Raw genomic sequence first — 60,948 nt, 5'->3', positions numbered from 1 at the left:
GGGAAAAAAAAAAAAAAAAAACAAAAAAAAACAAAACAGTTCACAAAGGCCAGCAGCATGTGCATGTAACAAGCCTAGTATTTAGCAGCTAAAAATCCCACAAATCCCCCATGGACTGCGTCGTGCTGCCCGGGCTGTCCAGGTGCTGCATTAAGCATCCAGCTGGAGCAAAACACTGCTTCATTAACCAGCTGAAGCAAAACCAAAATTCCTCACAGATCTCTTGTGAACATAGCAGGAATTTTTATCTAGAGGTATCCTATAGATGTGTGACCCACAGCTTGGAGTGGTTGCAGAGTCAGGGATCTGGGATACAGAGCACCAAACAGGGGAGAGTCACACTGTGTTTTGTGTCATCCCATATTATAGCTGAAATAAAAAGGGTTTATTTGGAGTTCAGCCTTACTGGCTGCATCCATGCTGCTTATTTTGAGGCAGATTTGTAGCCCATGCAAACTACTTACTTTGGGGATTGCTGCCATTTCTCAAGAGGTAAATCCTGGCTGCAGCCTCAGCTTTAAAGGGCTCTGCACTTCCCTAACAAGCTGTGTAACAGTTCAGCAGCTTCCATCTGTCTTGTCAGTCCTACTCTTGGCTTCCTGCAGAAAAAAATGTCCCTGGCTCATTTCTAGAAGGGACTAAGTGTTGCCCACTTGATGAACAGATACATATGTAGGCAGCCTGAGTACAAGCTGCTTAAAAGGAAAATTTGCACCCAGGACTAAGGTTTCCTAGCCTGAATGAATGCAGATGTATCTGTAAATGGAAATAGATCAATTATTGATTTTGAGCTGCATCAGGGCTTTTGTCCTGAGGAAGCAAAATCCTCTGTGTTTGCTGTAAATCTAGGGTTTGGTGCTTGCAAAACCTTTAATCTCTTTTCATCACTCCAAGTTAAATCTCCAGTTTTACAATCCCTAAAAGCAGCACCCATTTTCCAAAGAGCTCTTCAAAAGCCACAAGAGGAAAGAGTAGGTAGATCCCTGCAAAATCACAGAGGCTTCAGCTCTCCAGGGATGACCATGAGCACCAGAGGGAAAAGTGGAAGTGTCCAACCTCAGTACATAGGTGTTGGCCTCCAATCCCATTTCTTCTTCACCTGTTTTTGCCACCACTGCTCACATGGCCCACAATGCCCTTCAGAATGACAAAAAGGGATCAGTAAGTCTTCACCTAGAGGGAGAAGGCTGAGCAGTCTGCAGGCTGTCACCAGTTCCTACAGTTCCACAGTTTAGAAGCTGTGTTTTCTGAGAGACAATCATTTAGCCTAACGTGAGCAAATTTCAGAGTATCACAATTTCTAGGGCAGGGAAATGACTTCTGATTCACTCCCACAGCCAAGTTAGCCTCCAAGAGTGGAGAGAGCTCATTTCCAGTCAACCATTTCTGGCTCCTCAGCTGCTGGCAGCTCTGGGATAGGAGAAGCCCTGCAACACCCATCTCCTTCAGAAGCTGCTCTTTGCTCCTCACTGTGCCTGCAGAGCCATCTGCTCCTACCACCCTTGGCTCTTCTCCCCATTATGGAAACAGAAGCACATACTTGGGATTAAGGTAACAGAATTGTGACAAGAATTGTGTCATCCAGATCTGCCCATGGTGTTTTCTTCTCTGTCTTCCATCTTCTGAATCTTTCACAAGAATTTTGAAAGAAATGTATGAACTCTTGTTCCAGAGGCCAGAAATCACCACAGTTACTTAGCTGGAGCAAATTCCAGGACTGAGACTCCTATCAGGAGCACCTCAGGTTTCTGCTCACCTGAGCAGCCCTGGGCATGACTCCCTTTCCACAGTCTGCATGAAAGAATGCAAAAGGGGCGAGCAACTTTCCATGAGCATCTACCAGACCTGCAGAACAGTGTGTGGAAACACAACATGTACATCTCTTTTTCTGAAGCACTCACTCGGTGCTGAACTACTGAGTGAGGAGATAAATAAATGCATACCTGGCATCAGTCATCTTAGGAGAGACTTCAGCAGCTACAGAGGCTGACTCCTGCTGGAGAGATGCCTTAGGCACCAGCCTGGTAAGGGCAAAACTGGTACATGAAGGGTAGGTATCTAATGTAAGTGTATCCATTAATACCAGAAAGTCAGTTTCCCTAATGAAGGAAAGAAGCCTAGCCTTAATTTTTTTTTTCTGAGTTTGTATTCCACTCACAGTAAAACCTGCTTTCACAATTTCAAACAAATTATAATTTGTTTATAAAGCAAGTACAAGCTGCTGCCTTGGTAGAATGTGGTTTAAGAGCAGCTTAAATTAAAGAAAAAAAAGGCAGAAAGATAAGAGAAGTAGACCTTTTTTCCTTGCAATTTCAAACTGAAAACATCAGCAATACAGATTTTCATGAATGCGTTTTCCACATTTCATGAACAAACAAGAAGCCCACACACACTACAGACAGGCCACTGTCAATCTTTCTGCCAGCTCAGATTTTTATAAGTTGTTGGAGGATGTCTGACACGCAATGTAAAATCATAATCAGAAGACAGGAATGTTTGGCAATGAGGATGATGCTGTTAGAGCTGCAAGAATGAGGAGGCTGGATGAGAGCTTTAGCTGCAGGGGAAGTTTGGGCTGAGAAATGCCTGCAGCCCAGGAAAGATGGGTGATGATGGCTCATGAGCTGCAGGAGAAAGCAGGCCAGGTTGGATGGGGCTCTGAGCAACCTGGTGGAGTGAAAGGTGTGCCTGTCCGTGGCAGGGGCACTGGAACTAGATGATCTTTGAGGTTGCTTCCAATCCAAACCATTCCATGATTCTGAGAGCAAAGTTAAGCTCTCTGGGCAGGTGTAGCTACATGCACAATGTGATTACCCAACCCTGGCAAAGTCTTTGTGGGATCTGACAATCAGGAGTCTTGCAAGCAGAGGGATGTGCCCTAGAGAATTCACAGGAACTTTAAAAACCAAAGCAGCTGTCCAAAGTCACAGTAAAAACTGCCGTAAATTCCAGCAAAGGTAGCACTGGAAAAAGGAAGAAATGTAGTGTACTTCTCAGTGTTTAGGAATGCAAGTCCTGCAAAGCAAAGTGTTACATAAATTACTGTTAAGTCATTAAAAAAGCGCCCCAAAACCCCAAGAAAATAACAGAAAAGAAAAGAAAGAGATTTGAAAATACATGTTCTCTATCCAGTAGTAGTTCAATTATCTTGATAAGTGAAACTGATTCCATTGCTACATGGGTGGTAAGCTTGGAGTTTAGCAACACCCAATACACACAGAATATTTTTATGCAAGAATATTTTTATGCAATGCTCTGCAAACTGTCAACAACATGTGGCTTTCCAGCTGATCAACCTTTGCAGACCTTTGAAAATGAGGACATCCAGTGGCTGAATATTATAACTGGGATTTTCATCAAGGATTTATGTCTGGGGTAGAACCTCAGCAGTTATGCCAAATTTCTGCCCTTCACAGAGACCTGAAGTAGGTGTGTGTGGAGCAAAGACTTTTGCAGAAATCCTCTGTGCTGGAATAAATTCCATTTAATTACAGGGCTCATGGTTGTAACAAACTGAGGCAAGCTCCAATAACTCAGTAATACTGAGAACAGATTGTTTCACCTTTCTTTCTCTGCTTTCCTGTCATCATAGGCTTGTGCTGATACTTACATTGAAAAAAACTAACAAAAAAGTAAAAACAATTTAATAAAATGCAAGTTTCCAAATCCCATCATGTTTCTAGTTTGGTCTCTAGGTCTCTTATTTACCAGCAGAGAGTAAACATGGCTGGGAGTTTTAGAAACCCTCAGCACCTAGCCAGTCCCTTTGGAACCAATCTGTACAGCAAGTGTTGTACACCTTGCTTTTAGTAATTTAGCCTTAGAAGTACCAATTTGAATATTTACACCTAGTTCCTATATTACAATAATAGTTGCAGTAATTAATCTAAATTCTAAATACACAGAGTAGGAGAAGAACTAAAATAATAATAGATCAAATTCATGCTTTCCTGTGGGATTTCAGCACCTCAGGACTGAGGTGCAGAGTGACCGAGACCACCCTTGGAGGGCTCGGGAGTCCTGGAATGTTGCCAGAAGTGTCTGGTGGCTGGACTTTGATCCCACACGGGAGACGACACCTGTATGAGCATGGGAGGATTGCACTGGGGTAAATGGTGAAGGGATAAGTTAATTAGAGTGTAAAACACAGGGTTTACGATTTCTGTACAGGGGGGGTCTAGAGAAGTAAGATGGAGGAATTGGGGCGTGTCCTGTCCTTCTTCTTCTTCTTCTTGGCCTCCATCTTCTGTGGTGATGGTGGCACTTTGGGATTGGTTATTACTAAAAGTGCACCGGTCAATAAGGGTAAAAGGTATTGGAAAGAATAGGTAAATATTGTATACATAATTTTGAGTATAAAGATAAGTGACCGCCCCGGGGGCTCGCAGTGTGCCCATGGCTGGCTTGCTGGGCAGACCTCTGTCGGGCAGAGAGAAAATCTTTTAGATAAACAACCAATAAATACTGAAGTCCGAGAAAGACCTGTAGCCTCTTCTCGTCCTTTGAAGCGCGGGCTGCCCAAGGCCATCTCCGAGCCTTTCCAGGCCATAAAACAGCCAAGAACCGACACTTTCCTGCCATGAGAGTGCAGTAACACGTATATTTCCTGCCATGAAAGTGCACAACAATATCACATTCTAGGACAAGAACGTTGTGCCTTGTACAGAACATAGAAGAAGCAGAATGAAAATATGAAAAAAGTAAAGTAACATCTAAAGAAAATGGACCACTAGAGCTTTCGCACATTTGCAGGCCATTAATTCCCCTGGGAATGGCCTGCATAACGTGTATAATATCACTGTCTGCTATAAGAAACATCTCACCCAACATTAGGAACTGAATTTCATTTGGAACTGAATGTCACAGCTCAGAATTGCAAAACTGTGCTGAGTTTCCAGGATGAGCTGGGTAAGGCCAGCAAGAAGAAAAACCCTTACCTTCCTCAAAAGCTGATTTGAACAAATGTCACTCTGGACTGTATCTACATGCCCCAGAAGATTTTTCAGGTAGTGCTTCATACAATTCATACCTCTGAACCGGCAAAGCCAAGTGCTTAAAAACAGAGAGGAAAAGAGCACCCCAGACCTCCTCCCACCCTCCATCAATCCATTTCAACACGGAGTGCATGGTGCAGTTTCCACTTTCTGCTCCCACTTCTTTTTTCTGGTCTAGGCTGATTGTAGTTGCACTGATTAAGTCTCCCCACCTGGACAGATGTAACCTGCTGCTCAGCTCACTCCAGCATAAAATGTCATTGCAATTTAAGCCTATGATACTATAGCCTTGTCCTCTTCTCCCCTGCTCTCTCTGCTGTGCCAGCCAGCACTGATACTCATGCAGGCACATTATAGACAGTTCATGCAAGCTGATGCAACTGGAATCCAATCCAGCCATCATTAGTAGCTGAATCTGCTCTCTGAACTACTTCAGTTCCCAATTCCACGGGACAAGTACCAAGTACCAATTCAATATACTTTTTATCAGTTGCACATTTTTAGACTCTGGGGCCACACTTTCAGTCTAAGCTTAAACCACTTGCACAGTAAGTTGCTCTAGGCTTATACACTATGTCAGAAACTGAACCCAGAACTGTGATCAGCAAAAGAGAGGGTTTAGCCCTGAAACTCCCCAGCAAGACAACTCTCTCACACTTTGCCAGTGCTCTTGCAGCCAAGCACAGGCCGGACCATTTCTCAGAGGGCTTCAGGTCAATTTTGAGTATCCTGAACCACTCTTAAGCCTAAACCTCTCTAGTTAGGCTTCTACTAACAACACCAACAACAAAAGCTCTTCTCCTTTGCCTCCCCTTCCTCAAGCTCTCCTGTGAATTGGTCACAGCTGTGGGGTAAGAGCAAGCTTGCTGATCCTTGTGGGAAACCAAACCGGTATGAGAAATACAAAGAAACAGACCAGCTCTTTATTTCATTGGTTTTGAATGCTGAATCAACTCAGCATATAGTACACGAGCATTAGATCTGATTGAAGAAAGGAGGGGAAATGTTTGGTCAGCAGTTTGGGAATCTATTTTTACCAATTTGGCTCGCAGCTTAGTCAGAAAAACACTCAGCTTGGTGTAAAGAAGGTGCCAGGAACATATAGCAAGAGGAAAGAGAGACTGTATCAATGCCAGTTTTGATCAGTTCACATTGTTCTATCTTAGACTTGAAAATTTTACAGCGTTTTCATTTCATTTTCATATATTTAGAGCTCATAAAAATAAAATGGTGAGCAAAAAGTGTGCTGGGAAGTACCAGGAATTTACTTTCTTTGAAGGAGAGCTGTAGTGTTCACAGACTGACTCTTTAGACTTGTAACACATTTCTCTTCTCTAGCTTGGGGCTTATGAAGAGTAGAATGAGAATCCCACCATGGATTTCTGGACCCTGTATTAAAAAGTTCCTGTATGATAGGTGGTATGTGAGGAGGCCATGCCTGCTGGCTAACAGCATATAAGCTTCTGCATTGGAATGTGGAAGCAAAGAGCATGAGTGAGAAATTCAGGTTATTTTTCTCCCCATTACTCTTAGTGTTCTGTGTCTCTAGTATCTTATGTATTTTCTGGACCATTAGTGTCATACTCAGCTACTTGATTTTACATTGTGTTGAGAAAACCAGTGCACTAAGCAAAGTCAAGTCAAGGTTCCCAGTCAAACTGAATTGCTCTTTGTTCCTCCACAAAGGTTATTTTAATTACATAAACTTCACAGAGGAGCTCATAAGGCTCACCTAAATTACAGACAGCAGGCAGGGACAGGTAGGGGGGAAAAAGTGGCTTGGAACTCTGAGAGGTGTTGCAACCTGTGCTGAAACTGGCAGAACAACTGAATACCCATACTGGAAGGTCCTTTTCTTCCTTCAACAGCACTGACACATGTTTTTTACATAGAGCCCCTGCCAGCTGACAAGAACTTCATCCTGAAATGAGAAAGATCTTTTCAATTAGCATAGTTTTATGGCTAGATTATCCGGGCTTTACACAAGGTATCTGCATTTCATTGAATTCATTATGAATGCAACCACAAAGCATGCACTTATTTCTCCAGAGGCTGCTTTAGATTATATGTTGACAAATTACATATTGACAGATTACATGGTGACAAGCAACTCATCCTTGCATTCCTTTCACCAGCCCATCAGACAGAAACCCCACTGTACGCAGGCTGAAAAATGACAAAAAAACCACATTACTTCCTGCTCATGTGTCTAATTTGCTTTCATAGTGCCTGTTTTCATCTGAGAGGCAAAAAGGCAAAAATTTTGTCATCCTTTCTACTTCAGGGAGAAAAAGTGTAAGTACGGTAAGTAAAAAAACAACAGCAAATATGTATTTTGATTTTTCCAATAGTACAAAGTTTATAGAGCCATTATTGAAATAAGAATCAACCTTAGATGTCTGTGGAAGTGACTAAATACTCCCTCCCCCTTCCACTTCGTAATGTATGAAAGCTGTTCTTTTCAGCTAAAAACATTCAGAAAGTTATGTAGCACCTATGGCTCATCCTCTAGAGAGTGAAAATATAAATAAATAAATCCCTACTCTCCTTTAACACAAACCGGATGTTAAAACATCATTTTGTCTGTATCAGCCTGAGATAGTGATCTGGATCTAACCCAGTTGTCTGTAAAAGATCCCCAAAAAATATAAGACAGAATTCCTGGCTATTTCCTGGTGAGGTTTGAAAATAGTGAGGCAACATATGCTGTGTTTTGAAAAGATTCATCCATTCACCAGATTAGCTTACAATTTTGAAGTTTGAATGGATACAAGTTATGCTTAACATATTGAAAAATAACAGATGTATATCACAGACCTTTGGTTTTCCACTTTAATGATAGTGGATTTTTTTATTGGACTTAATGGACTGTGAATATTGCGATTCATCTGACTGTTTGAGTGCATATTGCCATTCCTGTGTTTCTCAAGTTCCAGCATAATTTTCTAGAATAAATCCCAAGTGCTGCATATTAGCACAGATTTAAATAGTTCAGCTTCACAGCTATCTCCTGCTGACCGGTTATGGAACAGCCTTTGCACAGCTACTCATCCACTGACACCCATTCCACTCCAACACAGGCACCACAGAGGCATTAATAGAGAGATAGGATCTTGCCCTGATGCTTAAAAAACAGATTCTGAAGGGATTATCCAAGCAATGGAAAATTAGTTTTTCCAAGTTCAATCTGCATGCCCTCCCCTGCCCATCCACTGCTGTGTTTGGAATCAACATCTCCACTCAGATTTTCTCTCCAATCAGAGTCTGGAGGACTTCAGTGGATGATTCCTATTAACATTCCCCTAAGGTAAGCATTACCACCTCTCTGTCCTGGCAGCACTGGGTTTCTCTAACTTTCTGAAACACCCATTTTGATGTAAGCTTTATTTCATGCAAACAAGAGATTTGTAGATGACCTAACAACCTGCTCTATTTAGAGCAGGTAAAAAGAGGATGAGTATAAAGGGTCAATGAAGCTCCCCATGAAGAGAAGCAGTGAGCCTCACAGTCTGTACACAGACACGTTATGGCATATCTTGAAACTAATGTCACTCTCCATCAGCCTTTTGTGCTTCCTTTTCTGCAGTGGAAAGTGGCAGGCCATTAGCAGCACACTCAGGTGAATTGCTGGCTCCTCCTGAATGAAAGCTGGAGGTTTGCTGCCTGCCACAGCCATGCTGCCTGTCACCAGGCTGGACCACAGGGACTGGTGTGACAAGAGGATTTATTTTACATAGCCCAGATGGAAAATTATGGTGCTCTTACAAGGCATTTGAGGAAGTCTTCTCTCCAGCAAGTCTTCCTCTTATTTAACAGGGACAAGTGACACCTGATTAAATTGCAAAAAATGCAAGCACAGACATTGCTCTCTGGTCTTTGCAGACTGTACGCTGAGGACAGAGCCATGTGTGGTCTTGTATGGAGACAAACATAGTTACTACTGCTTTGAAGTATCCTGTCTCAGATAAAATAGCACAATGTTCTTCCTCTATGAAAACAAGGAAAAAACCAGCCTTTTTTTAAACCTGCCAAAAGGCATGGGAGCCAGGGTTAGGTGAGCAGAAGACAGCATGTTTATCTACTCACTTCCAAAGAGGGACAGCCCACTCATCATCTGAGGTTGTAAGCAGAGCTGCAGACAAGCAATACCTCAGAGCAAGGCAGGTTTGGGCAAAGAGAAAACTCCCTTTTTTGTGAAGTCCCATTTTCAAGCACAGGAAATTACTTTCTAAACCTGAATTTGAAGCACCTGCTTTCAGGAACACTTAACAACAAATCAGCAAGTCAAAGTGCAAAGAAAACAAATTTAGCAGATTGAAAAGTATGAACAAACACTTGAAGACAGCAAACACATCCTCATTTTTGGGATTATTTTGAATACATTAGCAAGGAACAGCTGCATCTCTGAAACTAGGAAGCTTTAATTTCCTGTTGGAGTGTCATGAAAAACAAAAAATGCCACTGGAAATACATTTATGGAATTATCTATAATGAGGAACAGGGAATGGTTTTGATGTTGGAGTTAAACTATGGTGACACCCCTAAAAATAAGAAAAGCATGCATGTGCAACACAAGAGAAAGCAGAGCACACCCTAGGGCTTCTCACAGAGACATTTCTTTGTGCAGCATTGCTATATGGCATCAGGAGCTGGAGGAGGAAGGGTTATGATAAAAATAGGAGGCACAAAGACAGACTGCAGGATCTGGGTGAACAGAAGGTTGGGGTGGGAGGGCAGGTAAGGACACAGCAGGCTCTGGGTAATAAAAGAGGTAGAACCAAAACTCTCTTTACTCTGTGTTACTGGGAGAGCTGTCAAGGCACAGTGCTACACTCGCATTTTGGATGACAGACTGAAAAAACTTTATATTTTTCTTGACCTCTCAGAGGTTTCTCAGATCTTTCAGATTTTCCATGCTTGTGGCTTGGCATCCATCTGTCTTGAGGAAATAAACCCTCTAAGCTGCACACCAGCATTCTCGGAAAGGGGCTGTTAAGGCAGAAATGACCCAAACAATAATTTCCATAATTGCCCAGAGGAGTTACAGAGTCCAACTGTGCCCAGCTTCAGGAGGAATCAGGGACCTGGTTCTCAGAGCTTCTTTGCAGTACTTGAAACCCTCAGTAACAATCCTTCCTGGCCCATGGAGCAGCCACCATGAAGGATGGACAAGTCATGACAGGAGCCATGCTCCAAGAAGGGCACAGGAGATGGGATGCACATCACCCTCCCAAATCCTTACCACCCTCAGGACTGCACTCTTGTGGTGACACTGTTAGAGCCTTTTGCTGTCAAAATTCTTACCACATTCCGTTCCCTAATAACTACCTTTAAAAGACTGAATAACCTTTAAACTTAGGTTTAATAAGCATAATAAGGAAAAGGCAGCTCTTTGCTCTCTCCCCACAGGTAAGAGCCATAACTTCCCCAGTATCAGCATGCTGACAGAGAAAGCAAGGAATACTACATGGGCATCCAGGAAGACAGTCAGCACCCAAGCAAAAGCATCTTCTCTCCAAGGGAAACAGGAGTGCCATAGGAAATAGTCATTTTTTGAGGATTCACTCCTAGAAGAAAAGCATTCTCAAAATAATTCAGCAGATTGTTATAAACAAGGGATAAGAGGTGAAACCTCCTATTGCAGAGCAATGAGAAAAATACTGGTGAAAAAGAATGGCTGCCTTCTCACTGAGCAGCTCAAAGATATCAGTGGGTTTTAACTACCAGAACTAAGAATGTAAACAGCTGCTGCTAGTCACAGTAGCACTAAAAACATGGTCTGTTACATCCTTGGTTTTTCCCTTAAATCGTCAGAAAAATTCTTTCTGTGCTGTAAGTGCCATAATTTTGAGAAAATTATACCATGTTTTCAATGCTTAACACTGACTTATATGCAAAATATAGCTCAGTCTTATTTAAACAATCTAGAAAAACACTTTATAAATTATGCATGAGTTCTTCCACAAAGATCTTGATACAAATTATAGAGAAACAAGATACACTGAGTGTTGAAAGTTTTGATAACACTGAATGATTAAATAACTTCATAGTAAATCAAACGCTAAGGTTTTCCTGAAGAAACTCTTTCCTACACTTGTCTCACTAGGCAAGCCAAGGAGACTCAAGCTCTCAGTAATGAAAAACATGTTGCTGTACCAACATCAGAGCAAACACAGGTACAGCTTACAATGGCTCTCCAGTCAGGAATCTTCTGGAAAAGGCATTCAATACAGACCACAGACATTTCCCTTCTTAGGGACCCATACCTTCCTGAGAATGTTAAATTTTAACTTCCTCTTAAGACCGCTAAAACCTTTTATGATCCCAGTCAACCCTGAAAGTCCATGGGACCTGCTGTTCCACCTGGATTCCTCTAAGTCTATGGGACCTGACACAACTCATCCAAGGATATTTAAAGAGCTGGCTGCTGCCATCACAAGATCTTTCTCAATGACTTTTGAATGGTCTTGAGAATCTGGAGAGGCCCCAGCTGGCTGGAAGCAGGCAAATGTTGGCCCAATTTTCAAAAAATGCAAGAAGGATTAACTTGGAAACTACACGAAAAGCAGGCCTGTCAGTGTATCTTCTATAACGTGCAAAATGATGGAGAATATTATTCTGAAAGTTATTGAAAAACACCTGAAGGATGACACAGTCATCACTCACAGCCAGCATGGCTTCATAAAGGGAAAGTCCTACTGGTCAAACCTAATTTCCTTTTACAACAAAGTAGCCCACCAAGTTGATCAAGGGAAGCCAGTTGATGTAATGTTGGATTTCAGCAAAGCTTTTGATACTGTCTCTCACAGGATCCTTCTGCTGAATAAACACATCATGTGATAGGTGAGCAATTGGCTCATGGGTCAGGCACAAAGGGTGACAGTGACTGGGTTGACACCGACTGGTGACCTGTCACTGGTGGAGTTCCAGGGCTCCATCTTGGGCCCTGTGCTCTTCCACATCTTCATAAGTGACTTGGATGCAGGACAGGAAGGGATACTGAGCAAGTTTGCACATGACACTAAATTGAGGGGAGCTGCTGACTCCCTTGAGAACAGAGAAGCCCTGCAGAGAAACACAGACAAATCAGACAGCTGGGCAATCACCATCCATATGAAGTTTAACAAGGACAAGTGATGGAACTTGCACCTTACCAAAGAAAGGAATTTGAAATCATGCCAGCTAATTAATCAGCTGGTGATCAACATCCAGGTCACAACAAAACCTTGTGGCACAGATACCTCCTTGTTATAATGAGGTGCCCAGTATATCAATTTTGCCTTTTCAGAGCCACACAGAATACTTTTCTCCTTATCTATAGAGGGATTGTTACCTCTGGTCAGGGCCTGTGATCTTCCATCCCTCAGCTGCAGAAGTAAACTCAAGTCTCAGGCTTTCTGGAAACCTGGAGAAGCTGCTTTGTGCATAAGCCTTTGGGACTTCTTTAAAACATTTCATTCTCTCCATGCTTTTCTAAATACCTAAGCCCACAGCCCAGCTGTCAGCACACCTCAAACATGATACTAATGCTTAATACACTACTTTAGTGGTTATCTAAAATTTGAGACAGACTAATTATCTAACTTTTAGTCTGAAAGGTCTGAAAGTATTAAAAAGCACATCTACAAAGTTATGTGTGGGAAAATGCATTTTGCAGAGAGCTGGCTACAGCACATCCATGGGAGAGAAAAGCTGAGAACCCTGAGCATTGTGAAGAGCTGTAAGCAGCAAATGTGCCTTGTCTGGTGAAAGAAACTCATGTAATTCACTGAGCTAGATAGAATAAGGAAGAGGGCTTCAATGTTTGCCCCTCAGAGAGGTCAGCAACTTGAAAAGAGAGAATATTGCTTCCCAATCTGGTCTCAGCAGTTTTTTCCCAGTCTTGCAGGTTAGACTCAGTTCTTCCAGAGGCTAGCAGTACTTTGCTCCTCTTTATCTCTGCCTGAGCAGCTAAGTTTCCTGCTTCTGAAGCAGCATCTCTTTCTGCAGCCTCAGCAATTCCATAAACACAACGGGATAGGGCCTGGAGATGCCATAAAAAGCTTTGTCTACTGCTGGGATACCTATTTACAGTTCTGTAGGAGGACAGCTAGAGAAGATTTTCCAGAGTTGTTCATCCCTGTCCCTCAGCAAGTGCCATTTTTAGGTCTGTCACCAGGGATAAAAAGAGGGAACTTCTCTGTAAACAGAGTTCACATAACATATGCTGCTGAAAGCTTCCACCAGCTCTTCCCACAGCAAGCACACCATTTAGGGCTTAAGCTACAAAGATTACATTCATGACTTTGTAGTTTCACATTTAAAGCAGGAATTTTAAAGTTTTGCAATTTGAAGGGGGAAAAAATAAAACTGCAACCTCCCGCACTATTCTGACCTGAATTAGTTTTAGCATCAGAAATTAGGAGAAACACTTGGATTCTAAAACTAGATTTCTATGCCTTTAAAAAATTGGCAATTTTCTGAGGTTTTGATGCTTCATTTGTGAAAAACTATGACAGTCTCATCATGTATTTTCTTCTAGAAAACCTAGTACTTCCAAGCTCCATTTCTAGTATCATTTTTGTCTAGGGCACACTGGTGAGGACATTGGGTATGGTAGGTACAGGACTGTTAGACCTCATATTCCAGGATGTTTGATCTCCAGGCCATCACAAAGTTGGACTTGGTATGTCCATCTGTGGAAACAATCTCCTCAAGTCTTCTGGGATTAGTACATTCCTTTACACATCTGGGAATGCTTGTTCTTCATCTGCTTTTTTGTTGGTTTAGATCCAAACTGTCAACATATTATATTTATCTTCTGAAAAGTCTGCAATTCTGTCTCCATAATGTGTGTAGTCACAGAGCCCCTTTTTTGCTAACAATTAGGGTTGAAGTTTTAAAAACAACCCAAGACATAATCAAAGGGATTTTGTACAAAGAATTTTGTACCACGGAATGAAACATAATTCAGCTCTGTGAAAAAAGTTTAGAGTGGGAGAAGATGGGACAGCTGTGTAAGGATGCAACTCATGTGTGAAAAACATAAAACTGAATAAAGCACATTAAAAAATGTTTACCAGAATTTGTAAGAGAGGAGGCAGATACAGTGCACATCACTTCCATTAAGCAGGAAGAAGAACAACCTGTTCCCATTCTTGTGTCAAGCAGCACAACTGCAGAGTGACTCCAGCACTTTCCTGAAAGGTGTCACTGCTGAACAATGGTACCCAAAACAGAGACTGCTGAAAACCCAAGGCAAACGATCACACCAAGAAATGCTGAACCCAGCCCCTACCCTGAATCAAATATGATTGATCAGAAGAACCCAACACCATTCTTTTTCTCCTCCAACTGATTCAGCAGATCAAAAAGGAAATATTTTGGGGGCTGAAGGCAAGAATTGCTGATATGGAAATTAGTGAGAAAGAAAAAAAAGAAAAAAAAAACCCAATACATTTGCCCTGTAAATAAACAAACCCAAGATCATTTCTGCCACTGTGGTGACCCAGGAGAGACTTGTTCCTTCACTGGCAGTAACTAGTTACAACTGCAGAAAAACACAATCTTGATAAATTTTACCTCTGTTCAATGGTAGGGGTGGCTGAAAAGGGAGACTAGGCTGTCTAACCAAGACCTTCAATCACCCACTCAAAAACCTTTTCTGTCTTTACAGGAAGGGCAGGGAAAGGAAATAAAGAATGAGGCAACTCTCACTGGATGATTTGGGGTTTTGTCAAGTGGTGTTTTGATTGATTGGCTTTTTTCCCCAACAGCAATATATAAAGGATGGTCTTCTTATCCATCAGTGCATCAGCATTTTTCACCACACTAAACCTTGGCACAGACCTTTTGCCAAGCTTTCAGATGGCAAGTCTGAGATCTGCATTGTGCAAGGGGATTTCTCTTCCCTCTGCTGAGGTCATCTCCTATGACTACCAGAAATCCTCAGACATCCCCAGGTACCACACAGCCAATGGCATCAGGCTCAGAGCTGTAACAACCTCCCTGCTCACAGGGATCCCAGCTGTGCCTTGCTTTAGCAGCAGCTCAGATACTGATCCCTGAACAGCAAAAATTGACAACAGCATCATACTTGGGGCACTACAATGATGTCTACAAACTCTTCCAGAAGGATCATGCCAACCCATTTTGGCCTTGGCCCAGCACTTAAGCTAACATTTAAACGCCTACAAGGCCCCAAGAAGAGCTTAGCTCCTGGAATTCACATGCCTTCTGAGCAGGGTCTCTTAAGATCCAACACTTCACCTCAAAACTGTTTTCCTTCTGCCACAGGGACTGTTTAGATGGCAGCATCAGGCATCCTCCTTTTAAAGTGGTATAGCAGTCAGGCCAAGCTTTCTTCTTGGGCCCAACCACTAAGAGGATGGAAAATGTTCCTGAACACTATGAAACAAACTCTGTCAGGAAGTGGAAAGTGGTTTCTATGCTTGAAAGAAAAAAGCTCAAGAGGAAAAGAAACATTACACATCGGTGGTCCTTCCCACAACAGCAGGGCATTCCTTTTGTGCCCATATTTTTCTCCCATTACTTATTTAATTTTCCAGAAATTAATATGGAAGTTGCTTATTACCTGGAAAAGCATTATGCTGCTGGGATGAAAGGCTCCAGAGATACTGCAGGAGGACTCAGAGCTGCAATGTGTTTTTAGGGAAGAGCACTCCATTGTGCACTTGTAACATTCAATCTTTCTGTGAAAATAATCCCTTTTCCAAGAAGGATCAGAGGTCTCCTCTGATGAGATGTGGCAGCCAGCCTGGGGAATATGCAACAAAACCAACCAAACATCTTTCACCCATCCACCAGAAGGAAAATCATCTACCTCAGGCAATATACTCCAATACCATCTGTTCTGTTAGGTATGCCAGATGCCAGGAACACATATCCAGCAATAATTCCTGTATACTAAACTAACTGTATATAGGCAGGAGACTGCAGAAGCATCTACATTAGCATTCTGGTTCAGATTAAAAGGGTAAATCTTTGAAGTTAGCTTTGAATTTGCCTCCACAATTGATTTATATTGTGCCATCAAGCAGTGTTATACCATACAATAAACAATAAAACAAGATTCCTCACAAAAACACATTCCCAGAGCATCCTAGCATACTGCAGCCTCATCTAGGCATTAGTCCATAGGAACAGACCACAGCACAAGCAAAAGAAAAACCCTACCCTAAAGTATGTGTAGTGCCAAATAATTTATAGTAAAGAGATTTGCTTGTCTACTGTATTTTTGAAATTAGAAATTGTCAGGATGACAATCTGATCCCACAAGCACCCTCTGCACACCTCTTACCAGAGCTATATCTAGAGCCTTTGAAGTGAGAGAAAGTGAGAAAATTAAAGTCACCTAATCTTGAAGTAAAATTTGTCCTCCACATAACTCTGCTACCATTGTAAAGGACAGGAAAAGTTATTGCCAATCAACAATCTAATTCTAGTAGTTAAAACAACTATTTATCCTTCAGACTCCAAAGTGGACATTCCCATCATCTATATCTGCTCTGGATGGCTTCAGCTGTGTTCTCAAATGCCAGAGCCAAAACAATGACTTTGTCTTTTTTTACACAAAAGGATACCCCACTTGATAGAAACCTTCAGCTGAGTTTAGCTTCTGCCACCAACTGACTAGCAACAAAGAGTGGCATATGGGTCATTCAATCAGATTTAAGTATTGTAAAGAATGCTTCTGGGATGAACTGTTCAGGTATGTATGACAGATGCTGTATTACCTCTCCTACTAGTTAATGATTGTTTTGATTCCAGAAACAGCAAAAGCTTCCCCCAGCACTTCCAGTTCAACATGCATGTTTTCAACTTCCATTCTTTTTAGTGCCACTGTAACACAGAAAAAAACCCACAAGACAACAGCACACCTGTGTAAACAAACCCCTGTATAAACAGGGCATTTGCACAAGCTGTTATGTATGGGTGACTAAGTTAATGGCTGTAAAAGCCATTTTTAGTAGCAGTATTTTTGTAATCTACCTATAGTACCTAACATGTAGGATGAGGAAATTCACACATAAGGTGTTTTGAGTAAGAGACATCAGCTCAAAGGTTTCATGACAACCTTACCCTGTGCTTCATGAGGAGTTCTAAAATGCCAAATCCTATGGAAGTACAAAGGAAGAAATAAAACCTACTTGCAACAACTGAGTGCAATTGATAGAGCTCCTCCATTTCTAAGGCATGCCTTCAAGGCAAAGTCAGGCTTACAATTCAGGCAAATGAACTGGTTTAGAAAAAGAAACTACAAGGAAATCTCATTTCTAAAACAAAACCCATTCATAGACCAACCCCAAATTGCAGCAGTCCCTAACTCTTGAAAGGACAGCTATGCATGACCAAATAGCTTCCTTACTTTAAGACAACTGGCTGTGAGGTTATGAGCTAGGCCTCTTCATGACAGACTGAGAGTAGCAGATCAGAGTATAGTCCACGTTTTCTTTCATCTCCACACTTACATACAATCATAGAATCACAGAATTGTTTGGGCTCAATGTCTAACTATTAATCCAGCACTCTAATCCTCAAATGCCACATCAACACATCTTTTAAAAATCTCTAGGAATGACAACACAGCCACTTCCCTGGGCAGCCTGTTCCAATGATGACAGCCCTTTCAGTGAAATTTTTCCTAATATTCAATCTAAACCTTCACTTGTGCAATTTGAGGCCATTTTCTCTCGTCCTGTAACTTGGGAGGAGAGATCAACCTGTGTACAACCTCCTTTCAGGCACCAATAAAGAACAATAAGGTCTTCCCCTCAGCCTGCTTTTCTCCACACTAAACCACCCCCCTTCCCTCAGCCATTCTTACAAAAACTTGTGCCCCAGGCTCTTCACCAGCTTAAACTCATAAATACATCACCTATAAGGGTTCATATAAACTGATTTGTCATTAGTGTGTACTGACCTTATACCAAATCAAGTAAGAATGGAGCAGTATGAAAGGACTCTGAGGTTTCAGTATTTATTGCTTATTATTCACTCATGCAATTTTTCAGAACTATTTTAACTAAAGCAAATTGAACAGTGCTTACATGGACATTACTTTCATTCACTGTAGCATAATATACATACAGTCACATCAAATAAGCTTCAAATGCACAGCCTCATTTTATCATTGTCCAACTCTACTCCTCAGTGCTTTCAATGCTTTCTTCATGATTGGTGCTATTTCTTCAATAACAACAAAACAAAGAGACCAGTTAGGATTACAGCTATGAGCAACTTAAAATTAGGCAGAAGGTAAAAACAATTAAATTGATCATCTTAGGAAATGCCACTTACTTTTGGTAGGCTTCTTTCCATCTTGAATCATGACACCTGAGCTAGAACTTCTACTAGTGCCAGCACATATCAGATTTGATAATGTGTTATTTCTGTCTCTCATTTCTGGAATCCCTGTTCTTTTAAAACAAGCAAGTTAAGAAAAAAGTTAGTGTTTGATATTAAACTACTATTTGCTCTGGCTCATTTTGAAAAAAAAAAAATCAAAACCAACAGCCTGATTTGGTACATTTAAGAGACTTTATACATTTCAAAGTCATAGGATAATTCAGGTTAGAAGGGATTACAGACGACCATCTTTTCCATTTTAATTGTTGAACAAATATTACATTTATAAGATTTCATGTCTCCTATTAGTCTTTAAAGTCAAATAATCAGAGTCTGTGACAAATCAAAATGGCCAGCAATACCACTGTGATTCATAATGCCCTGTGCTCTAGTTTGCACAAAATAAACCTCATGTTTATTTTCTTCTTTGAACACAGCTGAACTGCTAACTGACTCGTTGACAGAAAATGAGGGCCAATGTTTAAAAACAAAACTTCTGTACCTGACTAGCAAAAGGCACAGTAACTAACTAAACATCATGTTGGAATCCTCAATCAGCAAGACAAGGACTGAGGCAGATACATACACAGAGCTGGTGCCTCCTGCTAAAGACCATTAACCCAACACAGCATTTAAGTGTCAGCACAATGTCACCCAGCATGGCCAGCCCTGTACTCCTCAGAGCCAGACACTGAGCATTCTGCCAGCACTCAGCACCACTGCACCCTGAGTGAGAATAGCAGCCTGCTAAGGAGCTGCATGTCTGCACACAAATCCTTAGCAGGATTGTTTAGCTCCTGCAAGACCAGCTTCTCAAGTGAGAATTTCAGCTATACAAATTCTGCAGCTTAAAAAACCAACAGGTCAAAGCAGTGAAGTTTAACTCATTGTTTAAATTATTGTGCCTAAACAAACCCTTTGGTTCTCCAGAAGGCAAACCAATGACTTTCTTAGAACTTCTTTCATGTCTGAGAAAAAAAATCATGCAAGGCTTGGTCTACATCATTCAGCTACTGGTCCAGAGATTACTGGAGCACAAAGGACATATGTACTTGTGTGCTACTGTACTTGAAGCACTTAAACTGGAAAGGCAGGTCTGTCACAAAACAAAATCAACCTCCCACAGAGCAGCTGAAAGCAAAAGTGCAACTCAAAGTGCCTTAAGCTACTGCCTTGGTGAAGGACTATCTTTTCAATGGGAATAGCAACAATATGGAAAGAACCTTCCAAATCTCACCAGCTGAAGGCACAGTTATGAAAATTTATCTGGTATAAAAGCTGAGTTTAAGAAAATTCTTACATCCAGGCTGCTCTTCCTAACTCATACTTACAACCACCTTGAGCAGCAAGTTTGTTTGACTTAGCTTCTGAAATTCACAGGGGAAAAAAAAGTATTAAAGTTCCCGAGGTTCATTCTGTTCAGCTGTATCACACCAGGCAGCTGACTGGGATTTTATCAAAGCAGGAGAACACGTGAGGCTACTAGGCAGGTTAATAGACCCAAAACATCAACAATGGAATTGCCCTAGGATGCCAAGCAGCTTTAGTGCAATCTGGAGAAAAGAAACAGCGTCCACTTACACTCCAGCTGGGAGAGTGAATTCACTGGCACTTGTGAGAAATGTGCAATGACAATGCACACATGGCCAAGGAGTGCACAAGACTTAAAAGGCAAGTTTGTTTCTAGCTACTAGACACTTTAAAAAGGAAAGTAAATAGAGTTACGTAGAACTTGAAAATTATTTTACAAGTATAATTTTGAACTGAAAGACACAAACTCAAAAGCATAGTACACAGCACTTACTTGCACTTCCCTGTGGGATGAAGCTGGATGACAGGTCCTGCTGCCCCGTGGATTTCGTGCCGTCGGCAAATGTTCCTGGGAGGTTTTGCTGCCCCAATCACATAAGCCATTTTTGCTTGCCTGCCTAATATAGAAGCAAGGAGCAGAGGATACATGACTTTTCACATCCTTTATGTCCAAAACTCTTTGCATTGCAGCTTAGAATCCTTAGTCCAACCAGTAAGGTAAGATTTTTCTAATGCATAATATTTTCAGGATACACCAACATATTGTATTAATGCATCTGTTTATTTTTAAGCAAATTTCATTTTAAGTGTAACAGTGTTTGTTCTTGATGATTTCTCCTGGAAGTACAGCATTAGTACTCACTGCAAAGAAATCATTAAACCAAACATATTGTCAAGAACAGCAGAAGAGACTGGGTTTTGTAAGTGGAAGAGCTAACAAGAGATTTTACCTTTTGGTTTCTCAGACTGAGCTGAAAGAATATTTTTTGTAAGGATCTTGAGTTTTTCTTCTCTCTGATTAAACAGTCTCCAGTACATTTCACGCCAAGACTCATATTCCAGAAGGCTCTCATTTTTAAAGTCTCTTTGGCAGTGTTTCTTCCACAAGTGGTCAGTCTCTTTTATAAACATCTAATTTAAAGCACAGACATCTTAAATCAGAGATCTAAAAATAACATTTTCAAGAGTACCTATTCTCTGAGCCTACAGACACAACCCAAACCTTTGGTGGAAGAAGGTACAGAGCAAATCCCACCACACGTGCTGACACAGGTACCCACACCGTGGCAATACCATGCAGGGACACTGACTGCAGCCTGGAAATGACACAGCTTCAAGCAGCAGAGCTGGAGTCAGTGAGCACAGTTACAGGCCAGACTTGTGTCTGCAGCACAGGCTCAGGCCACTCCAGCTCTCAACTTGAGGCACACAGAGGAAAGGCTAACTTGCCCTACAAAGGACTGCACACTCGGAACATCAATGTCCAAGTGCATCATGGAGCTCAGGTCCTGACAGTGCAGAAAAATCTACCACATGCATGCAATCTCACAGCAGCTACTTCCTGACTGATATGTTTTGCAGGCTTAATATTTTGTAACTTGAACACAGTTGGTTCTGACTTTCCCAGCTATTTCATTGGTAAATACTGTGGTCATCTTTTTTCTTTCTTACTATCAGAAACACTATTGTATACACACTGTCTTTCACTTAGTCATCAGTAGTAATTCTCCTGAATGTTTTAAACTTGAGAAAGGGGAACTTAATAATGACAGTTAAATTCAAAGAAATTAGTATGCAAGACAGAAAACCAGTGCAGCCCATGGAGTTAGGGAACTCTGTGGTTTCCCAAATTTAACAAGGCAGAATTTACCAGATTACATTTCTCTACTCGAAACAACTGCTCTGGTGTGCAACGTGCTAGCACAGGCTCAAGAATTTCAAAGGGCACACCTCCTGCTTCTTGTAGCACTACAAAAGAGGACAGTATTTTCAGTATCTCACTTATTTTACTTAGTGGGTAACACCACTCAGCTAAAAAAAAAAATACAAGTTAATTTTAGCAAGCGCTAACACAACATCTTATGCCAGGCTATGAAAATATTTATAAATCAGCAGTTCCATACTGACTAGCAGTTATACTTGAGGATGGATAAAGCATCTTTGAACAGTAATTGCCCCATCTTTACTGATATACATAATTTCCTCCTCTGCCTATGCAATGAAGAATGTCTTGATCACAACAAACATGGGAGTGGAGGGGCAGAATTTTTAGTTTATCATTTATAAGACATTATTTTAAGTAAACTTGGACCTTTAAAAATTGTAAGCTTGCAGAACAAAGCTATATTTTAGCACAGTCATCAATCCATTTCTGCAAGTGCTTTTCATCCTGCTCCAAGTCACCATTTATAGGGAGGGACAATATATTTTAGTAGGCCAGTAGTTGGCATGGAGAAATAAAAATCTCATACCCTTAGAGTCACAAGTGGTACAAATCCCCTGAAGTACTCACACTCAAAATGGTTGTGAAGCACACGGACACACTGCTCATACAGTGTAAGCATCTTGGAAAGGCAGACTGCCTTGGAGCCAGAGTACACCTGCATTTTGGAGTTCAGTCTCTGCCCTGTGAATTGAACTATCTCATTGACTTGCTGGGGTGCTTCTACAGCAGGCACTGTGAACGCTGCAAGCAAAACATCAGGCAGGTTTCACAAGGCTTTAAACATTCAGCTCTGAGATAAACATAAATGACTTTTACTTACATATACAAACTATTTTCTTAATACAAAGTTACTACATGACAGCATGGGACCCTTGCATGTATTGTAAATTGCAGAAGTCCATTCACCATCATCTAACTCCAAGATGTACACTGCAAGTGAGCTGCACCAACTCAAACCAGCCCTGCATTATTTATCTCCAGTCTACATGAGCTGTATTCACATCTCAATTGCTCTGTTACCCATCCACAGAACCTTACTAATCATTCTGAGTTACCTTAGAGAAGCCAGAGCTTCAATAGCAGCAGCAATGTTTCAAGATCCCAGTGGTAGGAAGCCACATGAGACGAGCTGCTAGGGGAGCCACTGGTACTTCATGTCACCTACCTATAATAATACTAATGGTTCCTATGCCAAAGCTGGACCTAGTGCCTCATATATTTGTTTTACCGACAATCATTTCTGCTACAGCTTTGCCTGCTCTAAGTACAGACATGAGTAAAGATAAATGGAGCCTGTAGAAGAGCCACTTGGTTTATGCCTTCTCTAAGTCTGTTGTAAATTTCCTCAGTAAGCCATTAGAAGGGAGGCCTTGTAACTCCCTTCAGCTTCAACAGAGTTTCTACAGATGAGGAAGTGAGGCCCTTCTTTGCCACGGACTGATGAGCTAATACAGTTTATTGGAAAAGGGGATAAAACATTTCTATGCAGAGCTATAAACATCTGCACTATTTCCCATTTATCAGCCTTGTGTATTACTTACCTGTAAAGTCTGCAGCATATGGGGGAGATGATTCTGAGATGCCTGGCAGAGTTTTAGGTAGTGGAGTATTAAGAAGCTCTTGGAGGGATGCCAATTTGGCCTGTGCACAGTTAAGGAATGATTGCTTCAATATTACAAATTTGGGGTTAACCAGGCTTAAAACAAGCTACAATAAACCCCCAAACATTTATGCAAATCCCAAGATTAACTAGGATAACTAGAATTCTTGCTTTTCTACACTAACATTTATTCACAGGATTACTTTGCAGTATATCCTTTCATACTCCACTTACCAAGACTATACCACAAAAGGAACTTATTGGGACATCTGCAATTAGCACACAGAAAGATTAAAGAACAGAGTAGGTATGTAGAGCTAACGAGCTTTCAGATAAATCACTACTGAGGCATGCAGCAAATGACACAAAACTGCAAGATGAAAAAGGCATAATTCTAAAAGACAAGAAACAGCTTTACACCTAGTCCTATCAAGTCTCCTAGACCACACTCAGTAAGCCATTCAGCCTAAAACATTCACAGCTAACTCTCTAAAAAGGTCTTAAAGATGCAGCAGCATGTTAAGTGTGGGTCCCTACAAATGCATCAACATCTAAATTGCATCTCGGGTGTCCTCCAATTGCAAGTCAAGCACTTACAGCCCAAAATTTGCATTCCCAGCACTTCATTTAAGTATCTATAGTAACTTTTCACAACTGCTTGAGTGTCTGAGGTTTTTCCTCAAACAGTTTATGTTAGAGTATCATACAGAAGCCTCTACATTAATATTTCCCCATTTGGAACAGAAGATACCACATTCAGATTGCAGATCTTCCATAATAAAAAAAAAGCCTAAAGCTTTCACATCACAGTGAAGATATAAATCTGAAGACAACCCTAATTTTCAGTGCACAAAAGGTCTCCATTTAAAAGGTCTAATTAAAACTTTTTTTGCGTACATATTTCCGCAGAGGAGCTACTTAAGCTTTTTGCATTTCAAGACACTAGGACAGCTCAGAGTATTATCTGTATGATATAGTTTTATATGCAATAATGCATTTAAAGAATGTTCAGTTCCACTGCAAACATTAACATTCACTATTAAAGAACCATAGCATCTGACAAAAGGACTGTTCTATACAAAAAAAAAGCTGCAGCAGCCACAAACCAGGGTGGTCAAGAAAGAAAAAGGTGGACATCTTTCCAGAGGTAACTGCCTTTGCACTTTGCAAGTCAAATGCAGATTAGTTGGTAAGGATCAAACACCATAGTAATATTGGAAACAATGCTAAAAATACAAGTAATTAAATTTAAAACTGTATCTCTTTTCTACCCATTATTGTCATTATTGGCAATTGCAATGCAGCTGATACATCAGGGTCATGCAATCTGCTCCTTAAAAAAAACACAGATAAATTTCAGTGAAATGAAAGTCTAAAGCACTTGTTTGTCTGCTGTTTATCTGCTTTTATCTCAACCCTGTAGTGATTTACCTTTTTACTTGGAGTTTCTGATTGATCAGTCTCACATTTTTTTACATCTTCAACTCCCTCTTTTGCCTGAGAAAGTTTTGAAGTCTTTTGTAGTAATGAGCTGTTCTTCTCTTTACTGCACTTTTTTGGCTGTGCACCTGTAGAACAAGCTTTTCTCTTTCTTTTGTTGGTAACCTCATCATAAGTAAGATAAGATTCAAAAGACATAGTAGGGGGTTCAAATTCCTCATCACCAGATGATTTGGCTTGGTCTTTCATGACAAGATTTTGTTTTGGTTTCTTCACACGTTTAGGATTTCTCTGTTTGGAAGCATCCTTACTAGGCTTTTCTTTCAGGCACAATAAGCCTTCATTGGCTGCAGAAGAATGCTGCTTTTTTGAAATTTTCTTTCTCTCTGTGGAGGTGCTCCCTTTGAACTCACTTTCTTTAGCCTGAGAATTGGTACCCTGGGAAGCATGCTTAGAACCACTGCTGTTACATACTTTATTATCACATTCTTTTGGAGAATTTGTACTTTGATGGGTCTTTTCACTACAAATATGCTCCTTATTCAGCTTTGTACTAATGGGAGCACTGCTGGAACTTGTAAAGGCTGGGACAGATGTTTCAGGCTTCTCTGAAGGCTTAATCTCCTGGGAAACAGAAGATGTCATCTTATGTTTTTCTTTTTCATTATTTTTTCTTCCCCTGTGATTGCTGCAACAATAAAAAAATTACATTCCATTCTGTAGCTGATGCTAAATTCTTAAACAATCTGGTTTTCCGATATTAGTAAAACTAAAAGCATAAAATCACACCATGTGTCGTCGTTTCCCAAAACCCAGAACTTAGTTCTGCACTGTGTTCTTACTCTTCCTTTATCAGTACAGAATCACAGAGCTCCTGGGTCCTGCACTGCTAAATATTGAAACAATAATTGATAGCAAAACAAGTGGGGAGTAGGGACATAAACCTGGCAGTACTATCTGCTTATAACATGTTGGATACCATTTTTCACAAAGCTTCCCTGCGCGCTTTATAGCAAAGACATGGTACTTGAAATAACTAGGAGTCAGAAAAATTTACAACATGTTCAGTAGGTGAAACAGATTAACAGGTCAGCCTTTATGATTTGCTTATCACAGGTTCTAGTATTTTACTTCACCGTCATTTGAACATTTTCAGATTTAAAACGCACTTTTTAGTCAAACTATTCCCTTGGCTTTCTCAGCACAACTGTTTGGAACTGTTGGAACTCCATGAAACATCTAAAGCAGAGCAGGCCTGGCCATGGCAGTGGTGGCTGTTTCAGTCTCAGAAGAAACTGCATCTCTTCACGGTGCTTCCTCCAGTGTTGGAAGGCCCTCTCAGTCCACAGGAACATTACAAGAAAAACCTCTATACAACCACATCACTGGACAGCTGCCTCATTTAACCACCACCTCTGGGAAGAAAGAGCAAGCTTCCCAACTTCCTCATGTGCAGAGCAGTGCCCATCATGGTTTAGTCTTTTTGCACCAGCTGGGACCTAAGAACTTGTGCCAGTCACAAAAACCAGCTGAACTCAGAGTACCAACTACCTAGTTGACCAATAATGGTTTGATTGTTTTTCTCATATTTTACAGCTGCATTCTCTTACGTCACATTCCAATTCAACTACCACCACATTTAACATACCTGTGTCATTCCAAACACCTTCCTAAGCTTCCAATCTGTATTTTCAAATTACACTACGATATAATTAAATTCAAATAAAAAAGTTCACACCTACCTTTTACTTTCTGGAGAAATAAGCTTTTTCCACTGTTTTAACAGACTTTTAGCTAGATTCCCAGCAGTGGCATGTTCCCTAAAACTTTTAACTGTTTTGTCCATGCCAGTTTCCTGTTGAAGATAGTGCAAGAAAGATGGGGAGAATAAATCACAACTCTCCTCCCAAATAAAACCTCCTCTACAACTGCTACAAACAGTACTAGCCTCGTATTCAGAGCAGTCCTATGGCAGCCAGAGAATAAATGCCCTCTTTATACTGCAAACAGAAATGAAGGAAGTAGTTATTTATAACCAAATATGGGGACCAAAATGAAGGCTTAATTCATAAAACCAAGATAAGCAATTTTCCTCCTTTAAATGTACATATTTCAGGAATTTCACTTCTCTCAAAGGCTTAAGCCCACAACATGCATCAATCCAAATTTCCTTTAGGCTTATGAAGTACATTTGAGCATATTAGAAAGCATATATGTTGGGTATGGTGTAATATAAAATACATCTCAACCAGCAGTACAAGGTTGAGGGGTCAGAGCAGCAGAGTTACTTTCACAGTATCCTTGTGTCTTCAAGTCTCATTCGAGCGTGTTTTGTTTAAGCAAAAATATCTTGCAGACTTCGAGCATTTGTAGAATCACAGGTGATTTTAATAATGTATTATCAGTAAACATCTGATTCACAAGCCCTCACTTTTAAGATGAGGCAAAATATGGAATTGAGTAGGTTCACTGCAACCTGTGAATGCTCTTGCTAACAGCTATACTCCTGCCAAGTCTGAGCTATACACGTTACTCCCACATAATCAGCTCCGCCTCCAGAAAGGGCTTCCTTAAATTCACTTCAAGTATATTTAGCTTGTATATAATTTGAGCAACCTGATTTGGTAAGTCAGTCATTGCAAACAGATGGAAGAAATCTGGTGGGACTACTTCACAAAGCTATTTATGTTCTTCAAATGCATTAAAATATGTGGAGCCCTCTGCTGTAAGACGTCACTTTCCTCTATTTGACTTCCATCAAAGTCTGTCCCATTATAAAGCATGCAAAAATTCTGGGAACATGAATCATCTGCAGAAACCCTTTGTCATTTTAAAGCACTAATTGCAATGTGACATTATGTATTTTTATTGGAAAACAAAATAAATATTGCCTCATTTCAGTACAAGTCTGCCTGTGCCTAGGCAGACAAATGCCTTTACCTGAATAGACCATTCAAATATCTTGGCAACTATATTTTTCCTCTTACTCTTCAAAGAATTCAACTCTCACAAAACCAACATTTTTCTTCTTTTCAAAACACAGACACATTGCTTATAATAGCTAGAAGCTTCACCAACCAGTGTGAGAATATCTAATGTAGAATTTGACAGGATGCAGCTTGGATGAGGATAGAATCATTACTGGGGATTCCTCCTCTTTAAATGCAAGAAACTACCTTTGAGCTGCTAATGAAAGATGGGAGAGTTAGACAACTGATCTAAAGAATGGTTCACCTTATTTGCTTTAAGCATTGATTAAAGGCAGTTTTACACTGAAAAGAAGCCATCCTGATTAGCCAAGTGTCCTCTATGTGCTCAGTTCTATCACTGTTGACATAATACTGCATTCATCAAACTGGATGACCAGCTTTTGGGAAATTAATCTAACCAAACAGGATATAAATTTAAAATTGTAAAATGAAACATGTTCACCACTTCAACAAATGCACACTCTTGGCATTTACATAATAATTCACTATAGAAGAGTGTAATGTATTATTACTGATCACTTACCAGCAAAATATCCAGTGATAAATCCAAACCTTGTAATACCTTAAGTGTTTTTACAATCTGGAAGGGAACATCAGATTTATTGTTTTAAACAAATACTTGGAAATCTTATTCTGTTCTTCTCATCCTCATTCACATATTTAATCCAAAAATATACAACAGTGTTAAAAGGAACATCCAGTAACTCCTGGAAAACATAAGCACTCCTTTACTGCGCATCAAGCAGTGTTTGCAGTCAGTGCTGTGAACCAGTACAGTCCTGCCAACCCCTCAATTTCAGTAACAACAGAAAATCCAGTAAGTAGTTTGAAATTACTGCTACAGAGATTACAGTAAATATCAGTAGCACAGTAGTAGAGGCTACATATGTATGCCTACTCATGCTGTGGCAGTGGCCCTCGTTTGCCACAGAGCCAGTGCAAAAGCTGCATTGTGCAAAGCCACCAAGCAAAAGCCAGCAAGCCTCTCTCAGTCAGCAGCACTACTCCATCAATCCAGGCCAAGAAAGGACAACAGAGCTGGTGCAAGCCCAGACTGCACAAAATAAGGTTTTGAAAATATAAATGCAATTTGAATTTTAACAAAACAAGCTCGAGCTAGAACAACTGTTTACTTTTCCACTGTCAAAGCTTACACCTGTTACCAAACTCAACACTTCCATAAAAGCAGGAAAGTTTTTTTCACATACAAAATGCTCATCTTTCTATGAGAAGTGTTTTAATAACAAAGAAGTCACATTTATGAGCCGAGTATAAATTTTGACAGCAGTATAACCCAATTTATTTGGCAATGGGTAGCATATAGCACCCCAGACTCTTGCAGCTAACCATACACAGCAAATTTGTCTTATCTTTCTGTCATTGTTTAAGAATGGCATTCCCCAATTTAGTGTGGACACTAAAACACTGCCAACCACACACATGAAGCTATGCTACAGAGATGACAGAATTAATGCACAACTGAAATAGCAGCATTTCAGAGGGCTTTCACAAAGCCTGAAATACTAGTCAAGTGTTTCAGATCATTGACACTTCTCAGTGTAACAGCAGGAACACAAAACACACTACCCAGAAATCTTCTGGCAACAAAAGCAGCTAAATTAATTTAAATAACCGATGAACTGTCATTTATTATATTAGATACTGTTTCTGAAAAGGCATTGCAGGAGATGGAAGAGATACTAAAAATGAATAGCAAGCTCAAAGAAACAATTTACAAGTTGCACTCCAGAGATATATTGCTCTACTGTTGCTGTAAGTCTCATTGCTCCTACAATGCATTTGAGTAGTGGAATCCCACACTTGACACTGATCTTCATTGTGTTCAGTGGGATCTAACTACATGCCTGGCATGCAGCTCTTCTGTAAATCTTCCACCCTGAAACAGCACTTTTGAGTCTAAACAAACACAGCAGAAATGCTTCACAGCCTGGGAAATTGTGAGACAAGGTAAAACATACAGCTAGGACCAGAGGCAACAAATAAAATCTCTCCCAAAAAGTTCAGCTAGCTACAAAATGGCAGGACACCTACAAACAAATTAAATAAAAGAATTAATTTTAAAAAAAGCTTCCTTGCCAAGATTTCAGAACCAGCACAAAAGCCATACGAAGTTCTGCTTATCTTAAAATAAGGCAATCTCCAAGAAAAACTGTAATTGCTCACAATGTTGACATAGTTTTTAATGCTTGAGATGATCAGTGTCAAATTAATTCACTTTTATTTAATTAAAAAATTTATATCCTCATTGATTAAATTTATTTTGCAATGAAAAAGGAAGTAACCCACTGCTGACATGTTATATTGGGATATTTAACATGTCTAGAAAATCAAGCAATGCAAACCACTGGGAATAAATCCCATTTACTTTGCCAGAGACAAACCTATTTGTGGAAGAATACTAAGGGACGTTTTCATCAAAATACAGAGAATAAGGGTTTTGAATAGTTTCTCTTGATGGATTTTGGATTAAGTTAACTCATAAAGCCAAGTTTATTTCAGAAGAAAAAATTCAGGAAGCAGGCAATTACTATTCATACAACTTCAAACCAACAGGCTAAATTACAAAAGTACCTAGATGACAAGCATGTTCAAAAGCAGTCAACACATTTTAATGAAAAACAAAACTTTCAAAGTCTTCTAAACTACAGACCACATTGCTCATTTTGGTTACTTGAAATGTGTATCACATTTGGAAAACTAAGACAAAAAACACTGTTTCATTTTAAAAAAATAGAAAAAAATGGATCAGACACAGTGATAAGGTTTGTAGAAGTGATACCAACCACTCAGGCTGCAGGGCAATCAGCAGCTCTGCACGTGCAGGATTAGTACAAGACTCTGTTCTGTACCTGGACAAAGTAAATGGCTGCATCCAGCCTGCCAGTAGGAATCACACATCTCCAAGTTCTTGGGATGTAGAACCAAACTTACTTACAGAAACAATCAGAAAATAAGCAAATGTAATTTGTGGCAAGCATCTGTAGCAGCAGAGAAACTTTCTGTTTATCCTATTTGCTACAGATCTCTGATTTCTCTACCAAAGACAAAGCACAAATACAAAGCTCCAGTATTATATATTGGGCTTTGGACAAAGGTATACTGTGATCCACAAGATACAGAAAAGTCTGTCACCAAAACCAGAACTTGCTAGAAACACCAACTTTGTTGTCCTAATACCTATATATAGTATGCCATTATAATTATTGCATAAAATAAGGCAAAATGATGAAGTCTGTTCTGAACAGGCCTTCAAAAACAAAATAAAGACTGACTATCAAGGGATCTTTCTTAACCATTTCTTTCACCACAGCATTTGTGGCCTATTTGGCCCTTATCTCACTGGACTGGATCTAGCAATTTCTTCAGGGAAGACCTTCCATATACACACAATACATATGTAACCCTCCACTGGTTTCCAGACTATTTTACCTCACATATCACTATCAGCTATATCCTCGTGGAAAAACTCTATCTACTTTAAAAGAGACTGTAAACTTCATAGAAAAATTGTGAAGAAAATTTATCTTCGCATACAATTCCTAAACTAGTCTACATAATTCCTAAATACTGATTTATAAAGAACAATCAAAACCCTATAGGACAGGGTTTTTTCCCATAAAACACATTCCAAGAAAAACCAAGACCTAGGTCTTCATGCAATATAAACAGGCAAAGCCTCATGGACAAACTGAGAGCTGGCACCCACATGGAGGTGTGAGACAAAAGCAAAGATGACAGGAGGAACAAAAGCAAGCAAAGATGCAGGGAAGAAGGGAAAGCAGGCTGGAATTTGGAAAGCAGAGATCAATGGTAATAAGCAATGGGAAAGAAGCATGTAAGCAAACAAAATTTTCCAGAGCCAAAACTGAAAGCAGAGTGGTACCGACAGCTGCCAGGTGCACTGGGTTTGGTCTTTCCCACTACACCAGTGTTGCTCCATCATCCTTCATCCAAGTGCTGTAGTCTCCTCTTATTTTCCCATCTGAGACTGGAACCTCAGGAAGGATGGGACCCACTAACAGGTTCCCAGACCATCTGTCCTGACTGATAACATCTCTCTATAGTAACTCCTGTTTTCTCTCTCTCTTCACTCAATAGCTGCATTTCCCTTTCACAGAGATCCATATGATTCTTTAGCTTATTCTCTTGTATAAAAAAGCCTGTGAAATTCCATCATGTCAGTAACTTCTGGCTGACCTAGACAACTCATCTGAAAGAGTACAGGACTTTGAGGAAAAACCCAACTCTGTCCCAAGCAGATAAACCCTATGCCCTCAGCTAACAAAAAAAAAAAAAAAAATCCTGAACAAATACCCTCTCAAGGCAAGCACAGCTGCTCACCTAAAACAATTTCTTAGTTTTGTGTTTAGCTGCTAAATCTAATGATCTGTTAATTAACTAAAGGAGCTTTCTTTCAATCATCTTACACAATACAGAAATAAATGTAAATACTAATCACACACTTTACCTTGGCTCTTTAGTTTCATTAAGTTATGCTAGCCAGAGCTACAGCCATTCTCTGGCTATCTTATAATCTTTCCAGATAGGCCAGTGTTGTTTTTAAAAACAGTTCTCAGAACAGGACATAATATTCCTGTAATTGTCCCTCTAATGCTATATAGCAATAATAACATAACCCTGCTAAGCTACCCAAAGATAGCAGTTACCCCATAAGCCACAGCACTCTACTGCAATTTCATGCTCAACTGGTAATACATCAGAGCTCCAAATCATTTTCTGAGTCAATGCTTTCCAAAATATAGTCTCCTATGCTGAATGACCTATATTCATAGCTCCTAGCTGTGACTTTCCACTGAGCCATGGTAAAACATGTGTTGCTCAAATGAATGTAGCCTACCACATGATCAAATTTGGTTTCTAGAAGGGACTCACTTCATTTCATACAAATGACTTCAGTATGGGTAGCATTTCCCTACAATGTTTGTTGTCTTCTAAATTAAGTAAGTTTCAGCAGCATCACGTCACAAAGAGACGCATAATCACTCTCCTACCCCCAAAAACCACCACAAACCCACAACCCAGCATTGTTTCCTTATGAGGTCTGGCACTTATTTTTGGCGAGCGCAGCTGAAATCAGTTTCATGTATTGTATCAGGCCCATGCCACTGCTGCTCTAATCAGCACCATACAGAAGCAAGTCAGATGCCTTGAAGCTTGCCTACACTAATTCACAACAATTAGTGTCAGCCAAATACAATTTGAGATAGATTTGGCAGAATGTATCTACATAACATCTCATGGAGTGGTATAGATCATGGCACCACCCTTCAATTCTACATCAGGTACAATCTTAACCTCATGCATCATTCCTGTATGATCAATGCCAATGAAGACCATCTTACTGACCTTTAATGCTAGCACAGTACTTTTTCCCCCATACTTTCCCTAGAACCATAAGCATCATTCAATAACTGGTTTTTCCTTTGTCAATTCTCTCAAAACTCAGTGGGTACCTATCAAACCTCACACATCAAGAAGCTTTTGAAATGGACAATTGATGTTCTTTGTGGTTATCAAAAACTTTTAAGCAATATTAAAAAATCCAAAGCCAAATATTCTCAGTATGGAACAGAAGTATTTGACAACAACAACACTAGCCTACATACACATCTGTGATATTGATTTGCAATTCTTTTCACAAATTTCTAGAACTCACCTTTTTGTCTTTAAAGATGCTACCCACATAATTTCTCTTATTAGATTCAACTTCTGTTAGGAGCACCTTTCATGACTGCCAATTTACAGCTATCAGTTTCTCACTTTCCCTGCCACTCCTCAGGCTGTTACCCATAAATACTTCTATTTCTTTAGACAGTTTTACCAGGGACAGAAGTGCTGCAGCACCACCATTAGCTCCATTTTATGCAGCGCCTGTGAAGCTATGCCACATAAAAACATTGTATCTCCTCCCTCAATGAATCCAAATTAGCCAGAGTTGTTCTGATTTTCCCCTTTAGTAGAATGCTTTGAAACTTACTGGTTTGGGATTACTTAAAAACTTATTACCTCAAGAATTATTTTCTTTTCCTTTGCGACCTCTTGTTCAATTAGCGTATCAACACTAATCCCAAGTACAAATTCAGACACTAATAACTGATCGTTTCTGTAGCATAGGAAGAAATCTTAGGTACATTGAACTGCAAATTAAAACTTCTAAGAAGCACCTACACAGATATTTGCATTTTAGACAGATATTGTCTACATCACAATTCAAGAAGATAAGCCATTATTGGCTATGAAAACCAGTATTTCTTCTATATGTATACATACATACTTTGAAAACACGCTGTAGACGTGATTAATAGCTAAGATTCTCATCAACTGCGAAATACAATGCCATTTTTACCGCTGCCCTCTGCCTCCAACCACAAACTTCTATCAAGTTTTAATGCCTTTGAAGCCCATAAAGATAAAAACATCCTGTATTTTCAAAGCGAATGTGACCCTCCAAAAATTGAATTAAAAAAAAAAAAAAAAAACAAACCAAGCAGAAACCACATCACTATTTCGAATACACCATCCTCAGTCAAATATAATTTATTATTTCACAAAACCTTGAGGCCAATTTGGCACACGCTACTTTGCTTCCATTTCCTTGGGAGTGCCGGCTGCTGCTCAGAGAGAGCGGGGCGTGCCTTGGTGTCCCCCCTTCCCCACGGCCCGGGGGTGTCCCCTGTGCCCTACAGCCCGGGGGTGTCCCCCTCTGCCCCTCCAAAGCCCGCTGCAGCCTCTGCACCGGCTCTGATCGCGCTCCCCACTCATCTCTGCCTGCCTCAGGCGTCCCCTAGCTGTTCCTCACAGCTACTGAGCACCCCGACACCCTACAGGGCTTGTTTCGCAAGAACAGCTTAGTCCTCCTCGGACCAGGAATAACTACAAGGCAGGGCGTGACAGATCCCGCTCCTCTTTGATGTGTGCCGCTAAAACCAAGCAGAAGCACGTATTTCTCACAACAGCCCAGCAGCTGCCACGCTCGGGCTCCGGGCCGGCTACCTCTGCGGGCTGCCGTGCACGGCGCAGCCGCTCCTGCAGCCCCAGCAGCCTCCGCACAGCGCTCCGCCCCTTCTCCGCCATGGCGGCAGCGGCAGCGCCGCCGCCGCCGCCGCTCCGCCCCTTCTCCGCCATGGAGGCAGCGCCGCCGCCGCTCCACCCCTTCTCCGCCACGGCACCGCCGCTCCGCCCTTTCTCTGCCATGGCACCGCCACTCCACCCCTTCCCCGCCTTGGCACCGCCGCCGGGGCTCCTCTATTGCCGCCCGGCGTTCTTGTAGCCGCGCCCACTCCGCCATTGGCCGGTCATCCCGGCCGGGCTGGTTGTTGGCTGCCCAGCTACCAGCAACAACAGCGCGGACTGTGTGCGTTCCTCTGCCCCGCTGGGCTCCATTTGGTCGCACAGTGCGGTACTGAGCCAGCGGTACTGAGCTGGCGCAGCGTAGCTGGGGCGAGCCCCTGCAGAGGGGTCAGGGAGCGGCCTGCCCAGGGAACGCCTCGGCGCTGTGCCCTTTCCTGGGCGGGCCCCTCCCAGCCTCGGGAGCAGCCCGGGCGGGCCCTGTGCTGCGTGCGGCAGGTGGCACACGGACAGTGTCACTTGCTGGTACCTGTCCTGTTACCTGCAGCAACCCCGAGGCCCGAGGCATGCCTGGTGACTGTGGCAGCGAGGCTGCCTTGTGGAACGGTGCTGTGTGTTGGGGCGCCGAGGCCGAGCCGTGAAGCCCGCAGGCAGCCCGCTGCACTCCTGACTCGGGCTGAAGGGGACACCCTTTTCTTTAGTTCCTGCTCTTTTTTTGCCTTCTTTTTTTTAGGGCCTGAGCCCTTCTGGGCTCCGCAACTTTCAGCAGGGCTCTCCCATGGATTACCTAAAAAGCTTGTGACAAGGAATCAGTCTTTGATTGTGCCAAGGAATCAGTCTTTGCGCTGTGTGAACTGCGCATCTGAAGCGAGATCTCTGCCGTGGAGCTTGCTGAGGCTGAGCATGTGCTTGTGAGACTCGCAAGATGAATGAGTCCTTCCTAAAAATGTGTGTTTGCAGAATTCCCTGTGAAGTTACTATAGATGTAATCAGAGCAGGTGCACAGACCCCCTTTCACCTTTAAAGTGGTGTTTGAGGGAAGTGTTAAAAAAAATTGCATCCAGTCTTAAGTACAACAGAATTTTAAGTAGGCAAAAGTTGATATTTGCACGTTAGGATTGCTGCTCTTGCAAAATAGATCTTATTACAGCTTGGCACACTTTATAGCAAATTCATCAGTAGAGAAAGCAAAATAGCTGATAGGGCAATACAGTAGGTAGAGCACTCTGGTTGGAAATGGAAAAAATAAATCCAGGTCCCTGATGCAGACTGTCTCTCCAGTTACCATACTCATGTTTTTATTTTACAGAAATAATTAACTCATTTTCACAGAATATAGAGACTTCATCAACCCTACCTTAAAATAGGCCATTGACAACTAGTCACTCTTCAGTTTTCTGGCTCAAATAACATAACATTATTTGTTCACAGTGGCGTTTATGCTGAAGAAATCTTCAGAAAAATTCAGCCCACACCAGCATTATGATTAAAGTCCTTATTGAGTAGGGAAGTTGAGGGTCAGATTGTCATATGAATTGTGTGATTGAAGCTGGAATTCCCCTGTGTTCTTTGAAAGCCTAATTATCAAACTACTGGATTTCCTGGGATGAGGAGGATATTCTTGCTGCCCAGTTATTCTGCAAAATAATGATTTCAGGACAGCGAAGACAGTATTTAAAATCTCAATAGAACACAAAAAATATTTTTAGCCCAGACCTAACTGAAGCATTTTTGGTATTGCTTGTCATAACTGTCAAGAGGAAAGAATTCCAAGTTTATTCAGTCCTTCAAAACTGCAGCCAATGCTGGTTATTACAAGGATTTGTTTGTTTGGCATTGATGCATGACTCCTCTTAGGAAGAAGTGGGCTTGACATACACATATTGCTCCAAAAATTGCTCTGACACTCCATGCTCAAGGGATGTGTTGTACCATCAGCTCTGCTGAAGGCTTGCAAACTCTCTTCTGACCTTTAAGGACCTCCCTATGCCCTACTTCCAGTGCTTAGTGAGTTTCCAAGGAAAGATTGAAACCAGAAAGAGAAATAGGCTTTGTTTGAGCTCAGGGGAAGAGCCTGGTATAATTTCAGGGGATGGATCAATGAGGCTTGACTGGCCAAACTAGGCAAGGAGGTGAGAGGAAATGATCAAGTACAGGGGGAGGTCTGAGTGGCCCACTGGGACTGGGTGCCTTGCTGAACACAGTAACTCAGAGCCACCTCTGTGAAATCAAACCCTGTGCATTTGTTCCTAACAATGTTGTTTTTACATTAATTCAGCAGCTTAAAAACCCCACATTTCTTTTCCATCTCTTTTTTTTTAAAGATTGCAGTTCCCACTGAAATTCAGTATGCTTTCACAGTTACATCCTGTCTGTGTAAGGAATTTCATCCTTCCTAAAAGGTATTACTGGTGTGATTACCCAATACATTCAGATTAGTGCATTTGAAAATCCACCTGCAGCCCATGGGGATCCACAGGGAATGCAGAGATCCACCCTCAGCCCGTGGGGATCCACAGGGAATGCAGAGATCCACCCACAGCTCATGGGGATCCACAGGGAATACAGAGATCCACCCTCAGCCCGTGGGGATCCACAGGGAATGCAGAGATCCACCCACAGCCCATGGGGATCCACAGGGAATGCAGAGATCCACCCTCAGCCCGTGGGGATCCACAGGGAATGCAGAGATTCACCCTCAGCCTGTGGGGATCCACAGGGAATACAGAGATCCACCCTCAGCCCGTGGGGATCCATGGGGAATGCAGAGATCCACCCTCAGCCCGTGGGGATCCATGGGGAATGCAGAGATTCACCCTCAGCCTGTGGGGATCCATGGGGAATGCAGAGATCCACCCTCAGCCCGTGGGGATCCACAGGGAATGCAGAGATCCACCCTCAGCCTGTGGGGGAGGTGCCCATGCTGGATCAGGTGGATGCCTGGAGGAGGCTGTGATCTAGTGGGAGGCCCAAATGGAGAGGGAGAGCCCTTGCTTCCAGGCTGGAGCAGCCTGCCCTTGGAGGACTGCACCCCAGGGAAGCGTGACCCACGTCACGGCAGTTTTGGGAGGACTGCTTGCCTGTGGGGGAGACTCACATTGCAGCAGTTTTGGGAAGACTGCTGCTCATGGGAAGAGAACCATGCCAGAAAAGTTCATGGAGAACTGTCTCCCATGGGAGGGACTCCATGGCCTCACAGGGGAAAGACTTCTCTCCCTGAGCAGCAGAAGAAAACCTCGGGTGATGAACTGACCAAACTCCCATGCCCTGTCTTCCTGCACAGTCAGTGGGAAGGAGGAAGAGGCTGGGGCAGGAACTTATTTTACTTCTCATTATCCTCCTCTGATTTTTTTAGTAATTCACTTTGCAACTTCAGTTGAGCCTGGTTTGCCCTTGAAATATTTCTCCCAGTCCTTATCTCACTCATGAAACCTTTGTTATTTTTGTCTCCTCCGCCCAGCTGTAGCAGGGGAGGGTGAGTGAGCGACTCCTGTGGGTGCCTGGCATTTGGCCAGTGTCAAACCACAGCAACATAGTAGATGGAGACTCCCTTTTTACAGGAAATCACAAGGAAAAGGTGAAGGGGTGTGGCTACAAATTGCTCCTGAGGAGATTATGATTTGACACAAGAGGAAAAATTTTCACAATGAGAATATAATCTCCCCAGGGAACTAAGTGGTGGATTCCCCAAGCTTGGACACTTGTAAGATTTGTAAGAGGGTGCTGGGCCGTGTGGTCAAGACAATGATTTTGCCAAGAAAGTTGGAACCAGGTGATCCTTGGTATTTTTTCCAACCTGGTATTCCATGATTCTGTGAAAATGAGGCTTTGTCCTTAGTTTTTTGTAGCTGTGGCCCTATTTTTCAAAAGGAAAGCTGGTTACCTTGTTGCTGTTGAGAGGGCTGAGCCTTATGTCCCTCTCATCCACTCTCATTTCACACATTTGACTGACTCTAATTTCCTATTCTGTTTTTTCATTCTTACCTTGTGATGTAGCTCTACCCACACAGTGATGCCCTTTTGTTCAAAATGACAAGTGTTACTTTGCAACAGATGTTGTAAAAGCCCATCTGAGCCTGAAGGTAGCCAAATAAATCTGTATGATTAAGCATTATACAAAGCACAGCCAAGAGAAAATCTTCCTGTTCTCAGACTTCCACTTCCCCCAGTACTCTTCCCCTCCCATGCAGACCCTTGCACTCTTTTCATCTCTCCTGTGGGATGAAATTCTCCTGGGATGTGGAGGTTTGGCTTTATATTATTCCTGAGGTTGCCTGGCAAGGATGCGGAGATAAATTATTCCAGTGTATGGTATAAGCCCCAAGTCAGGATACACACATGAGAGGCAGAAGATCAAAGTTCACATCTGTGGAAATATATCAGGATGTGAGACATAATCTTTGAAAGCTGAGGCAGGTCTTTATGGAAGCAGTGACCTAACTCCACAAAACAGAACATGACTGAATCCCCATCAGCTGGTCTCCTTTCCTCTGCCTGGAGTTAAGCATGGAAAATCTAAGAAAGTGTGAAGTGCCAGAATTTTCATGGTGTTTTCTGTGGGTTATTTTAGGTCATAGAATAATAATAATCATAGAATGGGTTTTGATAGGACCTTCAAAGACCATGTAGCTCCAACCCCCCTGCCATGGGACATCTTCTGCTAGACAAAGATTTTTAAAGGTCTGTCCCACCTGGCCTTGAACATTTCCAGGAATGGGGTGATTCCACACCTTCTCTGTGGATCCTGTTCCAGTGCCTCACCACCCTCATCATAAAGTGTCTTCCTTATGTCCAGTCTAAACCTGTGCCCTTCCCTAACCATAGGGCTTTCCAGTGTTCACCCTACATTTACCTGCTGTAGTTATCTTCACCTTCCCCTCCCTTTCCTCCCATGGACCTGTGCATTTGCAGGGTCCAGCCTTGTCCTCCTGATTTCCAGTGGCCAGGCAGCGCAGGGAAGCTGAGCTCCTGTGGCTGGGCAGAGGCAGGGAGCAAGGCATGGAGAGGAGGGGTCACTGTAAAGAGCACCCGAGCACAGGCTCCGGTCTCTCTTGCTCGCTGTGACAGCCAAGTGCCTCACTGAAAACCGGTGAGCTGGGACTTAAGTGGCCTCTGATCTTTCTCACTCTTTTTTCCCCACAATTCCTCTCTTTTTGTGTTCACGTTTTCCAAGGAAGAGGCATTTTCACGGACAGCTCTGGAACAGTATCTTTCTGAGGAGGGTAAGAAGTTTTTAACTCCTCACTTTGATAGTTTTTAGAAGGTGGCATTTTAAAGCAGGGGGGAGGCTGGTTGGTATAATGCATTGTTTTGGGACCCCAAGTTTCCTTTGGCATGACTGGTACTTAAGCTAAAATAAAGTAGGGGAAAGCAAACAATCATAGAAAACCAAATCGCTCAGCGTTTTCAAAGTTCAGTAACTTGGTTTTATAGGATTGTTTGATTTGTTTCAGTAGGTTTGCATGTCCTACCACTTACAGTGCTAGTACACTAAGCTATCTTGTGAAATTTCTGCTGATGAAAAAGCATTTCTCAGGAAAAAACTTTGGATAGTAAGCATTTTTGAACAGAGTGCTTAAAATGTTATATTTAAATGAGCTCTGCAATGATGCAATGAGACAATAAACATTAAGTGCTACATGTATTAAAAATTTTAAGTTACAAGCCTCTAAAAATACTTAGAACAACAGATAAAGCTGCCGAAAGAATATGCCCTCTCCAACTTAAAAATTGTGACTATTAATATGCAAAGCTGTAACTATGTGTGTAACATACAAAGTTACCCAAAAGTTTTGTTTTGCTTCTTTTTCGTGCCAACAAACATATGCGACACTTGCGACATCATAGTGTTTTTGCAACAAAAGTTGTGTTAAACAGCCAAGTATACTAAAACACCAGCTATACCTTCCACTGAACCTGTCTTAAAATGGCAAGCTGCTGGGAGGTTGCTATTCTGGGAGGTGACTCTGATAGGTCTCAACAGATGCAGCCCTGGAATGCAGCCAGGGCGGGGGAGCCGGGCAGCAGCTGACCCCTGCGCTGGCACAGCGGCATATCAGGGATCACAGCTCGCGTCAGCGCAGGCTGACACTGACACTCCGGGCACACATGGCCCTCTCCCTCGCCTGCTCTGCACATGGCCGGCACCCAGCAGCAGCAAAAAACTGCTGGTGCTCACAGGCAGCAACCATTCCTTTCTATAATTAAGTTACCATTTTGTTACATGCTCTGTGCTTAAGGAAGAAGTGGTGTGCTGAGATTCTAGATTGAAATATTACTGAAGTTTTTTGATTTAATTATCTGCAATAAACCGGTCATTTGATTTATAATTAATTAACATCATTTTTTCATGTTCAAGTTTTTATGACTGCAAGGATCACAAGGAAAATTAGCATTTGTAAATTGTTTTAAAATCAACACTGGAGATAAATGCTGTGTTTGAATCTATTTGAATGCTGATCTCCACAATTCTGTTTAAATTGTGTTATTGAAGATCAGTGCTTTCCTTCAAGTATATTTGTACATTCATATATTTTTTCAAAGTAACTCCTTTGTTACTAGGGGCTGTCTCACATTGCATCTGACAAAAAAGTGGCTCTTTATTTCATTGAGAGCTCGCCTAGAGCTGATATATATAATTTAAATTTGTGTTCTAACATAACAATGGGACTGATTCTTACCTTCTCATGTGCAGAACTTGTTTAAAATAACACATCCTGATAGAGTTTGTGTGACATTCTTTCAAACAGAAGTTAGACATCTTCTCCCTAAATCTCAACAAAATCCTAGAAGTGTGATTTCAAATTACTGATACTGAAAAGGGATCCAGCTATGCTATAAGCAGAAAGTATTTGCACATCTGACACAGGAAATAGAACACTATCAGTCTATAAAACCAAAAGTTACAAAAACCTGGAAGCAGTTTCAAGCAGGACCTAAATCTAAAATGAATATGACATCATATTACAATCCTCTTTTTCTTTATGTCTCATCTTGCTTTTGTTTCTTAAAGATTTTTTCCCAGTCTTAATATTTCCTGCTCAAGTTCTGAACTCACCCGTAAGTCTGTAGCTCTGTAGTAAGGATGAACGAAGTTGGGGGCCCATATTTTTCCTATGCTTCAGGCTAATGAATTCAGGTCTAGAACCTGTTTAATTTAAATAAATATATAAATTTGTTATATAAAGTTAAATTCTAAATAAATATATAACTTTATTATATAAAGTTAAATTCTCTAAATGGGTTTGCCAGAATGTAAAATTTGACAAACCCATTGAGAGAATGGATTTGCCATTCTCTAATGACAAACTCTGGCAAACCCATTTAGAGAATTTAACTCTCTGAATGTGGTGATAATAGGTGAATGTTATTTTATGACCTTGTTATTTAAAACAAAAAGGAATTACTGAACTGCTTCTAGGTATATTCTTCACAGTTGGAGTATTGATTGTTATTAATAAGGAGCCATGCTGCAACCTAGAACTTAGGAAGACAGCTTATCCTGTGTGTTTGGTTTTGTGGCATTATACGTGTCGACAAAGGTTAGATTTGTTGCATAATCGCTTAGCTATTAAATTTCACAACTGTGGTGTTTAATTTTATTTTTAGCAAGTGCTTGGCTGTAATATTTCATTGCAGTCATGGCCCCTAAAAAGAAGAATGTGAAAAAGAACAAAGCAGATATCAACGAAACAACTATCATTGTGGAAGACAGCCCCCTCAGTAAACTAAATGGCTTGAATGGACTCTTGGAAGGAGGAAATGGTTTCAGCTGCATCTCATCTGAGGTTTCTGACCCATCATACTGCCCAAACCTCTTGGAAGGTCTAAGCAAAATGAGACAAGAAAATTTCCTTTGTGACTTGACTATCAGTACCAAAACCAAATCTTTCAATGTTCATAAGGTAGTGATGGCTTCAAGCAGTGAATACTTTCACAACATCTTAAAGAAAGATCCATCCACTCAAAGAGTGGACCTCAATGATGTGTCCCCAGTGGGTCTAGCTACTGTTATCACCTATGCTTACACTGGAAAACTTACTCTCTCACTTTACACAATAGGTAGTATTATTTCCACAGCCATTTATCTACAGATTCACACCCTTACAAAGATGTGCTGTGATTTTCTAGTCCAAGAAATCAGTGTTGAGAACTGCATGTACATTGCCAATATTGCAGAAACATACGGACTAAAAGCAACCAAGGAAGCAGCGCACAAATTTATTAGAGACAACTTCATTGAATTTTCAGAAACTGATCAGTTCCTAAAACTTACTTTTGATCAGATTAATGAACTTCTTGCAGATGATGACTTACAGTTGCCTTCTGAAATTGTTGCATTCCAGATTGCAATAAAATGGCTGGAATTTGACCAAAAAAGAGTAAAGTTTGCTGCCAACCTCTTAAGTAATATCCGTTTTGGTACCATCTCAGCCCAAGACCTTGTCAATTATGTTCAAACTGTGCCAAGAATGATGCAAGATGCAGACTGCCACAAGCTCCTAGTGGATGCCATGAACTATCACTTGCTTCCCTATCACCAGAATACACTTCAGTCCAGAAGAACAAGGATCCGTGGAGGTTTCAGAGTCTTAGTCACTGTTGGAGGACGCCCTGCTTTAACAGAAAAGTCTCTTAGCAGAGACATCTTGTACAGAGATCCTGAAAACGGATGGAAGAAGCTTAGTGAAATGCCTGCTAAAAGTTTTAATCAGTGTGTCACAGTGATGGATGGATTTCTCTATGTGGCTGGTGGGGAAGACCAGAATGATGCCAGGAACCAAGCCAAGCATGCAGTCAGCAATTTCTGCAGGTAACTGCTATTTCTTTAAAAGGGATGTAGGTATCTGTTCCACAGAAGGCAGGTAGATAGACTAAGCTGGCTTGTGTCATGCAACATGAACCACTTGAATAAAGAAAAAGGGGACAATGTAGGGGAGGTATAGATGCTATTCTATATTAACTTTGAATGAACAGAAATATACAACTGAAGTTATGCAAAAAATTTCACCATGGTTACACATGCCCACTGAGAAGTGAGGAAAAACTGAAGAAAACTTATTTCAAGTGAAGGAAATAGATAGGAACATAAATAGGAAGTCATGGGATGATCTAAGAAGACTTCTCAAATTTTCAAAACCTTTTGATGCCTCACAGAAAATTTGGAAAAACATATTTTAGATATAACCTTCACTTTCTGTTCATTCACCATATTTTCAACAGCTTTTGTATTGAATTTCATGTCCTCTTTTTTAATTATTATCATCAGGAGTTTAAAAACAATGGTACCATTGCTTGAAGGCTGTCTTTTACAGTGTACCCCAAATAAAACCTTGCTTCTAAAATTTTGCAGTTCCTATCTATAGTCATCCGAGTCTGCACTGGTGATAGCAAGGTCAGAAGAGTGCATGCACTAACATGCAATGTCACATGTTTTTAAATAGTTCAGCCTAAAGGCTGGCAGGGCACAGCAGCTTGAAGCAAAGGCTGGAGGTGGGAATATTTTTATCTGCCTTTTATCTGCTAACAGACTATGGACATGCAATGGCATTACAGAGCCACAGTCCTACCAGTGCTTCCTTTTCTGCTCCCAGAAGGAACAGTCTGCTTCTCCTGAGGACACCAGGAGTTAATGAATGAGGAACATTCTCTAAATCAATTTTATTGCGTAATCTACTTTGTCAGAAAAATATCTGCTCTCTTGACCTTCTGCCCTTAAGCTATGCCTCATGTTGTCACAAGGAGTTGTGTCCTCAGTGCTGACCTTGGTTGCAGGGAGGAGGTGGGGGAATCCTCGTTGTGCCTTTGACCTTGAGCATGTCAAGTCACATCAGTATGTCTGTGGACTTGCAGATGACAATGCTGAATGCTGAATGATAATTAGTATTTACTTTCCCATAGTCTTTCTCTCATGTGGTTCTCTGGTCCCCTTAGCATGCAACAGAAGTGTGTGGGTTCACTAATGTACTTCACGTAGCATCTTCAGGAGTCATAATTCGCCATTTCTTATTTCAAAGTAGGTCACTTAAATGCCAAGGACAAAGAATGTTATTTCAGATAGCAAGGGTGTTAGGAAGCACAGATGCTCTTTCCACATAGAACTTACTCCATGGGAGTGGCAAGGTAAGCATACTCACCATTTAGAAAGCATAAAGAGGGTGCAAGTATAAATCACAACCTAAAGTTTCTAAAAATTCTCTGAGTAAATTTAGATATCTTTGCTGTGGGTGTAAATTGCAAAAGAACTTCTAAAATTTCTGTTGCATCTTGAAATTTTCTCTTCCCAGTATTCTAATGAAATTATTGTACAAAATCAAATTACAGAAGAATCAGATTTACTTCTTTAAAATAATACCAGGTTTGAATGATACAAAAATATTTTTTCTCCAATCAAAAGCTAAATTTATTTTGAAATTTAATCAGGAATACCAGTTTCATTATGCTGACTTTTAATAGGCTAAATAACTAACTAAAATTCTATCAACTTTGCTCTTGCAGCAGTGGCATAGGAGTCCTGTATAATTTAGCAGAGCAGTAAGTAAGACTTACCTTCTTTTCTGAATCCTTTCAGATATGACCCTCGTTTCAATAGCTGGATTCACCTGGCGAACATGAATCAGCGGCGCACGCACTTCAGCCTGAACGTGTTCAATGGGCTCCTCTTCGCGGTGGGAGGCCGCAACTCCGAGGGCTGCCTCTCCTCTGTTGAGTGCTACGTGCCTGCAACTAACCAGTGGCAGATGAAGGCCCCGCTGGAGGTGCCGCGGTGCTGCCACGCCAGCGCCGTGGTGGATGGCCAGATCCTGGTCACGGGAGGTTACATCAATAACGCTTACTCTCGCTCGGTGTGCATGTACGACCCCAGCAAAGATAGCTGGCAGGACAAGGCCAGCCTCAGCACCCCGAGGGGCTGGCACTGCGCAGTGTCCCTTCTGGAGAGGGTCTATGTCATGGGTGGGTCTCAGCTGGGGGGGCGAGCGGAGAGGGTCGATGTTCTCCCCGTGGAGCGTTACAGCCCGTACACGGGCCAGTGGAATTACGTGGCGCCGCTTCAAACCGGAGTTAGCACAGCTGGCGCCTCCACCCTCAATGGGAAAATTTACTTAGTGGGTGGCTGGAATGAAATAGAGAAAAAGTACAAGAAATGCATTCAGTGCTATAACCCAGATCTCAATGAATGGACAGAGGAAGATGAGCTGCCTGAGGCCACTGTGGGCGTATCTTGTTGTACTATATCCATGCCCAACACCAAGACGAGGGAGTCCAGGGCCAGCTCAGTCTCTTCTGTCCCAGTCAGTATCTAAAGACAGGTCTAACCAGCAATAAGTAAAAATGTTTACCAGCACGGCAATATAATTAACCCTTTAAGTAGAATTTTTGTGCTTATATAGAAAAAAAAATCATTGGCTTTGCAAATGTGCTTTGTAACAGTGCAAACTGGCCAGTTTTCATGAACTTTAGTACAGGTGGCATGAAACAGCACATTAGGGATAAGATCGATTTTCTTAGCAGGAAAAGAGAGTTAACCCATAACCATGAATTTCATTCTCTTCATGATTTTGCCACTGACTTACTATACTGTTTGTGGCAAATCATTTAATTTCTTTATTCCTTGGTTTCCTTACCTGTAAAATTGAGATAAACTTGCTTGAGAAGTTTGTTATGAGGCTTTTTAATACTAATTTTTAAACACTTTCAGAACCCAAAACGAAAGTCAAATATGACTAGTAATAAATCTCAATATAGATCAGAAATGTGCCATGTCATCATAACATTGATAAGTTTTGTTCTTTTCTAAGTATTTTCTATTTTCACAAACAGAAGGGGGGAAAAAAAGGCAAACCAAAAATACCACACATAGCACGTGCATACTTTCCTTTTGGTGCAGTGGTATTCACAAAAACTTCTCAAAGCATTTTCTCCTTCAGAAGGTAGAAAGAGTTCCTCATCTTCTGCCATGAAACCCTTTAATTCCTGCATCAAATGCTGTGAATCCACAAAATAGTGTAACTCCCATAAGCGCTCTGGGCCAGCCCCAAGAGGCTACTTTGGGTGCCAGATGGCTCTCCTGGCCTCTGTGTACACCAGGCAACGTCACCTCATCCCCCTCCTCATGCCAGGGAGACACCCCTCTCATTCCAGGTGGAAAAACCTGGAAGCTGAGTTCATGCCAGGAGACACCAAGGGCTAATGACATCTGAACATGGGGAAGATGCACAGAGCAAACTCCCTTACATTACCCCAGCAAATAACCAGTGGAATGAGGAACAAAGATGGAATAAAGACTTCAGGGTCTGCCTTTCAGAGTTTGTGTGGAAAACAGGATATCATGGGAAAACTCCCTTAGAGAGTTTTAGAAATAAAGAGATACCTTAACACCTTTCTTGCCAGATGTAGGCACAACACCACCCAAAGTAACCTTCTCCTGGGTTACATAAGGCATCTCCTTCTGAAGCCTTATTAGAGCCCTTTCTATGGAGATTTCATTCATATTATTCCAAAGGCTAGACTAATGCTCTGTGTGTTGAAGTATTCCCAGGAGTCTTCACTCAGCTTAGTTTGCCTCCAAGAACTTTTCTTCCTGATTTCAGCATGAGGTGAGGGAATTAAGCATGAAACCTAATCCTATTCCCATAGCCAAAGGGATATGCAGCCCATCATGTCCCGTGAAGATTTGATACTGAAGGACTGCTGTCAGCACAAAATGTCTACATCAGTATGAAATGTCTACATCCTTCTTTTGGGGAGGAAAGACAGAATACAAGGAATTAAAATGATTTATTATAACCAGAAGGGCACTCACCTTAACCTATTCATGGAGGCTTCACATTCAGTTTCCTCAGATTATCATTGACAGCTCCTGGCTTCAGTGCCAATGAGAAGCCATGCTCTTAGCAACGCTTATAAGGCAGACAAATTTTTATCTCATTTGCAAAAAGGGAACACTATAAAATTGTCTGTCAGTGCAGATGTTGTCGAGACAAGCATTTTCAGGACCCAAGCTCTTTGTAGCTTTGTTAAAGCTGCATATTGAGGATCAGCAGGAGCGTGACATGGTATTAGAGATGAAGTAATTCACTCTGTTTGTTGGGATTAAACTCCATGGTACTCTGTCCTGTTTTCCAGTTCTAACTTAGAGTTCATCTTTGCCTCCCGAATACACAATTTTAAGTTTCAAATTGTATTTTTGAGTGCTGCATATTATTAGAATATACTGCCACCAATGACTTGTGGTCAGAGTAGCACTGTCATATAATTTTGATTCATTTAATTGGCATGTAGTTGTTCTCTACTCTGTATAATTCAAATAATAACAAATGTGGAACAGTGTAAGAGAGTAGTCTTACTTTAAGTATGAAAATTCTGTTCTTTCTCCTTCCAGTCACCAAAAGCTTTTACTGAAGGAGAGAAAAAAATTCTCTTTTCCCAAGTCATGACCACATGTTCCATATGAATGCATTTAGGAAGTTCTTTAGAAATAACCATCTTTCCATATTCTTCCAATATTCTTTTATATTTTTTTAATCCATCCAGTCCAATGAAGACACCTGTACAAATTCAATTTTAACTGTATTCATGGTGTAGTTATTTAGTATTTATAACATATCCATGAGGTTGTATTTATGAATTGAAAAAACAACTATTGTGGCCTCAAACAGATATTGGATGGAATTGCCATATAAAAGTGTCTCTTTTTCCCTTTAGGAATTCAGTTCCAAAATGCCATGAATATTCAGACATTGCTGCATGCTTTCCTGTATATGATCTAGCACTTCATGTACATCAACAACCATCTTGCTTTTGAGTAGTAAATTATTTATGAATGATGGGCTAAGTGCAATGAAACCTCTCTCTTACTACTTAAAGGGTTAAAAACTTTGGGGGCCAAATCCTTTTCATCTTACTCACAAAAAAGGTTCCATTGACTTCAGTGGGACTGCTGAATAAGATGTACAGGATTTTGAACTCTTGGCCAAATTCTGGCAGAACAGTAGATGAAAGTGTCATACCCAGAAGGAAGACTGCTGCTCTGCCTCCTTTGCCCTTGGCCATGACAAATACATGAAGGCATGTCCTAGGACAGGAGCCAAATACCACTGGCCATATGTTCCTTCTGTAGCACAAGTTAGGTACATATTTCAGGCCAAAAATCTTAGGTAGATTAACAAATTGTATTGTTACCAATAGAACACTACAGTTTGGCTTTACATTATTTTCTCTAAACATCTGTTAAGGCTTCAACTGCACATTGAGCCAGGATTTGGCCCTTAATATGTGACACTATTAGCTGGACTTAATATTATGTTGAATCATGCTACGTACTGAGCTATTTGTGACATTTTATGTGTGACCTTCTTTTGTTAGAACTGTGAAAATTACTTGTATGTTCTGTTTTATGGGATGGTGTTCTTTAATTGTCTGGTACCATATATTCAATCTCTACATGTTTAATAATGACATCTCAGTTGAACTTGAAATACTGTGTGTACCAAAAAGAAGTTTTAAAGTGCAAGGAAGTACTGCTTGCGGTAATATTAAGTAGAGCAGAGGACTTCCAACTGTATGAGATGCAAACTGTTAAAGCACTAGGGATCTTCTTTAATGCTATATTAGTAATAGAAAAAGAAAACCCAAACAACACAAATTAATGTAAGCTGTTATCCTCAAAATTCTGTATAAAATGCCCATGCATTTTGTACTTCAAATAGCTGTGCTTCAAATTCAGATCTGAGAAAGAGCCTTTCTTCAGTCTGTGAGAGAAGCAGTTTGCAAGCGTTTGTTTTCTTGTTTATTCCTGACTGTTAGTTATATGGGAGAGTGTGTTAGAGCTTGTGAGGGAGGAACTTACTGTTGGAAAGTTGTACTGAAAGGAAGATGTTGTGTTTAGTTCTTAACCGAGACGAGATTATGATCATTTAATCTCTTCTTGAAGTTAACCTGCAAGATCATCTGTGGATCAATCAAGAGTCCAGTAAACTTGAATCCTTCAAAGAGGGAAGCAGGCAAAATTAGCATCAACCAAGCTCAGTGAGGTCTCAAAAAGGGCTTTGTGTTGAGATTTTTAAATGGCAGTTCTTGCAGGAAAAAAGGATGCAATGAATGAAATGACTGAGTAAGAACATATATATTATCCTGAAACCTAGATTAGTTTATCTCACAGTTCTAACTCTTACCAAATCATACTGGGTTTGGGAGCAGTTTTTCCTTAGCAGCTGGGCTTGGTAATTCTAGTTGCAAACCCAGCAGTCACACAAATAGTTGTATGACATGCATACCTTCTTGCATTCAGAGGGACTTCTGCTACAGAAGTTACTCTCAAGGATTTATATTTGGAAAAATAAAGTATAAGAACTAAATCCATGAGCAGGCAAACATCAATGTCTAATTAAAGCCAACATGAGGGTATTAGACTGATCCTCAACATCACCATTCACTTACCATACCAGCACATGGCATTTTCTGAGACTCAATTACTCTATAAGGATAATATTTCCTGGGAATGGCTGTTCAATGAAATCCTGTGTATACTCCAAAGGGTTTTTTTTGTGCCACACACAAGGATGGGAGGTGCTGTAGTCTATGGAAAAGCCAAAATGGAGCCACTTAGAGCCATAAGCAAAATAAGATTTTGTTCCGAGTCCTCAAGGATGTTTGAGAAAAATGTGCTGGAAAGAAGCACCTACTTGAACATATCCCTTTCCATAAGCAGCTTTGCTTATGTTCCAGTACTTAGATTTTCATCATCTTTCTGATAGAAAGCAAATATCAATTTTCAATTGTCTGTAACTTCATTTCTCAGTTGAACTGAATTTTCAGTCTGTTTTAACTGTTTAGCCAAGCTGGGAGATCTTTTTCAAAGTCTGAATTCACCTGCTCAGAGAATACAATTGGAACCAGTAGTCCTACTATAGATTCTTTACCTTTTTACAATGAATCCTCTCTTTTGTCAAAGATTTGCTTTGTATAAGTACTCATTGTAATGAGTATAAGCACATTGTAATGCACAGATTTATACTTTGGCTTCTCTTTGAAAGAGGAAGATCTCTTGTCTCTTTTAGTTTCTCTTTCTTATCCATAACTGAGTGACTATCAGAGCACCAAAGAAGATGCACAGATGTGAACAGTACATAAAAGCTCAACTGTGAATCTATAAAATCTCATTGCTGGTGGCAACAATAAAGAAAAGGAAACATTCTGAAATGCCTGCTGGATAAAAAGGGTGAAACATCACAGAATCACAGAATATTCTGAGTTGGAATGGACCATAAGGATCACAGAGTCCAACTTTTAAGTGAATGGCCTGTATGGGGATCACACCCACAACCTTGTCAAGAAATGAATTGCTGGTGCTCATTTGCAAGTGTGACCCTGCACAGAGCTCTGTTCCCAGAAGTTCCCTAAAGAATAAAGGAAAATACATGCAATTCTATACAGCTGGTGTGAGAGATTTGGTTAATACCAGATAAGTTTTGCCATGCAAAAGACATACTTGTCTCAATGAAAATTTTCAATAACAATATAGGCAATTAATAAACTTATGAGGAATAGGCAATTTCTATTGGTAAGAATGGGAACACACACATTTAGATACACTGTGAAAGGAAGATGTTGTTACTCTAATTGCAGTCTTATCAGTTGCTTTATTGACAAGAAAAGTTAAAAATATAACTTATTTGTATAAAGCATTTTCCTGGCTTATAACTGTTAGATTGCTTATACAGAAGGGTTTTCTAAGTGTACACTTTAAAGATGGACTGTGATAACACAAGGGAACATAATACAACAGGAAAAAAATCTGTAAGTGTAATGTGAGAATGTTATGACTTAAAAACTAAAATTTGTGGTGCAGCAAGTTGTCATTAAGAGGAAAACAGCATGCTGGTATTTTTCATTGTGTGCTTTAAATAAAACTGTTGACATATGGCACAAACAAATTATTGTAAAATCAGTTGGAAACTGTGAGATTGCCTTTCTGACAAATGTCTGGTTGCAGTTGAAATATGCTTTGTTTTCTGAGCCCTGGGCTGATCCTTGCTTTCATATCAGCCAACTGGAATGTTTGTTACACCCAGGCTATCAAACCACCTTCACAATAAGCTGCACAATGTGACACTGGAGCCACTTTTATTTTTTCCATTTTATAACAAAGACAACAACTTGCTTTTTTACAATTAACTTCACAGTCTTTTGTTGTAATCAAAGTGCCTAACAAGAAGTGATGATAAATCAGATGTCTGACTAGCAACTGAATATGTTTTCATTTTGATTGTATGGCTAACAGTACCAAAAATAAAAACATCTACATTTCAAAAAATATTAGTCCAAATTCTGAAGAGCAATTAAGTTGTGCCACAGATTAGAGGGTTTGAGATGTCAAAAATTGATCCCTGTTTTGTGACACCAAGGACTTGGTTCAAAGTGTGATTCTATAGGTCACTGCCTGGCCTGTGGCTGTGCAGAGGTCATGACTGTGGGTTCCTAAGTTTCCATAACACTCAAGGACACAGAGGCTTTATCCTTTAAAATTTTCTACTTCATTTCAGATTACCGCAAAGATAACTGCTAGCAAGTATACCAATAGTTATTACAGCCAATATGAAGATCAATAAAGTGAATATGAATGAGTATGAATGAATATGAATGAATATGAATGTCAAGCTATTACAATTATTATCAGCAATCAATAATATCAGCCAATAGTATGGTGTCAATCAACACTAGCATCAGGCAGTATGGTAGTACACCAAATGACAGCAACAGCCAAGTAGGTGTGTACTACTGCAATTACTGGAGCTTGCCACTGAAACAAACTGATCAACAATAATATAACACCAAATATGCTTCATATATATAATATTTACATTCAGCAAATTAGCCAGACTTAAGAAGAAGCCAAACCAGCCCAAAAGGGAGAAACATACTGATCCTGGAGGGGACATCCAACCATCCCCAAAAGAGGGGAAGAAAGATCCAAGTAGTAAGACAACAGACAGAGTTTCCCTTCAAAACAGATCCCTGACACAGTGTGCAGTTAGCCAGCATTCCCACTGCGTCCAAGAGAATGGACAGTTCATGTGGGATTCAGCTGGGAAGTTCTCAGAGGGGGACAACTTTAGTCTGTTTTCTAACAGAGAGACCTTAAATGTGTGTAGGAGATTCTGCTTTGAGATCTAATAAATTATGTTAATTTCCATTTTTCACTTATAACAGGCAATAGATGATTCTGTTTTCTGATTTTTTTTGCATCAATTTTATATCTCTTTGTTGTTTTCCATTTTCTCAGACAGTAAATTGTTATTACAGTCTCTTGGGTTTGCAGTTCTTCCTGGTACCTTGGGATGTCTCTGGTTTCTAGGTCTTTGCCTGCACTTTTCAAGGATGCTTGCAGTTCCCAGGCCTAGTCCTCAGCCTCACAATCCCAGGCTGGCAGACCTTTCTCGCTCATGATTTTCAACCAACAAATGTTTCTATACAGCAGTTTTCCTCTTCTCTGTGAGCAACCAGGTTGCTCACAGCTGGGAGAGCCAAGGCAGCTAGGTGAGCCTGCTGGCTCTGAACCAGGACCCATGCACATCTGGAGCAGCAGCTGGGCTCCTTAGGGCACCTGAAAAGCCACTGCATGACTGTGAGTGTGCTTACCTGCACAGCAAGTCAGGACCCAGTTGTCTCAATATCCCTTGTGCAGATGCCTCAGGTGCTGCAGAGCATTTCAAATGGCACTGGGTGTCCAGCTATGGCCACTAAGTCAAGCCTGGAGAAGGGGACTTATTTGCCCCTCTGCTCCTACACTGCAGTCCAGAGTGAGTGGCTGACCTGTGTGTATGCTGATGTGTCCACTAGTCCTGGCTGCCTTGGACAGTGATGAGGATTTTGAGGAACCAAAAGAGATGATTGTGCTTCAAAATTCAAGGATGGTTTTGAAGAGTCAAGCCATGAGTCTGTATCATAAAAACTGCTAGAATTAGACTACAATTAGACTATGATATAAAAGCAGAAATATTTTAAGCAAGTCTTGACAAATGCATTATTTGCCAGTATTGCTAAAGTAAGCATGAATTAAAGTAGAAACTATCTGGATCCTTCATTTCTTCTATTTGCCTTGTTACTTAAGGGCTTGAGAAAACATATTTCTGTATTGCAGTTATCTTTTAGAGCTTATTATGTCATCTTTTCCCTTCAAAAACAGTTAAATAGTATGAGTGAAATATTTACTTAGCAAAAGCTGGTTTTCTGTAAATTATCTATAATTTAGCACTAGGCCTTGCATAGATTTATGATGTCCATTATAGCAACTTAAACCCAGTACATAGAGGCCCATAAATTGGTATGCTGCTTGTTTTCATGGAATGCTTATAAGATAAATGTTACTCAATCCTATGGCACCATATTCTTTCTTCATTTGAAGGACACCATGTATTTTATAAGTAAAATTCCTAAGTAGCACAAGAAATTCCACCTGAATATGAGAAAGAACTTAACTGTGTGGGTGACCATGCACTGGAACAGGTTGCCCAGAGAAGCTGTAGGGTGTCCCTCACTCAAGAATCACCTGGACACAATCCTGTGCCAGATATTCTAGGATGACCCTGCTTAGGCAGGAGGCTGGACCAGATGATCCTCTGTGGTCCCTTTCAACCTGACCCGTCCTGTGGCCCTCTGATTCTGTAGTGATGCGAGAATAGCTGAACAGGGTCAGAATTCTGCTGAATTTAATTAGAAACAGCCAAATCGAACAGACTGCTTTTGTTTTGTGATAGTTGTGTATGGGATAATCCTGAGCCAAATACTAAATTTATTGAAATAACTTCTCTAAAGGAAGATGATAAATTCAGATAAAGGTCTTTCGGTCTGCAACTTGTGTTGTTTTCAGTGAAAGCGGCCACAGAACAAATCATGATTTCTCATTCTGTGTTGGGTAATGCCACCTTTTAACCACGGTGCAAGTGGTTATGCAGGGAATATCTTTGATAAAGTTGCTCTCCAAATTGTTACTCAGATAACCAGAAATGCCATGTTGCTTTACTGAACGTAGCAAAGCTTGTCCTTCTCAGCCTTGCTTAATGTCAGCTGGGCGCTTCTAGTTCTTGCCTTTAGTCAAGGGCACAAGACTTGCCCAGTTTACTTTCAATCCCCAATTCGGCAGCTGATGCTCACGCATCCCGAAGGATCATCACTCTGCGCGGGATCTCTGAAGGGTTTTGCTCTCCCGAATTGTTGCGGGAAGGAGACACTGGAGGGCACCAGAGGCCGGGGATGGCGCCGGGCTCCCCGCAGGCTCCCTGCGGGGACAGCCGGGGACGGGCCCGCAGCAGAGCCGGAGCTGACGGCCAGCCCGGGCCGCGGGGACGAGGGGACGAGGGGACAAGGGGACAAGGGGACAAGGGCGTCCCACTGGGAAGCTGGCGGCAGGACCGGGGAAAGGCGGAGGGAAAGCCAGCAAGTCCTTACTTCAGCCAGCGCTGTTGGCGGCTCGGGGGACGCGGGAGAAAGAGGGGAAGAACATTCAGAAAATCGAGAGTTGTTGTGTCATGTAAAAATGTGCATTTCAGCAGTGGTCTGCCCACTGTCCCTTCTCTCATGTCCATCTATTGTCCATAAACATCCTGGGAGAAAAGATTCATACGTCTGGACGATCCCAGCAGGCTGGTGCCACGATCCTAAAAAAGCAAAGTGCATTTCAACAAGGATGAGGTGAAAAAATTCCCATTGGCTAAAATCAAAGTGCACAGTGCATAAGGTTTGACAACACTAGCCTCAGGGACATGTTTATTGGATTCAGAATGAATTTGTGGTTACCACAAGAGAGTACCATCCCTGCTTTCACAGGGAAAAGGACACAGTCTTGACTGGGGAGGACATACATCTTTCATGGCTGGGACTTGGTTTGCATGTTACAGATACACGATCTCACCATCAACCTATCTGAAAGTTCTTCACTCTCCTCTGTCAGAGCTGTTTCAGTTTGAATATATAACTTAATATTTACCACTCTTGTAGGATAGAAAATACATTTCTTTTCAGCTTCCTAAGCCAGTCTGCTAAATGCTGGACAAGTTCTTGCAAGAACATATTTTGCTTTCATCCCAGTGCAGTATGAACACATTTTTTAAATTACTGACATTTAGCAGATGGGAAAAACAGTTATTTCCTATGTTGCTGGGAGAATGGTGCAGCCAACAGATTCCTGGCCCAGCTGCTGCTCTAAAGATGTTATGCTGGTCACTGCATACACTTGAGAGTTCAGCCAGTGAATTATGGTTTGCTATAATAAGAATATTTTGCTTTCCATTAGATCACACTCAGTGGAACAACAGCAAGTGCACTGAAGGCACCAAAAAGGCTCTCAGTGACATTTCAAGGTCCCTTTGCTTCATTGCTGGTGTCAAACAAGTTCTGGCAAAAGGACACCTTGGCCACATTGTCAGAAGTAACAGATCAGCTCTTCTGAAGGAGGAACAGATGTGGCAGGCCAGGTGAACTGCACAGCCCTGAGACTGCAAAGGAATCTTAACAAAGCTGGAAAAATGAAAGCAAAGATCATAAATCATGTCTTAAAACTCAATGCAGAGCTCTCTTAAGGTGTTATGTGAGTAATACCACCCTAAGATGTTAGCAGCAGCTTGAATTCTTCTCACAAAATCCTTTGAAACAAAAGATACACCTGTCTCCTGGATGGAAATTGTTGCAGGGGATCACAGCAAAGAGACTGGTTCATGCAGCAGAAGCAGAACAGGAGGATATGCCAGTTTGGGTCACTATCCAGAAGTGGGATCTGTTCATATGAGAAGCAAGTGTTCAAAGAATCCCCATAGGATCATATCTCTTTGGAAGGGCAGACCACTTAAAAAGGCCAGATCAGTCATGCAAGTCATGAAGCTGAGGAGTTGCAGGTATTAGCTGCTGTGTAAGCTAAATGCTTTCATATCTGCCACTGGTCCTTTGAAACACTGAGGACAACCCAAGGTCAGGAAGCATAAATTTAGACATCTATATATGCACAAGCTATTAAACCGTCAGTTACAGGCAGTACAGTCAAAGGTACACTGCCAGCCAATGCAGGCATATAAAGTGATTTATTTGGTCACCCACAAGTCCTGCTGTAGGATAACCCAAGTTGCTCCTTAGGCTTTACTGTCTGTATTGGCTCGAGACAAGATTCACACATAAATGTCCAGCACTGCCTGTGTGCTGGGTGGGTGTCCTGTCTGGCATCCAGCCATCCCAACAGGACATGGGTTTCCCTTATGTTTTAAGTACCAGGCACATCTCAGACTTCTTAAATTCATCCAAAGGCACCAACATTTAGGCAAATGAATCAAACCACTGATTTCCACTGATCTCCACAGTCATAATATAGACAGCAAGCATGTTTATATCTTTACCTACATGTAGGCATGTTAATTTAAGAGCCTCTGTCTTGATATTTTCTGGTTTTCTCTGTCCTTGAAAATTTTGTTGGTTAGAAGTTTCATTCTGAGGCTATTCTGTCTTTTAATTTTAGAAGCTCTCGTGCTTTGTTTTACTCACCTGAAATATGTCCATCAACAGTTCACATTCTCATGCCTTAACAGGCTGGTACAGAACAAATACATGTGCACACAGGTAGCTCTAGAGACTGAATTCATATTTTCCTAAATCCAAATTTTACTTGTGTTTTGCCAGAAAATCCCTGGAAGGCAGCCTTGTGGCCCTCCTTCAGTATACAGGGACAAAAATTGTACTTATGGGGAGTTATGGGTGACATGGGAATTAATGTGTTCAAGAACATCAGAAAAAAACAGTAAAATGAGTCAAAGGAATGGTCAGTGTTAATAACCAAGGACATGTATGGAAGCAGTCAGACTGGAAAATGTTGAGGGATGAGTTGTTCATTTATATCATGACCAGAAGGCCTCTTCTCCCTCTGCAAGAGGATGGCAACAAGGATGTGACATGGGCCATGCTTCCTTCCACTGTCCCATGAGGAAGATGAGGATACCCAAACAGAGGTATCATGGACAACAGACAGCAATGTTGCCGAAGTTTTATGGAGAACAAAGCTTTTGAGGTTGAGATGAGGATCTGGCATTCACTGATCATCATGCAGCATTGGACTCTGGACCAAATTCTGGTCAAGATCAGCTTGGGGGTGATTGTTCCAGTTCATTTGTTTTGAACTTTTTCTCCCAGCCTGCATTCTTTTGTTTTTGCTGGAATGAAACACAAAACAAAACCTGCCTGACATTCAAACTGCTCTGCTGATGACTCACTGACCCACTCCATGGCTTTAAGCTAGCAACCAGCTCACTTGCTGTCTCATTTGTGCCTTCTGAAAAACAGGGTAATGAGTTTTTGCTGATAATGAAAAAGTGAACATGAATTGAATTGTTCCCAGAAAGTAAATTACTAAATAAATATGCATTAACAAGGGATCCCAAGACAAGAACATGCTTGTGGGAGCAACTGCATTTTCACTGAGGCCAGTCTTGAATAACACCTTGCCTTACAAAAGGCTGAGAGTCACTGTGACAAAGCACAAATTGCTACCAAGGTTATTAAGGTGACTCTTTTCATTCAGTGGTATCACAGGGATCAGCAAATGATGTGGCACATTCTTCAGTTTTGTTTCCTCCTTTTATTGTTGTCCATGGCTGCCCCTTCTGCAGGTACAGCTTGATCCTGCTTCTCAATCTCCTCCCACAAACAGCGGAGTGCCCAGCTTCACTGGGCAACTTTTCAGGTCTCACCATGTTTTAGAGACATTGTCATAACAGCTTCCAGACCCTTCAGTTTAGAAGGAACACCACTAACATTCACACATTCAGGACAGAACTAGTACAGTAATGTATTCACATTTATTTACTTGCATTACCATAAATTTTATCGACACAGGGAGATGTGTTGACTAAGACTTTCATTGTGCTCAACAAAGAAAAGGTCTGAACAGAAGCACTTGGACTGGGAGCCATGAGGTAGAAAGTAACAGCAAACAGAAACAATCACTCTGAGGCAGCAGTTGCAGGATAGCAACTACTTGACCATCATCAAGAGTTTAACGGGCCTGAGGACTTTCAGAGAAAATAATTAGGTGGCCATGAGGTGTTTACAATGACTTTTTCAGAGAAAAGAGAAATTTACAATGATTTTTTCAGAGAAGAGAGAGTGCTTCTTGGAAAAACTATCAAAAGCATGTGTTTGAAAATTATCAGTTTGGAAATGGAAAATTACTAAATTGCATCATAAGCTGATCAGAGGTAGGGCTTGACCTCTAAATACTGAAAGGGTTATTTTAGAAGTTGTTTTATCTGAGCAGTCACAGCACACAGAGCTGTGGTTAGTTCCTGGGAATAATCATTTAATTCCACAAACAGTAAAAGTGGTGAAGCCTGGTTTATTTTGAACTCATGTTGTATTTTCTTACCCGCCCAACACAATAACCTCTCCTAAAGCTCTTTATGACTTTCTCCTCACCTCAGCTGTACTTCTTCAGCATGTTTCTTCTCATGACCTCTAAATACCATCTAGTTGAAGCCCTGACAAGGGACATGTTCTGTCTCGCAGCTTGATACCCACGGTGAGTGGCACAACCACTGCTGGTGAGCACACACTTCAGCTTTGCCTCATTAAATTTCCTTTCTTATGTAGAGACAGTCTTCAGAAGTCGTGTAGAAAATCCCACTGTTCATCTCAGATGGTCATCCTAACGAAGCAGAAAAGAGAGAAAGGCACTCTTAGTCCATGATTCATCTTTTCCCAAAATAGACATCTAAATCAGGCCATTTGAATCATGGTCAAACATGCCAGCTGGTCTCCACTAACTGTAAGGGCAACCAAAGGGATTATCTCAGATGAAGACATTGGTACTACAGAAGGCTAAACTTAGGTGAAATGAATCCTACTGTAATTCTTTTGAGCTCTGTGTCGCTTCATGATGTTACAGACTGGTGGTTGGTTTCAAAGCTTTTTAGAGTGGGTTAGATGGATGGACACTGGGATTGCTGAGTCTTCCTTCATCTAGGCTGAAAAATCAAAAAATCTTCCCACTGGGAAGAGTGAGAAAACAAAAATATATTTGTGTATATTTTCACAGAGGAAGACGCTACATTTTCTACCACTTTTTTGAGCTCTCTCCATCTGTTCAACAGCCCCTGTACATGTGTGAGTTGTTAGAGCAAGGCACCTCAATGCTGGTATCACCACCATCTTCCCACCAGATAAAATCAATGAACATTGACAGCAAGTACCAACAAGTTGCCCTCTTCCACAAAGGTGAAATTAGTTCACTTACCTTTTTGGTTTTTGTAAGCTTTTCCAGGAATTAATGTATATTTTTCTAGTCGGTGATAAAGAAAGTGATGAAAGAGATATATTGGTTTCAACAAGATCAGAATATTTAGTTGTCCTGTATTGCAAAACAGAAAAAACAACAATTTACTAGTAAAGGACCTTGAAACTTTTTCTTGCAATGCCCTATTTTTAGGACAGCCCAAGTTTCCACATGCCTCTTTCTCCAACCCTGGAGCTAGTGTGCAAAATCCCTACTATGGGCTCGTGTGTAGATGCAGAGGTGCTCCACAACTCTGACTTGGTTTCTCAACACACAAAGAAGTCAATTTTATGCAACTTCATTGTGAAAAGCCATCCTGAACACATAGTTGTACAATAAATGCTCATGACTTACCTTGTGGGTGAAATTCTAGGACAGCTGGGCTTGGGGCACCTCCCAGCATGTCCTACACACCATTGTGCATAGTCATCCCAGGTTGCCACATGCCCATCTCTGCAATTTTTTGTGGCTGCCTGGGAAATGCTGTCTGAGGGCTCCTGCTCATGCTGCTCCAGCACTTCCATCCTGCTTGTGGCATGCTGTGGCATGGGGCTTGGTGCTTATGTGTGCACCAGCCCAGCACAGGGCAGTAAGGATCAGAAAAATTTCACAAATGCTCACAGAGCTCTGCTGGAGGTCGGTGTCACTGTCGCCAGGTTAACAGCCACCCCCAGGCTCAGCCATCGCACACAACCTCACCCTGTGAGGAAGCACAGGCTCCCAGAGACCACCCTGCATCCTCCTCCCGGTCTCCTGAGAGACAGTTCTCTCCCTTCCCTCGAGCTCTGCCTCCTGTGGGCACACATGTCCACGTGGCTGGATGGAAAACCACATCAGAACCCCAAGCCAGATTACAGCTGAGGTTTTGTTCCCATTGGCTGACTTCAACTGGATTAATTCCTTTG

The 60,948-nt window shown here is 41.2% G+C and overlaps 2 protein-coding genes across 2 annotated transcripts; one reads left to right on the top strand and one right to left on the bottom strand.

Annotated features, from left to right (window-relative positions):
• Positions 1 to 18,051: 18,051 nt before the first annotated feature.
• LOC128939401 (elongin-A-like) lies at positions 18,052 to 34,743 on the bottom strand. The gene is made up of 11 exons (XM_054280340.1): positions 34,663 to 34,743; positions 28,151 to 28,207; positions 26,380 to 26,492; positions 24,629 to 25,325; positions 23,139 to 23,238; positions 22,165 to 22,338; positions 21,523 to 21,620; positions 20,603 to 20,783; positions 20,146 to 20,269; positions 18,294 to 18,412; positions 18,052 to 18,182 (listed from the first exon to the last, which is right to left on the bottom strand). The coding sequence occupies exons 1-11, from the start codon at positions 34,741 to 34,743 to the stop codon at positions 18,124 to 18,126; spliced, it is 1,803 nt and encodes a 600-aa protein (XP_054136315.1). The 3' UTR covers positions 18,052 to 18,123.
• A 7,634-nt stretch (positions 34,744 to 42,377) lies between these two features.
• On the top strand, positions 42,378 to 46,040 carry KLHL31 (kelch like family member 31). Its single transcript, XM_054280467.1, has 2 exons — positions 42,378 to 43,549; positions 45,308 to 46,040. The coding sequence occupies exons 1-2, from the start codon at positions 42,378 to 42,380 to the stop codon at positions 46,038 to 46,040; spliced, it is 1,905 nt and encodes a 634-aa protein (XP_054136442.1).
• Positions 46,041 to 60,948: the final 14,908 nt, after the last annotated feature.

This window comes from Melozone crissalis, unplaced genomic scaffold (assembly GCF_028551555.1).
Source record: "Melozone crissalis strain CALT ecotype California unplaced genomic scaffold, PUWL_Pcris_2 ptg000027l_1, whole genome shotgun sequence".
Classification (NCBI taxonomy): Eukaryota; Metazoa; Chordata; class Aves; order Passeriformes; family Passerellidae; genus Melozone; species Melozone crissalis.
This window is presented reverse-complemented; position numbering and strand designations above follow the sequence as displayed.

What these genes read in the sequence shown, in the direction of transcription:
- LOC128939401 (XM_054280340.1), bottom strand. Translation starts at nt 34,743, where the DNA reads ATGGCGGAGAAGGGGCGGAGCGCTGTGCGGAGGCTGCTGGGGCTGCAG. An exon ending in GCTTCACAACCATTTTGAGT is followed by an intron (nt 21,621 to 22,164) that starts GTGAGTACTTCA and finishes CCTCTTTTGTAG; the next exon opens with TGCTACAAGAAGCAGGAGGT. An exon ending in TCAGTCTGAGAAACCAAAAG is followed by an intron (nt 20,270 to 20,602) that starts GTAAAATCTCTT and finishes CTTCTATATTAG; the next exon opens with GCAGGCAAGCAAAAATGGCT.
- KLHL31 (XM_054280467.1), top strand. Translation starts at nt 42,378, where the DNA reads ATGGCCCCTAAAAAGAAGAATGTGAAAAAGAACAAAGCAGATATCAAC. An exon ending in GCAGTCAGCAATTTCTGCAG is followed by an intron (nt 43,550 to 45,307) that starts GTAACTGCTATT and finishes GAATCCTTTCAG; the next exon opens with ATATGACCCTCGTTTCAATA.